The following is a 72,089-nucleotide window of genomic DNA, read 5'->3' as shown; positions in this document are numbered from 1 at the left end:
AATTAACAACATTAAAATATTTAGATTAAATTATAAAAATATAAAAAAAATTAAATTTTTACTACTATTAGCCCAAAAATATGTACTGGACAATGTGACTTTGAGTTACCTTCTTGTCGTTTTTATTTCAAAGAAAAACAAAACCAAAATAACCAGCAAAACAGTAAAGAGTCTAAAGCCTTTCCCCTGATAATTATAAGGTATTTTACTTTTCATATAATTCACATTTATTATACAATGCTATTATTGCATAATATTATATAAAACATTTTTATATTATAAATATTAATTTTTAAAGGAGGAATAGTACTATTGGCTAAGGCCATCTAACTCACATTCATATCTCACTCCCTATTATATTATAAATAATTCACTTCTTATTTTGATTTTGTCTAAAAAATTATGCACATTACAACCAAACTTCCTATTATCCTTTCTATTTCATTCTATATTTTATTTATTTATTAATAATTTTTAATTCTATGTATTTAACCTTACTTATAATGAAATATTCCAACAAAACAATAGCCAATAATACTAAACATAACAGCAATACATTACTAAAAGAAAAATATACATTACTAAATTAATGTTCACGAAGTTCACTTAATTTCAACTCCATACATTATTAGAACGAAAAGATACATACATTAATCATAACTACATTTTTACAAATTTGATAACTTGCATTTCGCCTTTTCAAAATAATTTCAAGTTTGAGCGCGTTGTAATATTCAATTTGAAGTTCATCCATATTACTAGTATCAACGCTCATAATTCTTTTTACATAAAGTAATTGTTCTCGCTCTTTCCTTAATCTTTTTAGTTTCACATTTTCTCTTTCTAGCTTTAACATCTCATTTGATTATTCAAGTAATAATATTTTGGACTGCATTCTCATTTCAATAAATTCCGTCAACATGTTTTTTATTAACTCAATAGAAACTTCTGTTATCTTAGATTTTTTTTTTTCTATCCACATTCTTTTGAAACATTTTTTTCCATTGGACGTTCCAATGAAGGCTCGTTGATTTGAACATCAAAATGAGACAGGTTCACCAAATCAGGAGTAGATGGTGATGATGTTGTAGGACTTGCATGTTTAGAAATTTTAGCTTTCTTCTTAGAATAACTTGAGGAGAATTTGGGTGCATGTCACAACTCATGCCAACAATGTAGAAATGTGAAAGAAAACTTTTGTAGACTATTGTACATCTCTACTGCTTGAGAAATCTAGACAGTTAAATAATAACGTCTATAAAACAATGACTAACAATACGATATTAATAATTAGCAATCATTAATTAACAATAGAGGTTACCTTATTTTGTTTTATTGTTCCACGTACTTTGATTTTTGTCATCTATTTGGTTATAGTATTCAAAGAATTTGTTTACAGCAAGTTGAATTGTAGACCAACAATGCATCAATGAATTGAGATTTCGATCAGATTCAAACTCTTTATATTGATTGAAATATGCATGAATCTTTTCCCAATACTTTTGTTTTGTTTGATCGTTACCATGTATAACATCCGTTCTAATATTTAGCTATGCTGACACGAACATTAAATCCTCTTGCGTTGAGAAATTTTTTGTTCGTTGCTTTCTTTGAGTGTTGAGTTTGGATGTATCAAGTTGGGATGGAGTGACTGTCATATTAGCATACTCGTCATAAATATTCAAGTTGTTGTTGAACAAATTTGTATAGTAATGTTCATTATCCCCCTCCATGGTAAACAAAAGATAATTGATCAACTTGCATAAAAAAATTACAAAAATCAGTACTCTCCTTATAAGACAATAACTATTATATTAAATACAACATTAGATAATCTAATTGAGTAACTTTGACATTCATAAATTAGATCAGTTTCAAGACATTACATTGAAATAATGCGATACACACATACACAATACATTAAAAAAATGCAATACACATACACATAATCAATAATTAAATATACAAAATAATAAAAGACATGCATACACAAAATATATAATCAAATAGACACAAAACAATTAAATATTCGCATATAAAGAAATGTATAATTAAATACACAAAATCATCAAAATAGAATTCACCTAATACTTCAATATATACAAAATACACAATATAAATCAAAAACCCCATAGGTATTTGAATGAGGGAGTCGTTGTCGCTGCTGCTAAAGAAGAGAGTTCTTCTTTGCCACTGTTGGAGCCGCTAACACTACTCCTCGTCGTTGCCGCTACTTCTTCTTCTCCGCCATTGGATCTGGTCGCCATTACTCATTCTTCCCCACTATTGGTAGCTGGATCTGGTTACCACAGCTGCTGCTCCTTCTCTGCCACTGCCGTTGCTGTTCTTCTCTGTTGTCGCTTGTAGCCGCCGCTGCTACTGTTGCTGCTTAGGTCGGCCCAACCCTTTAAGCCATGTATGCCATGACATTAGGCCCCCAAATTATAAGGTTCCAAATTTTAAATATTTGTAATATTTATGTATATATATTTTTATTTTTTAATAATTAATATTTTATTAAAAAAATACAAAATATTATAAATTTTTTTAACTTCCCTTCACCATTTTTTAATTTTTAATCGTTGCTGTGGTATTTTCAAATTCCAATATCCCATAAAATTCACATATTTATAAAATGAAAAGTTGCTCATTATTGGTGAATTTTATCTTTTTAATGCTATCATTTTAATGTTTTATTTTATTTTTTTCTATAAGAGAATAATGAATATTTAGTTTTTTACTCGCACTGACCTTATTAGAGTTTCAAGAAAAATTAGTTTTGTTTTTCTTTATTTATTATTATAAGTTATTTGACTTTTTTTTCTTATCTCTGAAACATTATATTTTAGTTGAAAATTTATTAGCATTAAGAGATTAGTATATTTTATAGTTAATTGAATTTTAATTTTTTTATTTAATAAAATAATAAAATATTTGTATAAAAATATATTATTTATTTTTTTATAAAAAAAATTAATACTTGAGAGGTCTCAACAAATCCTTTCGCTTAAAGCCCCAACTTTATTACGTCAACTTTGACTGCTCTTTAAATTACTCACTAGAGTTGAGGAATGAAAATTTGCTCTTATTACGTTTCTCTAACGACTCTTTGCAGATCTGAAATTTGAGGAGGAAGAAGGCAGACAGGGAAATCTAAAATCTATCGAAGATAATTTTCAACAATTTTCACCTCAAATTTTGGTTTGGCGAGGATTTACCCCATACGTTGGAGATGCCTAACGGATTGGTTGCTGCTCCATGCTTTGGTTAAAATATGATAGCCGTCCGATCAAGTTGTCAGCCTTTGCTTTTCATTTACTGTTATGATTTGCACTTTTATTTATTTATTACTTCCTACTTTTATAATTATTATATTTTAATTTTTATCATCAAATAAACTATATTTTTTATTATTATCAAAATTTAAGCTCTCTTTTAACTTTTCGTTAAATTATATTAACAAAAACTAACATAACGAAACCCAAAATCATTTGATTTAAAATTAACTTAAATTTCACAATTAATTAAGTTTAAATTTTAAATTAATGTATGTCATGCCAATTATCATTAATAAAATTTGGTAAAAAATTAAAAGAGTGACCAAACTCTAATAAAAATTAATATTTAATTATTATAATACTAAAATTAATATAATTTAATCAGTTTGGTATAAAATATAAAATATAAAAAATTAACAATATAATTTATCTTTTTTTTTATTATATTATTCATATGACCCGTTTCTTCTTTCGACTCTCTTCCCATTTTATCCTGTAGATATTACTTTTGCAATATTATTCCTTTCAGCTTTGCCGGCACGTGCCTTCCAGAAGGCACATTCTCAAATCACGTGCCCGCAAGAAGGTCCGTCGAGTCGCCGGTGAGTCACGATCCGCTGCTGCTCACTTCACTTGGACCTGCAATTTTCGGTGCTTGTCAAAATGGTTCTGTTTTGCTTTTAAGTGGAAGGAAAATTGTTTGTTGTCCGATTTTGTTGGCAGAAATAAGAGGTTTTCTCGGTGAAATCCCCAATTTGTCTCTCGTTTGTTTTTAGGGTAAATATCACCCAAACCAATCCTTGTAAATGGGGTCATTTTCTTATATATCTCATGAGTTGAGAGATGCTTTTAAAAGTTTTTAATGGTTTATATATTTTGCTCAAACATTACTTTTGTTATTGTTATTATTGAAATATAACAATAAATTTATGTATAAAAATTATTTCAGAATGACACAAAAGTGACTTATCTAATTGATGAGTGACTCTCTAGAGTTATGGATGAATGTTGAAGAGTGAAGTGACAATGATGACTTATTTGCTTGTGGCACTCTCAAGTGACCCTCACTCGGGAGTGTTGGTGCATTGATGCAGATGGATAGATATGCAGGTGTGGGCATATGGGTGCGCACATGACACCCCCAAGTGACACTTACTTGGGGGCGGCCGCACCCCCTTAGCCACATATGTAGAGCTCCCCGCTTGGCCATGTCACCCCGAAATGACCCTACTCAGGGGCTCGAGGTAACAGTTTGAGAGGTCGCACGATAAAGTCTATTTCCTTTGATTCTTTTACTTATATTTCATTGATCTATATATTTTGTATCTTTATTTTGCCATACATAACAATTATAAATAGTGTTAAATTAATTTTAATTAACTAAACTAAATTAATCTATCATAATTAAGTTATATTATATTAAAACTAACAAAAGCAAACCATAAAAACAAACCCATTATTTTGAACCCATTCACCAACTAATGGATTCGAATTCTTTTTCTTTTTTTTTTCAAAAAACCCATTTATTAAATTAAAAAAAACAAGTTTCATCGAATTTTGATAAAATATCATGCAAGAAAATCATCGTTTCAATCAACAATGGATCAAAACAATGGAATCTATCATTTTTGACAATGATAGACCCCAACTTTTTCATATTGATTGACTCAATGATTCTAAACCCATCCCAAAAGCAATTTCCTTGATCTTTTCTTCACATATATTCTAGTTCTAGATCTATAAGCATAGGAAATAAAAAAGGAAGAATAAGAAAGAGATTGAGATTTGGGGAAAAGGGTCAATTGGTCATGATAGGGTTCAATTCTTTGTAAATCAAACCTAAACCTATCATTGCACGATTTCACACAGAATACAATGAAAAAAGAACAAATTTAGAATCACAGGTGGAATAAGAATAGGGTTCAATATTTTACCATAAATAGGGTCCAATTCTCTTTCGTTTTCTTTCTATCATTCTCCTATTCCATCTATCAGTTCAATTATCCTTCTCCTTCTATTTTTAATTCCTCTTCTCCTCGCCCATCAATTTTGATTCTGGAAACAATAGTGGCTGAAAGTAATTCTTTGAAACATTTTCGACTAAACCCTATTGCATATCACCGAAAATGAAGGATATGGACCCATCAATTTTTTATGATAGTTCATCGGTAACTTTTTTTATTTTTTATTTTTTATTTTTATTAATTTTAATTTGATTATAATTAATTAATTAATTTAATCAGGGTTAATTTAACTTTGTTTGAAACCAAAAAAAAAAAAAAAATGTCCAAAAGAAATATATAAGCTACAAAAAATCTTAGTAGAACTTACGGCTACTTTTATAGCCCAATAAAATTGAAAAATCCATTAATTTCTAAAGAAAAATAACTTAATTGTGTTAGTAATGTGGCACAATATTAAATTTAGATAACGTCCGGTATGCATATTAATATAATACATTTGATGTATTTTTGTATATCTTTTATAAAAGACAAAATTTTCATTATTCATTATTCTCTACCTTTTGTTATATGAATGAATATCTGGACTTCTTGTTTAAAAATCTTATTCTTAAACTTGTTAAGAATATGTGACAGACTTTCTGGTAACGGATTTTCTTAAATATTCATGATCCTTAGATTAATTGGACGAGAACTATAATTAGTTGAGTATGGACTGACACGAGATTTACTATCTTGATTAGTATAAGATATTAATGGTTATGGATAATGAGTCATATACCATATGACATAGGGATATCTATAGTAAACTCATGTGTGGTTGTTGGAGAACAACACACTGAATGTAACACCATTGATTTATCTCATGGCATTGTGAATAATGATCTTGTTATCGAGTTGCGATTGTATAATTGATCTTTAGACTTGAACTGACATTGTTATCTTGTATATTGTGTGCGAGATTTGCTAATGTGATGAACCATCCAATTGTGAGATGGGGACGTTCATCTATATAGTTTTGTATTACTAGTGTATGGATACAAGTGCTTAAGGATATGATCTGTTACCCTCATTTTTGTTGGGATCTAGCTTAATGATGCCCAAATTGTCAAAAAGGTTGGGTAGCCACTAAAATTGCAGCAACATGTTTTTGACATTGAAGCAACAAGTTTTTTTTTTTTTAAATCTTTGAGCTAGTGAATTTTTTGAAGAGAATGAGAAGAATAGGAGGGCTAAGCTTCAAGTATAAATACTCCCCCTCCCCACAAGGTTTAGGCATCCAAATTTGAGGATCTAAGAAGTAAGAATAAGTTTCAAGGTAGAGAGGCAAGAAAGCCAAAAGCTTCAAAGTGAGGGTCTTTGAGAGTGTACCACTATATTTTTGTATCGAGTAAAATGTGTGAGGATATTTGTAATTATCCTTATTATAGTGAAATATTTCTCTGAGCTTGCTCAGTAGTTTTTCTCTCAATATTAGAGGGTTTTTCACGTTAAAATTATATCTCTTGTATTTCTACTTGCATTATATTATGTGTTGGGAAAAATGTGAATTTAATTTTTTTTTGCAATTTATCAAATTTCTGTCTAATTTTTCCAACAAGTGGTATAAGAGCTCTTGGTTGCGAAAGTGTTAGTCTTTTCAAGAAATTCTTAGTATGCTTTGTGGTTGCAATATTATTTGATCTTCCACATCAGAAAAAAATTGTCTTGGCTAAAAGCATCTTTCTTGTACGTCCAATTACTGGATTTAAGTGTGGTGTGTGGAAGTGCATGTCTAGGAAAAGTTCTAGTTAAGGAAAGATTTGGTATTTAAGTGTGTCCATTTGTGACCCACATTTTTTTCCTAGGAACTTACCTGGTGAACTATTCAAATCATACGAGCACTATTCCAGTATATGATTACTATTCACAATGAATAATGGAAGCCTAGTTCAAATTCGATGGAGGTCGGTACAAGCAAAATAATTAGTTTGAACATAACCAACTATTATGTATAGAGGGAAAAAATGAAAGATCTTCTTCATGTGAAAAGTTGGCATCTACTAGTATTTGCTATACAAAAGCCCGAATTGAAAATCGATGAAGAATGGGAATTCAAACATGCCCAGGTATGTGGTTTTATTTAGCAATGGGTAAATGAGAATGTGCTTAATCATATTTGTGATGAGATGCATGCTCAATCGTTGTGGGAGAAACTTGAATCTCTGTACGCTCAAAAGATCGGAAACAACAAGCACTTTTTGGTGAAGAAGATGATGAATTTACACTACAAGGAGGATAACACTATCTCCAATCACTTGAGTGAATTTTAAGGAGTTTTCAACATTTGTCTTCTATGAGTGTAAAGTTTGACAATGAGATTCAAGCTTTATGGATGCTTAGTACTTTACTAGACTTTTGGAAAACATTCAGAATGTCTCTTTATAACTCTACTTCTAATGGTGTAGTGACGATGGAACTTGTTCAGGGTGTTGTTTTGAACGAAGATATGAGGAAAAGATCTCAAGCTTCGTCTTTGCAATTCAAGGTTCTCATTACCGAAGATAGGGGAGAAGTAAAAGTAGAGGTCCAAAAGGTAAAGATAAAGGCTAAAGCAAGTCAATGCCTAATTACAAAAATGTAGAGCGTCACCATTGTGGCAAATTGAGACACATTAAAAAGAAGTGTTGGCAGTTTAAGAAAGATATAAAAAAGGACAACGTTAAAGAAGAAAAGAAAAATCGTGACCACAACGATACGGTTGCCACTGTTGACCTTGTCATCATTTGTGATGAAGAGGTAATTAATTTTTCCTGTCAAGAGATAAATTGGGTCATTGATAATGGATGTGCCTTACATGTTACATCAAATAATGAACTCTTTTCATCTTATACGCCCGATAATTTTGAGGTGGTAAAGATGGGTAATAAGGGTTATTCAAAGGTTGTCGGCATAGGAGATATCCACTTGGAGACCAATAAAAGAGCACGACTGATTCTCAAGGATGTTAGGCATGTGTTTGATATTCGCTTTAATTTGATCTTAATGAAAAGGCTTGACGACGAGGGCTATTACAACACATTTGGTAATGAACAATGAAAACTTACTAAAGGTTCATTGGTTGTGGCCCGAAGAGAGAAGAGTCATAGCTTGTATGTGACACAAACTAACATTGCCAGTGACTCCGTCAATGCTGTGGAAGATGAGAAGACAGTCGAGATGTGGCACAAGAGACTTAGCCACACAAGTGAGAATGGACTAAACTGCTTGGCTAAGAAAAGTTTGATCTCAAGTGTGAAGAGAGCAAGTTTGAAGAAATATGTGCATTGCATGGCCAGGAAGCAAAACATAGTTGCTTTCAAGAGTCACTCTCTTTCAAGGAAATCAAATTTGTTAGAGTTGGTGCATTCTGATGTTTGTGGTCCCATAAAGGTAAAAATCCTTTAGTGGCGACATTTATTTTGTGACATGTATTGATGATCATTGAAGAAAACTTTGGGCTTATGTTTGAAGACCAAAGATCATGTGTTTGATGTTTTCAAGCAATTTCATGTATCTGTTGAACGAAAAATTGGTAAGAAGTTAAAGTGTATTCGTACTAATAATAAAGGTTAATACAGTGGTCTTTTTGACGAGTTTTGCATAAAGATGGGCATTAGACATCAAAAGATGTCTCCAAAGACTCCACAATTAAACGGTTTGGCTGAAATGATGAACCAAACCCTAATAGAGAGAGTCATATGTTTTCTTTCAAAAGCAAGATTGTTAAAATCTTTATGGGATGAGGCTTTGCTCATAGTAGTACATGTTATCAACCTATCTCTAGCAGTAACTCTGAATGGTGATGTCCCAAACAGAGTTTGGTATGGTAGATAAGTTTCTTACAATTATCTACAAGTTTTCGGATGTAAGGCATTTGTTCACATTTTGTAGGATGAGAGGTTAAATCTTGATGTTAAGACACGATAATGCATCTTTATTAGTTATGGGATTGATGAATTTGGCTATAGATTGTATGACCCAATTGAGAAGAAATTCATTCGAAGTCGTGATGTAGTATTTATTGAAGATCAAACCATTAATGATATTAAAAGAACTGAGAAGAAAGTGTCTAGTGGTAGTGAAGCCTTGATTGATCTAAATCCAATTCCTATGGTGAACTTACCTAATCCAGTTGACAATGGTATTCAAGGTGATAATCAAATTGATGGCCAGCTAAGGGCAAATGATAATCTTACAAATGATGCAAGAAATGATGATGAGGTTGTTTAGCAGGAGGAACAACCCCATTCACCACTACTCAAAAGATCGGAGAAAGAGAACAACGACTTTCTTCTAGGTACCCTAGTTCAGAGTATATCATTCTTACTAATGAGGAGGAGCCATAGAGCTTTAATGAAGTTCAAACTCATAAGGATAGAACCTAGTGGATGAGAGCCATGTACGACGAGATGGATTCCCTACAGAAAAATAATATTTATGAGCTTATGGAACATCCGGAAGGAAGGAAAGCCTTAAAGAACAAATGTGTGTTCAAGCTTAAGAGAGATTGTAACAAGGTAGTGAAGTTTAAAGCTCGTATAGTTGTGAAAGGTTTTAGAAAAAAGTAAGAGATTAATTTTGATGAGATTTTCTCTCTGGTTGTCAAAATCAGCTCTATTAAAACAGTTTTGGATTTGATAGCTAGCTTGGATCTAGAGCTTGAGCAATTTGATGTGAAGACAACATTTCTCCATGGTGATTTGGAGAAAGAAATCTACATGGTTCAACCAAAAGGATTTGAAAAGAAAAAGAAAGAACACATGATTTACAGATTGAAAAAGAGCTTGTATGGACTGAAGCAAGCTTTGAGGTTGTAATATAAAAACTTTGACTCTTTTATGATAAGTCACAGATATACTAATAACTAACACAGATCACTGTGTGTATTTTAAAAGTTTCTTAAGTGGCAATTTCTTATTCTTCTATTATATGTAGATGATATGTTAGTAGTGGAACAGGACATGGAGATGATTGGCAATTTGAAAAAAAAAAAAAGATGTCAAAAATATTTAACCTAAAATATCTAAGACCTGCAAGGCACATTCTAGGAATGCAAATCTTACAAGACTAAAAAGCTAAAAAACTATGGTTGTCACGGAAAAAATATGTGGTGCGGGTTCTAGAAAAATTCAACATGTAGAATGCTAAACCAGTTGGCACACTGTTGGCCAGTCAATTTAAACTCAGTAGAAAAAGTTGTCCCACTAGTCAAGAAGATAATGAAGACATGACTAGAATTCATTATTCCTTTACAATCGGAAGTTTGATGTACGTCATGGTTAGTACCCGTTCGAATATCACTCACGTGGTAGGAGTAGTCAATAGGTTTCTTTCCAACCTAAGTAAAAACCATTGAGAAGTTGTGAAGTGGATCTTGAGATATCTCAAAGGTAGTACAAAAATGTGCTTGTGTTTTGAAGGGTTTGAACCAATTTTGAAAGGATATACAGATGCAGATATGGCAGATGATCTTAATAGTAAAAAATCTACTTCAAGATTCTTATTCACTTTTGCAAGAGAAGCTGTATCATGGCAGTTTAAATTGCAAAAGTGTGTTGCCTTATCTACAACAAAGGCAAAATACGTTGCCATGATCGAAGCAGGAAAAAAAATGCTTTGGTTGACAAGATTCCTTCCAATAATTAAGAATGAAGCCGAAAAAAATTGTAATTTACTGTGACAGTTGGAGTGCTCTATATTTGAGCAAGAACGCAATGTATCACTCGCGCACAAGGCACGTTGATGTAAGATACCATTGGCTACGGTTAACAGTGGAAGAACATCAATTCATATTAGAAAAAATCCATATTGATAAAAATCCTACTGACATGATGACTAAGGTTGTAACTCTGAAGAACCTTTAACTAAGTGTCAAGTTGGTCGGCATGGACTCCATTTAATTGTTTCCATCATTATTCTCCTTACTCATAGGCTAAAGGGGGAGAATTGTTGGGATCCAGCTTAATGATGCCTAAATTGTCAAAAAGGTTGGGCAACTACCAAAATTGCAGCAACAGGTTTTTGACATTGAAGTAACAATTGTTTTTTTTTTTTTTTTGTTGAAATCTTTGAGCTACCAAAATTTCTACTTGTATTCTATTATGTAGTGGTAAAAGGTGATTCTAAGAAACTTTTGTAGTTTTTCAAATCTTTGTTCAATTTTTCCAACAATTTTAATGTGACGAACATCCTATGTGGTCTATTATTAGTATGACGAAAAAGTCTTTGGTCAATCCAATATGTTTAATCAAGAAAGTGTTTCCAGATGTGTTATCTAGTCATGTTGATAAGATCTAACACATAGTTACTGAGTTTGTGAGTTTATCGTACCATGATTTTCACTCGATTGGGACATTAAGTGACGTAAGGATTGTATTATAGGGTAATCAGCAAGTATAATAGGCTCACTTGAAGTTTGACTTTATTGCCTACTATATTGTTCTTGACCGCTACTAGGCATTTTCTAGGATTTTTCAAAACGTCACTAGAATATGGAGAGATTCTTATAATGGGTCGAGGTGATTCGACCAACGTCAAAAGTGTTTTGGCATTATCTGATTGCTATTAAACAGTGAATCTAGAAAGTCATACAGCATATAGCGTGGTATTTGATATCAGCACTATACACCTGTTATGTCTCGAATATCATTAATAGTTAATGATGATTTTAGATATGTCATTAAATATTAATAACTCGATTTTTAAAAGTTGATGAGCCAATTGCAATTTCTTCAAAAATAACAATTAGAGTTGACTGTTTTATTTAGTGAGTGGTAGTTGACTCCTTGAGGCTACCAGTCGACTATCACTACCGTTTCTTCCCAAGTTAGCGACTTCCACATATCATGAAATTGGAGGATGCAAATGATGAAATTGGGGAGGCTGGTTTTGACTTCCCATAGGTTGTTTTTGGGAGGAGTTAACGAATGGCATTTTGGCTTCTTCTTCTGTCTTTTTTTGCTTCGGCTTCTAAGAAAAATTTCAACAGCGTAATTGTTACATGCAAGAAATTTTGAATAATCCAAAAGAGATAGACGAGTGCTAGGTGTGGACGGACTGCGACGTGGTATTAGATAACTTGCTAGGTGTGGACGAATTAGGCTGACCATGACTTGAGATGGAATCGGTCTTAGTGTAAAAACAATTTCTACACTCACCTAATATAAGGCTACAAATATGTGATTTATTATATTTTATATGATAAAATATCGTGTTATTTAAATATTCAATTTGTGTATAATGTGTGCACTTATTACTTTTATTGTGTGTATGTCTAATATGTACAAATTTTTAAATTTACCTACACTACGATACGAGTATTTCAACAAATTTGACCATAGTCCATTTCCTAAATGAAAGTTTTGATTTGTTCTAACCATCTTCCATTCATAGCAACAATTTTTGAAACAATGCCCCGATCCCATGTGAGCCTGCAAAACTAAAAAGGCTAAATTCCAACCTAATCTCATGTGATTTGAGTTATCTTTGCATATATATTTTGCGATTATTTTTAGTATTTTCGTTTCTTTTAAATCCCTTTCATTAGGTTAAAAAATGTGTTTTAAAAATCACATTAAAAATCCAAGATATTAAAAGTAAACTCCATGAGCCCAGGCGTATGCCAAAATGGCCTAAATGACAAAGTGTTAAAAAGGTAAAATTTATCGAAATAAAAGTCGAAAGAGGAAAAATAAAAGGAGGAGTTCCTCCAACGACACACACTCCTTACAAAATAGTAAACTCTGATTCCACTCGTTGGCTATGCTTCAAACTTTTTAGACAAATTTAATTTAATTAGAATCTTAAGATTATCGCATTTGCCCATCACTGGTGTCCTCGATTTCGACAATTAGAACCTAAACATTGAAATGTCCAACACAATCTTTGGGACAAATATTCAGGCAATTAATGAAAAGCAAACAGTAAGACAACAAATCTTAGTCCCACGAAGTGAGAAAAATAAATGTCGATATGCGAGCATAAAACCTAGTTTGAAAACACAGCCCAAGTGAACATCAGGAAACTTACCAATTTATTATTCTCTTCTGGATTCACAGAGCACCAAGGAAAGAGTGAAGCACGGTCAGGCTTCCACTTGGCGCTGGCTATAACCCCATTCCTGAAACCAGACAAAACTAGCAAACAAAAGGTTGGGTAGAATAATAAGCTGTCCAAACACAATACATATCCATTTCCAAGTTTTATCCAGCCCTGGTGTCAGATGATACCTGTTAAACAAGGAAAATAACAAGTGATCCAAATCAAGGCACAAATGCTTCCCCAGCTACGTCCAATTCAAGCTTATCCTACTTTCAAATTCCACCAGTAATGTTTGGTTACTTTTGATAGTAGTTTTCTGGTGAGTGGAGAATAAGGAGAGAGAAAAGATCTAGCAAAATGAACTGAAAGAGGAAAAGAAAGAAAAATCTACACAATGATTGGAACGAGTGCACTACTACTTTCAGATTGGCAGACAGTGGTCCTTACCCATGTCTCTCTGTCCATCACTGAGCAATTCCCTCACCAAAATGCTAAATGCTAAATTACAGAAAGAGGTGAGGTAAGAAACAAACCTTTATTCCTTTGCCACCCACCAAAGGGATAGAAAGAGACGGCTAAGATGATAGGTGGGAGAGTTTTACAGTGCCAGTGACCTCTCTTAGGCTATTTACATTTTAAATTATCGTTTAGGTTAATAATGTGCTTAATAAATATATTTTTAAAGTATTAGTTATTTTTAATTTGAAAGAGCTATTAAGATATGAGAATTTGATAAAAAGATAAAAATAGACATGTTAAATAATATAAATAAAATTTATAAAAATATTAATTTTAAATAAAAATATTAAATAATTAATTTAATATATATTAAAAAATATATTTGCATATACATTAAATATACATATATTATATATATACAGTAAACGGAGGAGATGGTAGGGGCGGCAATGACGACGAGAGGAGGCGATGATGGAGGGAACAAAGAAGAAGATGGAGGTGACAACAATAGAAGCAGATGGAGGCCGACATTGAATGACGAACTATGGTGATAACGATAACAAAGATAGATCTGATTAGAAGCAATAACTGAAAATGGGTCTAGCGGTGGCAACGACAAAGAAGATAGACAAATGAAGAAGGGATATGGTTGAAAATATGTCTTTTCTTTGAGGGTAAGTTAATAATTTACTTGGTCACCGCAAAAATCTCTTAGAAATTTATTTGGAAAAGTTGGAGGGAGGGGGGAGCTTATCTCTAATGCTTGTAAAATAAGTTATAAATTTGATAGCGTTTAAGCTTCCACAAATTGTCAAATGCGTCAAAAAATAAGATACATAACCTATAAATTAAATAAATAACTCATAAGTGGTCGAACCTATAAGCCAAACACCCCCTCATCGTCTCTCTGCCATGGTTTGCCCTAATTCGTGGTCACGTACCTCCTTTTGAAAAGAAGCAAAGCTGCAGGTAGAAAGGGATCAGAACACATATGATTGCATCTGTTTTTTTCTATCATTGGACCTGAATATTCTTTCCTTTATCTCGCTATGTCCTATATGATAAAGAGACCAACGTGAATATGATAAACCCTACTGCTACTACAAGTGTGAGGTTTTTTCAGTTTCATAAACAACTTTACTTACAAGAAGTGACCTAAATCCAATTTCAAAGAATTCCTCGATACACAGTTAAAACATATTTAGATTCTTTATCTTTTGAATCTATGTTTGTCCAAGTTATATTATTAATAGAAAAATATTACCTGTACAAATAATTAGATTCTCAAGAGGTTGACTGAAAGCGTCAAATAACAAAAATATCCTTAACTAATTTTTTGTTACTACCTCTAGATGAAGCCCTGGGCTTCATAATGATCGATGATGAAATCTGATTCGATCATCAGACCTATCATTTCGTCAGTACATATAGTACAGTCCTTATTAATAACATGTTCAATTTACAAGAAGATAAACTAGATAGAAAGATCAAACATAATTTTAGATTTCTCCAACTAAGAAGCCTGAACCATGTTATAGACGTATCTACATCTATTAGCTAAACATATGTATCCCTTCATCAAGTCCTCATGTGAAACTTGAACCATGTTATAATCAAAACCAGTTGATGATGAAACCAAGCATTTCATATAGAAATGTTGTTGGGGCTCTGTTAAATTTGAATGGCAAAAAAAATCCTTGTCACTTAGCCAAAAAGAAAGAAAATAAAAGAAATCTTTGTCAAAATCTGGAAAATACTTGGGAAGAGATTGACGAGGCACCAGACTCCATCTATTAACTGCAAGAACTTCAGTGCGGTGATAAAATCACTTGAGAAGACTATTTGATCGTGGTATTGTTAAACTTCAAGGACAATAGGCAATAAAAATATCTGTGCTAAATTATGTGTTTCATAAATTAAGAGTACAATTGTAGGAGCAAAAAAGAATTATCAACTAATGTTCATTTGAAGTGTAAGAAGAATGCAGTCTAACCAAACATTAAAGAAAAGTCTGTCTATATATCTTGTGACCAATTTAGATATAAAAATAAGGAAATGCCAATCAATCAATTCCCATAAGACAAAGGAATATAAAAATGGACCTAACTGGAAAGAGAGAGGTTAGTGAGTATGCATCACAGGACAATGGCCCCCCTTCTATAATTTGCCTTTTTCACTCATCATGAATGTGCTCATGGGTATAATTGACAACCTTTGAGGAGTGACAGAGCTTCAGAAAATAATTTCAGGTTCCTTTTCTCAGTGACTTTTCGTAAGTTCTTCCTGCAGCATCGATTCTACTCATCTTCTCAAGAATCCTGTTGCCAGGTAGACAGACATCTTGAGAGTAACGTCTGCTATATCTACAGCTTTTCTGGCACCAACTGAAGACTCTATCCGAATAACCTTTATAGCACATAATTTCCAATAACAAAGCTGCAACAGAGTCAGTAGCCAGAATTGATGACAGGAACATGGTATTCAAGAAAATATCAGCGCCAACTAGCAAGAAAGGATGATACAAATGAGCTTGAACTCATGTAAGTTTGGGTTAAGGCAAAAGTGAATGTTGGAAATTTAGAGTCAACCAGTGAAATATCTGCACACAGTACACCTGAACGCCTATATTCAGGGAAAGCATTGTGTTATTAGTTGAGATAAGGCCATCATATACGTACAGTAGCGATGATCATACACTGGCAACAGTGTTTGCTATGCATGAAAGTTCCTAGCAAAAACAAAAATACAAATATGAAAGCAAAAACATATATGCCGATCAAACTGACAACTGAAGTTTCAATAAATACAGTGATTAAAGCTAGTTTATGTCCCACATACAACTAATAACATGAACTAGTTAAGAGTCAACATAAAAGTAAGCCAATGGAGAAGGTGCGCAAAGTCCTTGTGTGCTATGACTATTGTTGAATCGGAGAACTTGATTGAGATCTAACCTCTTCATTTAGATTTTATAGGAGGAATGTACAATAATTTACTCCAAAAAGTAAGGCCTAATTGACAACTCATTGACATCTATGATAGCTAATTACATTTATTCCAACACCTCCCTTCAAAACTGGAGTATATAGGTTATATGCACCAAACTTGTTCCAAATAAAACCAATAGAGGACCTCGAAGGGACTTAGTGAAGACGTTTGTCAGTTGATCGATTGAATTGACAAAGCTAGCAACAATACATCCAGATAAAACCTTTTCTCTAATGAAATGACAATCAATTTCTATGTTTGATCCTCTCATGAAAAACATGATTAAAGGCTATATGCAAGGTAGCTTGATTATTGCAGATTAATTTCATTTGCTTCACCTTGCCATAATTTAATTCTTGAAGCAATTGTTTCAACCATATAAGTTCACATGTTGTCAAGGCCATAACACGGTATTCTGTTTTGGCACTAGACCTACCAACCACATCCTACTTCTTACTCTTTCAAGATACCAAGTTGCCACCAATTAGAACACAATACCCAGAAGTAGAGCGTCTATCTGAACAAGATCCTGCCCAATCAGCATCAGAATGCCCAATCACTGGGTATGCCTCTTACCTTCATATAACAATCCCTGACTTAGTGCGCCTTTGATATATCTAAGAATGCGAATGGCAGCATCCCAATGACTATCATATGAAGACTACAGAAACTAATTAACTACACTCACAACAAAAGAGATGTTTGGTCGAGTGATAGTGAGATAATTTAGCTTTCCAACAAGTCGGCGATATCTACCAAGGTTAGATAATAACTCCCTCTGTCCTGGTAAGAGGTTGACAATTGGGTCCATGGGAGTATCAATCGGTCTACAGTCAAGCGGACCAGCCTCCTTAAGAATGTCTAAGGCATATTTCCTTTGCGAAATAACTATGTCGATTTTGGACCGGGTTACTTCAATGCTAGGAAAATATTTTAACTTACCCAAATATTTAGTCTGAAAAAGGTTGAAGAGATGTGTCTTTAGTTGAAGAATACCATCTTGATCACTTCCAGTGATGACAATATCATCCACATAAACCACTAGATAAATGCATTAACCATTTGATGAGTGGCGATAAAAAATAGAGTGATCGGCCTCACTACAATTCATACCAAATTCCTGAAGAACTATACTAAACTATCCAAACCAAACTCGCGAAGATTGTTTCAACCCATAAAGAGAGCGACGAAGTTTGCAAACTAATCCAAACGCCCTTTGAGCAACAAAACCAGGCGGTTGCTCCATATAAACTTACTCGTGAAGATCCCCATAAAGAAAAGCATTCTTAATATCCAACTGATAGAGAGGCCAATGATTCATCGCAGCAATGGATAAAAACAAGCGCACGAAGGCAATCTTAGCCACCAAAGAAAAAGTGTCACAGTAATCCAGTCCAAAAATCTGAGTATAGCCTTTGGCAACTAGACATGCCTTAAGGCGATCAACCTTCCCATCTGGACCAATCTTCACGGTATAGACCTAGCAACAACCAACAATAAATTTACCAGGAGGAAAAGAAACCAATTCCCAATTGCCACTAGAATGTAGAGCATCCATCTCATCAACCATGGCCTAGCGCCACCCTGGATCTGAAAGTGCCTCACTGGTAGTTTTAGGGACATTAATAGAAGATAAAGTGGACACAAAAGCATAATAGGATGAAGCCAAGCGATGATAGCTAAGGAAGGTGTAGATGGGGTGAGGGTTATGAGTAGAGCGTATACCTTTTTGAGTGGCAATGGGCTTAGGAGAAGGTTCAACAACTGGCTCAGAAGGAACGAGCTGGTCTGAGGTTGGTGAGAATGTCGGAGCACGATGTGAGTTAATAAGTTCTTTGTTAGCAGCTGCAGGAGGATGAGGATGAGGACGACAATGATAAACCTGAAAAAGACATTCATGGACAATAGGAGTAGTGTCGAAAGAGGGAGAACAAAGGTAAAAAGTAGGAAAAACCTCAAAAACTGGACAACTCTCAACTGGGGATGAGAGAAAGAAATGAGATGTCTCAAAAAAAGTAACATCAACAGAGATGAAATAACGTTGTTGATTAGGAGAGTAACACTGATAGCCTTTCTGAAGTCATGAGTAACCAAGCAATACGCACTTGATAACCTTGGTTGAAAGTTTGGGACGACCAGGGGTCATGTCGTGGACAAAGTAAGTGCACCCAAAAACACGAAGTGGAAGGAGATAAAGACTCTAAGCAAGGAAAATGATGAAGTGAGGGACCTCATGCCATAAGACAAAGAAAGGCATTCGGTTAATGAGATAGCATATAGTGAGAACAGCATCAACCTAAAAAGGGAAGGAGCATAACTATGCAGTAAAAGAGTGCGAGCAGTTTCAATCAAATGGGATTTTTGTGCTCAACAACTCCATTCTGTTCGGGTGTATAAGCACAGGAAAATTGATGTAAAATACCCTTAGAAGCCATGAAAGTAGTGAAAAGAGTTGAGAAATATTCTTTAGCATTGTCACTACGGAAGGCATGGATAGAAACATTAAATTGAGTGTGAATTCCAGCATAGAAGTCCTTAAAGATAGTAAATAACTTTGAACGATTTTTCAGTAAGAACACCCAAGTATAGCAAGAGTAATCATCAATGAAAGTGACGAAGTACTGAAAACGTAAAACATAAGAAACATGACAAGGACCCCAAATATCACTACGGACAAGTTCAAAATGGGACGTAGGCCAATTATTGACATGTTTTGGAAATGAAGTATGAGACTATTTTTCAAACTAACACGACTTATAATTTAAAATGGAAACATTAGAAAGATGCAGAACCATCTTTTGTAACTTAGATAGACTCGGATGTCCTAAACGATTATAAAGAAGAGTTGAGAGATTTAGTAGAAATGTAAGCTACTGGGGAAGATGGTTTGTCTAGATAATAAAGTCCCTGCGACTCACGCCCAACGCTAATCATCTGCCTTGTACCCTAATCCTGCACAACAACAGAATCGGCAAATAAGGTTATGGAACAGTGAAAAGAACGTATCAATTTACTAACAGAAGCAAGATTAAAGGGGTTGCTAGGAACATATAAAACAGAATCTAAGGGTAACGAATGGAGTGGTCGTGCTTGACCAGTGCCCGTAGCATATGCTTTGGAACCATTGGCAAAAGTAACAGATGGAAAACAAGAAGAAGTAGAGAGAGAGGAAAAAGACTTTGGTCATTAGAAAGATGATCAGTTGCACTAGAATCGAGAACCCATGGTCCAGGAGTGGTAGACAAAGTAACACAAGCAATAGAATTACTAATGTGCACCACAAAAGTAGTGGATGACGGCGCAATCTATTTAGAAGTCTGATGCCGAATGTAGTCTTTATAATCACTTCTAGTCAAAACAAGGGACAGAGAGGAATGATTCTCAAATGTTTTTGTTGAGGAATTGGTTGCGACAGACTGAGTTACATTAGCAGCACGAGGTGGTCGACCATGTAGTTTGTGGCACCATTCTTGAAGATGGCCCACCTATGGTAGTAGTTGCATTTAGGACGATTACCTCGTTGTGAGTTATCGCCTCGGTTATTCCCTCGTTCTCCTATGCCAAAGGTTTGTGACACCAAGACGAAGGAATCAACCTAAGAACCATCGATGACTGAAGATGAGGAAGAGACCCAAAGAAGTTTAGCAAATGCATCTTCTAGCATCGCAAAAATGGGACTGGATAATATTTGATCCTGGAGCAAAGCAAGGTTAGATCGAATGGCAATCAATCCCAAAACCATAAAGAATTTATCTCACTACTACAAATGTTCTTCTGTAGTATTACCAATTGATAACAGAGAGTTGAGCTCTCCTTCAGGGATTCTAGGCGGCCAAGGAATTCAGATATATCCATATCTTGTTGCTTCAAGTGAACAATAGTGGAAACAACAGAGTAGAGATGTTGGATATCATTTGTATAAAGAGATTTGGCCTTTGTCCATACCTAAACACAAGTCTTGTATGCTTTGTAAATAATATATAGTTTGGGATCAATGGTCTGCCATAACATGTTGCAAAGAAGAGCGTCAATTTTCTTCCAGCTTGCTCTCTCAACAACAAGAATTGCATCAGCTTTTGTACTTAGGTGATCTTCCATTCCTTGACCTATGAACCATAACAGAGGCAGCCCAAGACATGTAACTGGTATTTCCAACCAGTTTTTCAGAGGTAATGATAGGTGAAGAAGAAAAAAGCGAAGAGAAACCTACAAATTTAGATCCGGAGGCAACTGAAGATGTTGGACTCTCCATAATTTGGATGGAAGACAGTTTTGAAGTGTCTTCAATGGAAGATTTGTCGGACGGACTCTCCATATTTTGGATAGAAGTCACTTTTGAAGTGTCTTTAATGGCAAATAAGTTGGACGTGAAGTAGATCTGGTTTAGGTCGGTATGGACAAATCTGATGGGTCAGATCTGGCCTGATAGGTCAGATTTGGGCTATACAGATATGAAACGGATTGTGTTTTGGCGGGTTGGGTCAGACTAGATATGGTTTGAGATCTAGGTTTTAATCTTAGAAACCAATTGAAAAGCAGACTAGATTGAAAAATCGCAAGTGTATGGCAGACCTAAAGAAGGAGAACAACAAGGAAGTGGTCAGATCTAGATGAGTTGGCGAAAGCAACAGCAACGACGAGTGCAGATCTGAGCAATGGTAATAGAGGTCGTGATCTAGAGGAAGTTGTAGAGGTGGAGGTGAGGCCGTGATCTGGAAGGCGACCATTGGAAGCGACAGCGACAACCGTTGAACGTGAGGAAGGTAGTGGCGGTGACCGGATCTGGACAACGCGCAGAGGAAGTCGCAGGCAACGGTGGTGACAAAGTAGGCCGCGAACAACGGCGACGCAAGGGCTGGCGAAGGCCGACAGCCGTGAGATCTGGTGATGGTCATGACCGTTGAGTGACGGTAGAGGTCACGAGCAACGGGACGGGTGAGATCTAAGCAGCGGTAACTGAATTTTGGTGATGGCAGTTGGCAACGATGGCTATGGAGGCCAGATCTCCTCCAATTGATTCATAGTGGCATATGGGGACCAATAAGAGTTCCAAGTTTGTCTAGTGCCTGATGGTTTGTTACTTACATTCATAACCATACTAGGGTTTGTTGGATATACCTTATGAAAGAAAAATCTGAGGTATGTGTTGTCTTTCAAAGCTAATTCTTAATGTATTTCATTCATCTATTTGTATTCTTAAGATTGACAATGGTTGTGAGTACTTTTCCTATCCATTTACCCAATACCTTACCACATATAGGATTTTTCATCAAAACACCTGTCCTTATATTACTCAAAAAAAATGGGGTGGTTGAGAGGAAAAATTGTCATTTACTTGAAGTTGTTCGTACCTTAATATTCACTAGTTCTATTCCTAAAAAGTATTGGGAAAAGCTATTCTAACAGCTTCTTATTTGATAAACCAACTGCCTTCTAAAGTACTTAACTTTCAGACCCCTAAACACAATTTGCTGAGCATTTTTCCTCACGCTTGAATCCTAGTGGATACTAGCAACAACGATGGCATGATGGCAATGCTCCAGTGATAGCTACTGCAAACGCCAACAAATCTGTGGTCGCCGACAAAGGAGCATTGTGACACCAACGAGCAATAGCAGTGGCAACAACGGAAAAGACGGAGATGAACTACAGAAAAAGGGACGTCGAAGTTGCATGCAGTCGCTGAGATGAGATCTGAAGGAGGTGGTGATTGCAACTAGGGTTTGGTAATGGTAGGCTCTGATACCATGTTGAATAAGAGAACTTAATTGAGGTCTAGCCTCTTCATTTAGATTTTATAGGAGGAATGTACAATAATTTACTCTTAAAGATAAGGCCTAATTGACAACTCATTGACATCCTAATTACATTTATTCCAACAACTATAATTATTATCAAGTTTCCCCAAATATATTATTAAAAACTCATGCTAGTATTTTGTGACAAAATCAAATTAAGCATGGCCACTATTAATTCATTTTTAGAAGTTTTGAAGTAGGAATTCAAGAATAATTCATTGACAAGTGTATAAATATAGTTTTTCTTGGTCCATTTTACGTAATAGTTATTCTTTTGGGCCCAAGTTATGACTAGTCATAAGCAACACCCACCAAACTACTTAAGGAAAGCAGATAGAGATGCATGAGTTAAACCAGTAAAGAAGAAAACCACAACATATATTGGGGGGGGGGGGGGGGAGGAATCCAATAAACTTCATGTTTTAAGGCTGACAACAAAACCAGTGTTTACATTACAGCCATTAGCAGGGCCAGGAATTCAGCTGGTTGTGGGGGCACGTGGCAACCAATAGTTGAATATAGTTCTTAAATCTTTGCTTGAAAACGTGCTTATGTTTTTCTTCAACCTGAAATGCTGCATAAAGCCTCTTTCTGTGATCAGTCAATGAAGGCATTCTGGTTTCCAGCACATCTCTCTCTATTAAAGCCAGAAAGGAAAATGGTACCTTGGCAAGAGGAATCCATTTCATTAGCAACTCTAAATTGTTGCAACCAGCACAAAATACTAAATACGAACACCTAATGCAGGGAGAACAGAGAATAACACCAACATGCAAAATATATTGAGGAAAATGGTTTGGCGTACTAGAAATATAAGTACCTGTGAGTTTCCTTTGGATCTCAATGTACTTTTCCTTTTCTCCATCCCTCTTTTCCTCCCTTGCTCTATGACAACTAGAAAGGTATGAACACTTGCTGCTTCTTTGGGATATGAAGCTGCCCTAGATCACATTAAGTACTTTAAAACCACGAGTTTATATCCTTTAAAGTTCAAGAATGAACTGGCTTGTAAGGAACTACAGAATATTTTCAGATATGTGAAGAATCGTATGGTGTCTATTCCATTATACAAAGTAATCAAAACTGTAATTGGATACTATTTCTTAAGGCACCATGATAGTTCCAGAATTGCATACTTCCATTTGCGTCAACTCCAGAGAATGTCTCCCTGAAAATAAAACCTTTCTTTAGAAATTGCAAGTTAAAAGACATCCAGAGGAAAAAGATTTCAAACTCTCATAAATTACAGGGTAGTATCCATTTTATTCTTTTTGCAGAAAATGTGTACTAATACATAATATATATATCACTAATCATTACCACAGTCTTCTCTTCGTTCTTTTTGTTTGTTTGGACTAAGTAAACTCTAGCACCAAGAACTAAGACGACAAATTGACTAATATGATGAGATAATTATAATAAATAGTTTCTTATGTTAGTAAACAGTCTCAAGATATGTGGAAATTTAGTACTGGCTTTGACATGTTTAGATCAGCATTGGATAATGTCACCTTTCTTTTTAGACTGCAACAGAGGAGACCTAAAAAATGTGAAAACCAATGCTTTCATTTATAAGAAATAAATTTGAGGGTGAGCCTTGGTAGCAATTGTAATGTTACTCTTTTATGACTGAAGGCACTCTTTTTGCAAAAAGCAAATGACCCTCCCCGACCCTTGAAAAGTGGAGAGCCTCATGCATGGATGCCCATTTATAAGCAATTAATATATGGGAAATTATTTATATGAACAAGAAACAAAACAATTAACCACAGAAACAGTACAATAAGATTGATTACTCTTTTTATTTTTGTAAAATGAGACATTTCTCTTATGCAAGCAAAGCAAAATCCTATAGCTTGCAGCAAAGAATAAATGTGGATTGATCACCATTTTCAAACGTCAGTATGTAATTGGTTCCAAAACTTCATTTTTTCATAGTTGCTTCACAAGAAAATGCATCAAAGAGGAATCAGGAAACCACCTATATGCTTGAGAGAAAGGAAAAGGAAATAAAAGGCCGCCTACGCATCTACACACTATTTGCATCATAGTTTTCAAACATCAGCATGTAATTGGTAGTTGATAAGTCATTTTTATATGCGACCACAGTGTTCGTTTGGTTTCCTAAAGTTAGTGTTGGCTATGATGAGCTCATATGTCATGAAAAAAAATTCAAAATAGCTTTGCCCCTATTATTTTTTTTTTCTCCAAATCCATAACTTCCATGCAACTCAAGACCATTCCAATCACCTCTTATAATAATTTTCTGTTCTTTAGGTATTTTTTGTGCAAAATAATTTAAGTCTTTCCAAAAATTTTCTCTTTATCTCGTCTCCTAACCTAACTTTTGTTGCATATGCATTAACAATATTAATAGTCTCTTATTATAAAACAACTTTAGCGACAATAACCATGTCTCCTATTCTCTTCACATTCATGACTCCATTTAAAGTTTTGTCCATAATAATCATTACTCCATTCTTTGCACAATCATTCTCTAAGTACCAAAGTTTATATCAAGATTATGTTAACATTTTAACATTTTCTCCAATCCACCTTGTCCCTTAGAGGTATATATATTAATTTTTTTTCCTAATTATCACATCTACTACTTTAGGTTTTTCTATCAAAATTTAGATATTCTATTATTTGATCCGTAATCTACAATCTTGGACTAACTTCTTTATTCGCATCCATCCATGGAAATGCAAAAACTCTTGTAGATTAACATTACATTTGGGCATTGAGTTGACGACCCTTACTCATTGTCCACTACACTCAAACACGTTGCTAAATAGGTTACACCTCATCAATTTTCTCATTCATCTATAATTCAAGATGTTTCATCATGCATCATGATCAGTTGCACTTTATCCTAACAAAGTTAGGGTTAGTGACATAACAATTGACTTCTAAAAGTCACATTGACAATACAAATTCATGAAAAAAAATAGTGACAAAATTTTATTAGATACCCTTCCTAATACAACCCTCTAGTAAAGGAATGACAAGATAAAGTTCCAAAATCATCTTCATATGAAAAATTTTCATGAAATAGGGTAAATGAAGATAACTGATATGATTGTATTCAATCACATAGTTGATATTGTAAAACCAACTAGTACAATATGAAACATGGCAATAAGTCAAGATGTTTGATCCAACAAATTTTACACTAGTCATTAGCTATCTAACACAACATTTCTTCTTTAGGGGTTTGCATAGTTTGGTCACACCCCAGAATATTTTAAAATGTTTGAAGCTTTAAGAAAATAAATGTGAATTTAATTTGGAGAATAATTTATTTAGCCAAGTGAATGGGTCAAACAGCTTAAATATGCCTATTTATCTATGCATAATATATATTTATACATATAAAATAATAAAGTATAAATTATATAGAATTAAACAAAAAAAATAAAATATATAAGGAAAGGGGAAGCCCAGCAAGCTGGCTCATGTGCTAGCCCCCCCCCACACCAGGGACCACGGCTGCGGCTTGCTGCACCAAGGGGCTGCCTTGGGGCTTCCTTCCCTTTTCTCTTTTTTCTCATGTGTATATTGACACATTTTATAAGGAAAGAAGATTTTAAAAGATAAAAAGAAATAAAAAACTCCTAAGTTAATTGACTTTTTATGATAAAAATTAGGGGTCCTATAAAATGGGAGATTAGGGCATGGTCTTCCACTTGAGGAAGTCGAAGCAAGTGTAAGAAAAGAGAAAAATAGAGAAGGGATGCAAGAAGAGAGAAAATTAGTGAAGGGAAGAGAAGCTTCATCAACGCTACCAAGGAGAGGCTGGGAAGCTAGGAAGAACAAGCAAGATAAATGAGTTTTTCTCACAACTCTTACTTCGTGGTTTTTTTCATGTTGCATAAAAAATTGATTTTGGAAATGTACCATGTTTGGCTTTTCATTTGCATCTATAGTCATGTATGGCCATGCTATTTTTGCTCTACACTGCGCTTAGGGCACTAGTTAAGAAAATTCTTGGAAGCATGCCAACATTGTCACAAGTTGTATTGCGGAGTAGAAATTTGCATTCTCTTTCACGCACATTTTATATAAAGGCTTATTTTTGGGAGTTTCTCACTTAAAGGTTCATCTTCTAACTTGAATTTATCCCATATAATATTCAAATGTTCTAGGGGGTGCTGGTAGGGTTCAAAGGAAAAAGAAGTTCTTGAACTGCAGGTTATGGAAGCTTCATTATTTTTGTGGCATGTTATGTTTTGTAGATGCTATACATGTTTTTATGTGACACACTAGAAAAATGTATATATTTTATTTTGGTGACATCAAGTGTATCAAACATGCCAAAATCGTGACTAGATTTTCATTTAAGGCATATCATTCTATTTTGATGGAAATGAATGACATTTACATTCATATCTTAAGTTGTAGTGATTTAAAAATTTATTCTAAGGATATCTAAAGATTTGGAACTTTCAAAAAGTCTCTTCTTTTTTTTTACTGTTCTTTTAAATTCGGTATTTCAAAACGAATAAAAAATTTAAACTCTATAATACAAGTTATAAATTAAACTGGGTTCAATCAATGAAGATGAACGCACAAACAAAGACCTTACCTTGATAAACTAAACTATTAGGTTCAAGGGTAGATAAATAAGATTTTGATGATAACAAAAATAATCTTATAATATAAATTTATTTTAATTAACTTATTTCAAAGAAAAAATTATATTTATAGTATATATGCATCTTAGGTCAACTGGTATTTTATCTAAGTCGACTGAAGTGAGACAGTATGCTTGATTTTCGTATAATGTTATTTAGGTTGACTAAAGTTGGCCAGAATGTTGGCCTCATGTCTTAGGTCGACCTAATCTTCAACTGAAGTTGTGATTTTGGTCATTGGACAACTTTGGTCGACCCAAATTGTGCCTTCAATCGACCGAAATTCAACATTCGTTTTTTAATGTCATTATTTCTACACATTTTTCTATTGCACGCGAAGTGTATAAGTTTTTAAATGTGATTTTGTCTTGTTCCTCAATGTCATAGATTGATTCTCTCTTGTTAATTATATAATCTATTGCTAGAGAATAATATTTCTTCAGCTCTCACAAATTGACTTTTGTGTAGAAATCTCTCGGCTGTGTTCTAAGTTATCAATAGATGCTAGCTGGAGCTGAAGAATTTAAAGATTTCTTTTGAAATTCAAATGTTGATTCGTCCTTTCTATGTAACAGCTATTTTATCTGATATTATGTATATATAGAATATGAGTATGAAGGAGAAAGTAAGACAAAAAAATACAACACAGTGAACAAACTTGACAGAAGCATTTAAACAAAGGTGAGAAGGTTCAAGTGTTGCAGGCTTGCTGGCTGGTAGAATTCTCAATTGTTGGTAACTTGTTTGAGATTGTTTTTGCTATAAGTTTGTTATTATTACTCATCTATTGTGAGGAGATTGTATTTGATAACTGTGTACTAGTGGTTCTTGCTTAGGGTAATGGATTATATGTTGGCTTTAACTCCAATTAAAAACTAGTGTTGATTTTTTCTAGTGGAATCTCAAGTTAAATCTTGAGAGTCTCAAGATCAGTCTTGAGAGAGAGAAGTAGGCTCGTAAGAGTTCGAATCTCTATAAAAATTCTCGTGGTCTCTATATTACAATCACTAGTTAATAAGATAACAGGTTAAAGAGTTTTCAAAAAGAGTAAAAAAATAATAATTTTAGAAAAAACCAATTCACCCATCTCCCCTCTTGGATATTTATCTGGGTAACATAAACCAAACATAAGAGTTTAGGTGAAAATGCAAGGCCATAAAAGGTAACCTTCCTAAGCGTCGCTTAGGAGAATAATCTCTAGTGAGTTTAGGAAAAATAAATAATAAATAATGAAAATAAAAATTCAAGCGAATAAAGATTTTGAAAGCAAGATGTAAATTGTAAAGATCACCAAAGGGCCCTCACGGGAAATGTTTTCAAAAAAAAAAGAAAACCCAACTTATGATGTGGAAACACACTCTGAAAAGAGAAGTGTTTCAGGTCTAATCTATTAAACCAAGCCATATCAATTTAGTTTGGTTCCACATTAAGTTTTTTTTCAAAAAATAAAAATAAGAAAAATTATATGTTTCAATTTGTGTCATAAAAATTTTGAAACCAAAACATAATTATATAATATAATATATAATATTTACCTAAAAAGCTATCTTGCACCAACAAAATATTTTAACGATAAATTTCTTAGCCATTTCTTTTTTTTTAATGTGCATAGAAATTTTATACAAATAATTTTTTGCTTTAACTTTTCACAAAAAATGTGAATTGTTGTTTACTTTTTCTAATTATTAACATAATTCTGACATTGTCCAAACCATAGTTTGAACCAAACCAAACCGTAATTTTAGGTCTGGGCCTTGGTTTCACTACTAAAAATGGTTCTGCTTGGAATATATTCAAAACCATAATTTATAGTTTGGATTCTATATTCTTTCAAACCAGATCGTGCACACCCCCAACCTGTTTCATCCATGCTTGAGATGTAAATTGGAGGAACACCTTCAATAACTACACAAATAGTAAATAAACACTCATATTACAACAACACACCAGGCCTTCCCACTAGGTGGAATAGATACAAGAGATTTACGAAGTTCAATACAACATGACTACCAAATGAGAAAGATAATTACACAAAAAATTAAATATTATAACAGATTGAAAATTCTCTTAGAAATACCCTTAATATGATAAATTCTGGTTACATAAACAAGAATTGAAACTTTAGGAGGTTTTGGTTTTGTTACCATTTTTAGTTCTTTGTCATTTTTCTTAAATAAAAAATAAAAAAGGCATTGATTGAGAAAGGGCATGGATTTTATTTTTTGGAAAACACTAAAATTTCTTTTCTTTTTTTCCTTTTATTTTTGTTTCTTTTTTCAAACGGTCAAGTTTCATTTGACTTTTTACTACAACTTCGAAGAAGAAGGAGAAGAAGAAGAAAAAGAATAAAAACAGACGAATCATGTTGAATGACTATGTTTCAAACAACATTATGCAAAACGTTATGCAACAAAAAATAAACACATACAAATTTACATACACCTACAAACTGACAATAATATGAAACAAGCCCGCCCTTATTAAGTTCTAGATATGATGGTTATGCAAAACTTTATTTTGCAAAAGTTATCTGTATTATGAGATAGCTTTAGGCTGCCAACTCAAGCCCACAAAGGCTCAGGCTTGTTTGTTCAAAATTTTGTCAAGCTTAGGATCAAGCTGAAATTGAGCTCATGGCTCAAGTTTTAATTAAAAGTTTATAGTATACTCATTTATTTATATTAAATGAGCTTCAAATAGGCTTTTGCATGAGCTCTAAATCTAATGCTTATTTTCAGCTCCATTTCAGGCTTGTTTATGTAGAATATAAAAAATTAATGTATTTCAATATATATTTATATTTTTAATAATATAGATAAGATGATGGGAAAAAAAAGATAATATGACAAAAGAACTCAATTGTAAAAATACATTATTTCAAAATGGGCCACAAATGAGCTTACAAACAAGCTACAGATGAGCCATTATATAAGCTATAAACGAGCTTACAATCAAGCACCTAAATGATGTCGTGTATGAGTCCAAACAAGCTGGGCACCCTCAAGCTCAGGCTTGACTCGTTTACATTTAAGTTTATTTATTAACTAATTAAATAAGCTTGATCAAGCCAAGTTTCAAGCTGTTCGTGAGCAACTCTATTTATTTGCAGCCCTAGATAGCTAACGACAACTTTAAACAAGCAAAAGCACTTTTGCTTATCTCAAATGATGCTTGTGCTGTCAAATTTACGTACACAGGCATGAATTTTAGAATGCTAATATTCAAATTAATCATGTACCTGAGTTAATCACAATAATCTTCAAGTTGTTGATGATTTCTACGAAATCTGCAACACTTGTGAAGTTAGTGCTTCCCCTCCTCTCACGCATAAGATAATGGTTTCAATGGGGTGAGTCAATTAAGATTTCACCCCTGCAATAGGGTGAAAACCTATCCAATATTTATAATGATCTGTTTTTAACCACTGCCTTAAGTGTAAATGAAATTCGAATAGGAAGATATAGAATTGTTGATTAGTGATTAAATAATGACAGTAGCATACGTTAGGGAGTTAAGAGCCTCGTCGGCGGCCGGGGGCACCTGTGTGTCCAATAGCAAGACGATTTTTGACGAATTGCCATGGACCTTTCAGAATCTGCTCGAATCTACAAAAGTGCACTTAGTGTTTTAAAACGGGCTAGGTGCCAGTGGGGCGCCAGATGAGGCCTAGCGCCTAGGCGGCGCTTAGGAAAAATATGTATATATTTTTAATTTTAATTATTTGATGTTATTTAAGATGAACAGGCAACAACAACGGCAAGATGATGCTTGCTGCTTGCTGCAATCAGTAAGGAGGAAGATGGCTTGCTACAAGCAAGGAGCAAGGACGAAGATGGCGCAGCAAGCAGCAAGGAGCAAGGCGACAAGTCCAGGCCGCCCACGACCCAGGCGGCCTGGGCCTCCTAGGCGCCGATCGGGCCCCATTAATCGGGCTGGCGCCTAGGGGGGCCGATTTGGCCTTAATCGCGGCGGCCAAGGGCCGCCTCGGCCTAGCGCCTAGGCGGCCGAACACTTAAACGACTGGAAAGTGTCGAGATTATGCGTAAGTTAAGACCACGATACAACATTGAAGAATCATGCATACACGCAGGACAGATATACGTGCATATATATAGAGAGAGAGAGACAGAGAGAGAGAGTACACTTGAGAAACGAAGAGAAGACTTGGAAATCGAGGAAGCAGGGGAAAACAGACCGCCTTCTTTCTTTCAATCTCTTCTACAGTTAAGCTCCGTTGTAGTTTCAGGTTTAATTCCTCCGCTATTTGTTCCGTGTTTATAAATTTTGAACTAAATCACGAGAAAGGATAAACTACATTTACACCCCTCAAGTTAGACAAAATTGCAGTGACCGCACCATACTATTTTGTCTTCGTAATTTTTTATTTTTTTTTTTAAAATACTACTTGTACAAATAAGTAGATTATCAAGAAAACGATCGAAGGTGCTAAATCACAAAAATGCCCTTACCCAATTTACAAATTCACCACCCTTGTCTTTGGTTCTCATCTCTTCTCGATCATGGCCATTTCCAGCAAGTTCCGTCTTACCTCATCGTTGTCCCGCGTCACCTCACGATGTGTCTCGCCACATTCACATCGCTTTTTGATGCGCCTCGTCGCCTTCATCTCACCTTACGTCACCTCGCAATGTGTCTCACCTCGCCGACCTTCGATACATCCTATTATCGCCCCGTTGCAGCGCCTCACACGATCACCGTTGCATCCTGTCGTCGCTTCACTGTAGCGCCTCGCACTAACCGCCGCTACATCATCTGGTCACTTTGTCGCTGCCACTTCTAGATGAAGCCAAGCTTCATCCTAGATGAAACCTGGTTATACTTTATGAATTAAGCTTGATCAGGCTTAATTCGCTTATTAAACCCGATTAGGCTTTATGAATTAAGCCTGATCGAGCTTAATTGGCAGATTAAACCCTGGTCGAGGTTCATCCAGGATGAAGTCCAGACTTCATCATCGAATAAAGTCCGATTCGATCATCAAATTTATACATATTTTCGGTACATGTAGCATAGTCATTTTTTTTTCACCACCCTAATTTTGTCTCATCTCTTTCCTTTCTTTATGTGTGTACCTGGTGTTAATTAATAATTTATTGTTTATTGTTTTAGAAATATAAATCCATTTTATTCAATTTTGCCTTTTTTGTCATGATAATTATTTATCTATATTTTAAATTATTAATAATATTGGTAACGCTGACTGTTGCCCCAAATGTACTATATTTCCAGATAATGTGTATTTTTCATAACTTGTTTTTTAGATTCAAAATAATTTTATTAGTTGATAGAGTATCATAAAACATAATAAATGATATTGTAAACATAATCCATTTATCATCAACCAATAATTCTTTTTTGATTTGACAATAAAATGTAATAATATACATTATCTAAAGTTAAGATGCATTTAGGAGTATTAGTTTTCCATTTAAATTGTTTTTTCCTGTCTTGTAAATTATAAATTATTTATTATTTATTTTTATAATACGAGGTATTTAGATATTCCAACCAACTAATTTTTATGAGTCAATACAATATGTGTCGTCTAAATGATCTAGTCAAAACTTCATTATATGGTAGGTGAAGTCTTGTAACAGTCACAATAAACACGTAATGTTTGCATAGATTTTACTACTTAGCGTAATAAATGAAGTACCACACCAATCAAACCTAATATCCTAGATACCCTATCGTGGATTGTGGATGGTGTGTTCCTAATGAGATTCGATTTTGGCCCCGACAATAAATTATAAATTATTGTAATATTATATTTTTTTATATTGTTAAAAAATATCAAATTTCAAGCATACCTAATTGATTGGGATATTCAAATTGAAGAACCATCCATGTTAAATTCATTGATTATATTTCATGAATAATTTTCCGATAAGTAAAATAAATGATAAACAAATAAAAAATAAAAATAAAAATAAAAATAAAAATAAAAGACATTCAGAGTATACTATCATTGTTGTCAGCATTTGTGGTCAATGAATGAGATAATGGAGAATAAGTGAAAAAATATCTTGTTATGTCACATTTGGTTGCACCACACGAGGGTGATTTGGGTATTTAAAAAAATTATTTTGAAGGTTAATTTTTTAAAACTAGGGAGTAAGAATAATTATGAAAATGTGACAATTAAAGTGCAATATAATATAAATATTTAAATATATATATAAATAAATATAATAGATAACAAAATTTTATAGTGATTTGACTGTCCTAAACCTCATGCACTACTAACTTTTTAAGCCATTTTCAACCCATCTTCTGACGAGTGATCAATATTTTTTAAATCTTAATGAATTATATTCTCATTTTAGTTTTATATTTATACTTAAAATAAATAATTATTTGCATTACATATTATTACAGGATGAAGTAAGGAAGTTGACTTCTACAATTAATTAGGGGCATAAATCAAAGATGTTGGATTATTCATTATTGTTGCTCAAATTCATGGGCAAACTATGGAGTCTAGAGAATATTTAAAGTGCACTTGGCCCAACTATCAAATAGAATCCAACATAAGAAAGGCCCAAAACCAACCAAAGGCCCAACAAAGCCCAATTTGTAGAAGACTTTTATTTGTTTTGTATTTTTTTTAAGTGATTTACCACCTAAAGTCTTTTGTATTCTTATGAATAGTCCACCACCTAAAGTCTTTAGTATTTTTTGTCTTTTATCTAATTTTCTTCCATTAGTTAGGTGAATATTTTATAAGTGCCCATTAAATATAATTATGTTTAGTTGAATAATTGTGTGGTTTGTATTGCATCTTGTGGGCTATAAATAGCTCACTTTGGTGCATTTGTGAGTAGGTTGTTATTACTTGAATCAAAGTTTAGTTTTGTTCTTAGAGTTTCTCTTAGACAAGGTTGTTAAAATTGGGATTTTAAGTGGGATCGACAAAGAGTCCATAAAATCGTATCGTAAAATTGTAAAATTTTAGAGATAATTAAAAATACTCTTTAATTTTTGTAAATATATGTTTATAATAATATAATTTTGTAGAAAATAAATTAATATCATTTAATAACCTAATTATTCCTTATTATAATTCAAAATATGATATTTTCAAAATACAACTAAAAAACTAGCAGATTGGTATAGGCAATTTAAAGGCAAAATATAGGTAATTTAGAGGTAAAATATAGCTTAAAATTCTTTAGATGATGCTTCCAACGTCTTCCATTAGATTTAGATTGCAATTTTTTCTTGATTTAACATTGATTAAATCAAGTAATATCCCGATTTGGAGTTGGGTGGTCCATTAATTAATTACTTGTTTATCTTGATTTACTTATGCAATTAATGTTAAATCAAGTAAAAATTATAATTTAAATCAAGTAAATTGGAACTTATGCAATTAATGTTAGATGCTATGTGACATTGGAACTTATGCAATCAATATTAAATCAAGTTCCAATTTAGAGGCAAAATATAACAATTCATTGCATAAGTTCTAATGTCAGATGCTATGTGACATTGAGACGTTAGAAGCATCCTCTAAATTACAACTTAAATCAATGGAGGTCTTTGAATCGTAAAATCGTTTAGGGATATCTGAAGCGTAAAATCGAGATTTTATAGGATTTTATCCCAAATTGAATTTTACATGGGATTTGAATCATTTGGGGGTCTTCGAATCGTAAAATCGTAAAATCGTACGCATAAAATCGGGATTTTAACAACAATGCTCTTAGATAATTGCTTTTATTCTCTCTCTTGTTTTCTCTTGTAATCTTACTTCATTTCTTTTTTCTTTTAAATTCTTATGTCATTTATTGTTACTTTATTATCCACCGCCTAAATAGCCGGTTAATTTCTGCCTTTAAATTTCTGCTAATTTTAATTCTTGTATTTTAATTATCCACCGCCTAAATGACCGGTTAGTTTATGCTATTTTAATTCTTGTCATTTAAATTTTGTTATTTAAATTATGCCATTTAAATTCTTGTCAATTAACTTTTAAATGAAAATGAGTAGCTAAATCTAATATTGGGTTAAGGCAAGAACAATGTTTAACGCCAATGATTCCCAAAGAAAGTTGTGCTTTAAATGAATAACATTAATTTAAATTACAGTATGAGTGTGTTTTAATTATTAGGAAATCACTAGGTTTGGATTGAAGCGTAAGCCTAATTTAGAGCTTTCATGTCACGCATGGGAGTTACTAGAACTGGAAATGCTATCATATCCAAACCCGGATGATTAATTTAGTTGTTTTGTATATTAATTGTAATTGAATTTATGATAGTTGCTTAAATTATAATCTCACGTATCATGTATGGGGATTGCTTAAAGTAGAACTATCATCATCTTTAATTGCATTTAGTAACAAACCCTCATATCTAAAATTAAATTAATGTTACTAACCTTGTCTACTAAAATTTGGGAATCAACGGGTTGGTGCTGAAATTGGCTTAACTCAAGTGCTATCTAATTTTATATCCCCACCTTAAGCATTTATTTCAACTTCTACCTTGCTTTATTTTATAGTATCTGTTATCTAAAAAATCATAAAAAAATTATTGTTATCAATCCATCTAAATGCGTGTGCGTGTGTGTGACATTTTTTTTCTTTTGCCATAAATAAATTTCTCAGTGGACGACCTGGACTCATTCAGAAAGTATAAATTTAAATTTGGACTACAACTGCACTCGTACACTAACGAGTATAAACCCTCTCACTTAAATAAAAAAAAAAATATATAAATTTTTTATTGTGTTTTGTTTTGTGTCTTAATTGCAGAATGAAAGTGCAGCCACCTTCTAATCTCACTTGTTAGGAGAAAAAACACATGTTAAATCAAACAATGAGCAGAACAAAATAATTATCCATTTTGTGTGAACTTACTAGGACTTAAATCAAGCAGATATGGAGTAATTTAAAAAAAAAAATGCAGCAATCACCTAATCAAAAGAATACCAAAATTTTGACTGGGAAAACTCTTTCAATGCGAGGAGTAAAAATCACATAACCAAAATCCACCAAAAACTTATACTATCAAATAAAAAATAGATATAATTATTTTTCTTCAAATAACACTAGAGACACACCAAATTCTCAATAACTCAATAATTCTTAGCACACTAGAATTCCCAATAACAACAAAACAATCAACTCAATCACAACTCTATCAAGAATAAAATTTATTGGAATACTATTCAAAAATAGTAAGAAAGGATATCACCTAAAAAATGCCATTGTCCATATGCCCAGATAGACTTTTAGATCTTGATCTTAACCTATGAATTTGAAGAACAATGAGTTGTGAAATTTTTTCTCAAAAATTACGACGATCAAACCATAGAACACAGAAATATTGTGAATTAACTGACGACTATGCAAACTGCCCAAATTTCTCTCACTCCCAATTGTTGCTCTCTATTTTTTTTTTTTTTTAACTCTTTTTCACTTAGTTTTTTTCTTAGCTTTCTCCCAATTGCTCTTGGTTTTATAAACAAAAAATTGGTGACTTTGGTGGCTGCAACTTTGAATTTTGCACAACTACCATGTTAAATTTATGCATGGCCCCATGTTGAGTTTTTTATTAGCTTTGGATGGCCATCATTGAATTTTTATAAGCCTTATTTAAATTTCTGGAAGTAGAGGTGTGAAGGAGGCGGCTACAACTTTTTAATTGTATTATAAATAATTAAAAAATATTTATTCATTACACATGAGGCAAATATCTAGCGTCACTCCCTATTATATTATAAACAATTCTCTTTATTTTGATTTATTTCAAAAATTATGCATGCTCCAACCACACTCTTTATTATCTTTTATATTTCACTATCTATTTCATTTATTTATTTTAATAAATTTCAATTCTATTTATTTTATATTTTCTATAATTTTCACACATACACAAAATTAATAATCAAATACACAAATTAATAACCAAATACACAAACTAATAAGATACACACATAAATAAAATTAATAATTAAATATACAAAATAATCAAATACACATATATGCAAAATTAATAATTAAATATACAAAATAATAACTAAATACACAATATGAATTATCCAACACAAAAATAAATAAAAAACCCCCCAAAATCTCACAAACCCATGCTGCTTGATCTATTCCTCTCCCTATCGTTGTTCTGCTTATCGCATGTGTCTTCGTCTCCATTGGTCGCCATTTTGCTATTTCGTTGGTAATCGTTTTTCCCGTTTTATTTGTTCTGCGTCTACAACTTGTTTTCTCCATTCTTTTGGTCTTCTCTGCTCATCTACATTCGTTGGTCACTAGTCGCTAATTTCGCCTTCACCTTAACAACTAATTCTCTTCATGCGTCGATGGTTGTCGGGATAAGAGATATGAGGAGCATTTTATCGCTCAACAACTATAACAAGCAATTTGAATCTCAACAAATTTTTGGCAAGGAACAAGACAGATAAGGAGCACCATTAGAGTGAATTTTCAACAATTGGCTTTCCATATTTTGGCTTGGAGAGCAATTTCTGCTCGCATCGAAGATGGCCTTACTAGAGATTTTTTAATTTATTATAAACTTTTATTTTGCAAACTACAACCTTTTATAATAACTACCTCCAAGCTATTTGTTATAGCATAACCTACTCTGAAGTAATAAAAATGTTTTAAGGAATAAGATATACAACTCTCAAAAATAAAATTATATCTTAAATTATAACAACAATAACACTAAAAATAAAAATTATAAAGAAAGAAACAAGGCTTGTGTGAGAGAGAAATATAGCGTAGAACAAAGAATTTATAAGGTTGAAAACTTTAGCACAATTTTTTTTTTGATATTTTCATATCTCTTAACTATTAAGCTTCTGGATATTTTCATATCACGGTTAACAATTCTTACAAAGCAGTTAACACTTGATTTCAAAATATAAAAAATCAATTGATAGTTTGGTGAAACTTTGGATTGAATTAGTTGATAGCAATTATCTAAGAGTATGCATATTAGTCTGTTGATAATTTTAAAGAATAATAAAAAGTCCAGCCGACTGTTTGAATGCATTAAAATCAATCGACTTGTTTTAAGAATTACTCAGTAGTTCTAAAAAATCAGTTGATAGTTTAAAGAAATATGTTGACAAAATTTCATTGGGTTTAATATTTAATTAATTTTTTATATTTTTAAGTTATTTTATTTCTCTTTTAAAAATTTTAACAATATTTAAATTTCACAAGATTTTATGGTTTTAAGGCACAAGTTCAAATTAATTTTCAATAATTGTTTAAAATTAAAACTTTGAATTTCAAAACTTCAACGTGTCCAAAACTTCATACAAGTACCTAGAATGACTCGATAATTACTTAGGCTGCGTTCTCTTTACTTTTCAATTTTCAGTTTTGAGTTTTGAATTTATTTTTAGTTTTCTGTTTTGGTAGTCTAATTTTATAAAATTGAAAACTCGTTTTCTTTGTCATTTTGAAAAATTATTCTTCAAAACAGAAAATTAGAAAACATGTTCTCTTTAAAAATTTGAAAATAAGTTTTAATTATATTTTATTCAATAAATTTAATTATTTAATAAATTAAAAATATTTAATATTAATATATTATTATAAAAATATATACATTTTAAAGTTAATAAATTTTATAATATTTTTTTCATCATAATAATAAAACATGAATAAATAAATAAATATGTTTTGAGTTTTAAGTTTATTTTGGTTGAAAACACTCAAAACAAATTTTTGTTGTTTTAAGTTTTATTTATAATTTTTTTTTTCAAAAATATATTTTTAAAAACAGTAAAGAGAACGTGTTTTTATTATTTTAAAAAATAAAAAACTAAAAATAACTTGAAAATAGTAAAGATAACGCAGCCTTAATAATTTTAAATTTATAAAATGTATTTTTTGAATACATATCAAAATTTTTGAATTCTCCACAAATATAAATTTAGAATATTTTTTAAATTTATTCAAAATAGTATTTATTATTAAAATATTAAACAACAAAACACTTAAATAATATTTATTAAAATACGAGTATCGTTAAAAGTATTTCAAAACCAAACCAACAGATACAAAAAAGAAATAGCAATCATAAATGTATTTTTTATATTAAAAAGTTAAAATTTAATTTTCATAAAATAATTAGATTTTTCTTTGCACCATTTTGAAATAATAGTTCAACATATATTTTTTATATGACGAGTTTGAATATATTGTATTCAATTATTCATAAAAAAATGAACTATTATTTATTGACAGGAAGGGCTAAATGCAATAACTTTTAAACATAAGAGATATTAACTATAATTTATTGGGTGGTTTATTAAATTAGACCTTAAATCAGGGGCAATTTGCGCAATTTACCCAAAAAGTTACGTGAAGCCTTGGGCCTCCCGGCGATTTTATCTTCTGGCGGGAGAGGCTTGAATTAAGCGGCAGCTAGAGAGATCGAGAACCAGAGGAAGAAGAAAATGGCAGAGGAGAGTGCTTTAGAGAGAGAGAGGCTGCAGATCGAGCAAATTAGAGAGCTTGATTCGGAGGAACTGCAGATTGAAGAAGTCGACGACCTTGATGAGTCATCTGATGGCGACGCCGCTGAGTAAATTGACTATTCTCGCTGTGATGACATTTGCTTCCGATGATTAATTGCTCATTTCATGCTCATGCTATGTTTTTTACAGCCCCTAATTTTATGAATGAACACTTGGATGGCGTGTCTGTATTGCGTAGTCATATATTGGGAATTAGGGATCCAGAAGAATCATTCTAGGCTGAGAATTCAGTCCAGAGTTAGTGTTTTTGAATCTTCCGAAATTTAAACCTTCAGGTCCTAGTTATTAATTTTAGGTATAATTACATATGGTTTTGACATTATATTCACTTTTCATTATACTCACAGTTGTAAATATCGCACAGGATGAAATAGTGGATTTGGTATGTAAGGTACCAGTATCGTTTTGAATATATCGCTATAATAAATTAATAACATGTATTATAAAAATATGAGCAACTATAATAAAAATGACATCATAAAAACATATAAAACCACAACTATTGTCAAGAAGAACATGTTTCAAAAAAATAATTAATTTTTTACAATAATTATGATTAAGTAGGAACACATGCATCATCAAGCAGAAATGTGTGTAAGGACTTGTGGGGTAGATATTGAGGCTTTCCTAATTACAATTGGATTACATCAAGGAGATACATTGAGTCCCTACCTCTTTATTTTTATGATAGATGAACTCATAAACTACATCTAAGAAAAGTGCCTCGGTGTCTGTTATTAGTAAATGATATTGTCTTGATGGATTAGATAGAAGAAGGCATGAATAATAAACTTTGAATTGAATTTGAATTATGGAGAAACACCTTAGAATCCAAAAGTTTTAAATTGAGAGAGTCAAAATTTGACTATGTAGAATGTAAGTTCAGTAAAAATAGAAGTGTGGATGATGTAATGGTGAGACTTGGAGATCAAATTATCCCCCCAAAAGAAGGAGAAATTATGGAAAATGTTATAGAATTAAGGCATGATGATTAAAGTTGAAAAGTGCGTTCAACATTCTATGCGCTTGTAAAATCCTATCAAAGCTAAAAGAGAAGTTTTATTTGATAGTTATAAAACCATATTTGTTATATGACTCAAAATGTTGAGTATGACGAGACAAGAATGTTATGTGGATGTGTGCCCATTCAAGAAATGACAAAATACACAACAAAATCATACATAATAAGGTTGGTGTGGCACATATTATGGTTAAGATGTGGAAATCATGATTAAGATGGTTGAACACGAGAGAAGAAGACTGATAGTAGCACTTGTGACGTGAGTGAATGAAATGAAGGAAGTTTGTGGTAAAAGAAGGAGTGGAAAACAAAGAAAATTTGGTGGAAAACCCTTAGATATGGCATTGAATATAATGGCCTACAGAGTATATGACCATGGATAGAGATGGTTGAAGGTCCTGAATTCATGTAGCTGACCTTATATTGGAATTAAGGCTTGTGATTGTTGTTGCTTGCTCATTAAATTATTGTGTCATTTTGCAGGGTTTTGGTCAATTCAAGTTAGGATATTCACTGTTATATACCTTATTCAACTGTTGTCTTTAGTTTGGCTGAAAGAAGACTGTAAATTGGAATAGAATTAATGAACATGGACGTTACCCTTGTTAAAGTTTTGCTACCTAAGTATGATTATTGATGGAGTACACATTGAGAAACTAGAGCCTAGAATGCTTACGACAGTTGATTTGGTGGTGCTTCAGGTAGAAGAAAATTATATGGATATGGTTGTACATGGTCGTAATAAGATTTAAAGTTCACAGACAGATTAGTTCTTGATTTTATTTTTTATTCTTTTTTAAGTATTGCAGAATTATTTAAGAATACTGTAATTAGAGGGCATAGACACCATCTATTCATTAGGTTATGGTATTTGTATTTCAAGGTGATGGCAATAATGAGGGCAGGGACGTGATTGATCAAAGCCTGATTAGTTAGGGTTTATTGGATGAAAAGTGCCTTTTGGGATTGCAAACAGATACCTGAGAAAAGTGCTATTGAAAGGGAAGAAGCAGAAGAAAGAGAAGAATGGGATAAGAGGGAATTCCACTTGGACTGTTGTGATATCTATGCCTCCGTGAACTCGAAAACTTTCAAACAAGTTCTGGAAAACTAACTTCACAGAATTGAAAAATTACACAAATATTTAAAGACTGTTGGTTCTCCTAATTCCTTTGGGACATCAACTTAAAGTTTAGGGAACTTGAATATGTGGCTACTTGATTATTCCAGATGTAAGTCAAGTCACCTATAAATGATCCCATTACATAACTCTACCTGAGGGAACTTTAATACGTGGCTTCTTATTATTCTAGATGCAGGTAAAGTCACCATGGTCCAATTACATAACTCCACCCAAAAGGTGATCTGTGGGCACTCTCATAATATTTATAGCAATTTAAATACTTTCAAGTTAACCTTCCATTCTCAAACTAAAGGCTAATTATATCCTGTTTACAAATACTTATAGACTAACTTGTATTAACTCTAAACATTAGGTTAAAACCTGAAAGCATAACCAGGTTAAGGTCTAGATTTACCCCTCCTATTTAGTTTCATGCTCTCTCATCATTTATGAATACTCTCAAGTTAACATTTAATATGAAAACCTACTTAAAATACTACTATCCCAGCAGGCTTCAAAAGTTCCAAAAACCCAAAATTTTACCCGTGTGAACTTCTAGATTTACTGCTCTGTCATCACCCTATTACTTATTTCATTGCTCTATCTGGAAGTGGAGAAAATAAATGAAAAAACAAGGTTCCTCGCTGATTGCTGAATTGACTAAGGGAAAATCTCACTTTGGCATTTCCAAATAATAGTGTAGTAGAAATTAACTTGCTATGCTAATATAGTCATAGTAGGGCTCAACTGCTTGGTTATAGTATTTAATAGTATTTATTTTTTCTGGTTTCAAATAGGAAAGAATCATAAAATTTGAATGTTTTTCATTTTCCCCTTATCTTAGCAGCCAAATAAACATGAAGTGTATATTTCCAATTATTATTACAAAAACAATTTGATGGATGTGGATGTGTGTTTCAAAATTATGTTTTCAATGTTTCTACAATAGTCTTTTCACTGGTTTTGGTTGTGACTGGCCATGGCTCAAACTATAAACTATCAAAGTGATCGTGGCTATGATGGGGCTTTGGCATCTGCTGACTTTACCTTTGACACCGGTTTGGCTTCTTTACACACATATCTTGGTGGTAAGAATATCATGTGCATGTGTTTTTTTTCCATATCTCTCCGCCTTGGAGCTATTGGCAGTCTAATAAGTCAGTTTTCGTACATCAGAGGTTGAAGAGACCAATCATAGGATGGCTTTCCTGGAGGGCGGTGCTGTGTTGAATCTACCACTATACTACCTTCAAGGTATATAAACATTCTATGGAATTTGAAGGGTTTAATCATGTTTTACGTAGAGAAATTTAGGGGTCATTAGAGCAGCTAACGTATAGGACAAATTTTAGGTTCCTTTATTGGACCCTTCAAACAGCAGTACCAAGTAGCCCAGCCAGGAAGTGTTAAAAAAGACATATTAAATATATATTTTTACTTTTATTTTTTTGTTTTGAATGACTGCCATTTTCTTCAGAAGTTCATGAACAGTGGCAGATTTATACGGTTACATTGCTTATGTATAATGATTCCACCTTCAATCTTGCAGCATGTCCAAAATTTTCGTTAGATTTTTTCACTCTTTACAATATAAAATATATAAAACCTTAGCCAACTAGGTAAGATTGACTACATGAATTTTGGCTCACCAATCATCTTTGTCTATGGTCATATCTTTTGTAAGACCCATATAGTTGATACTGTACCTTGAGTTTCCCACTAAGTTTTTCTTAGTCTTCCTCCACCTCTTTTGTTAAAGACTTCTTCCATGCCATCCACTCTACTCACAAGAGCTTCTATTGGTCTTTTTATCACATGACCAAACTATCTTAATCACATTTCACATATCTTATCTTCAGTAAGGGCCAACCTCATTACAAAAACCCTTATGTTGATTCTATCCTTTTTGTATGGGTGCATATTCCCCATAATATCTTGATTTTGGTTACTCATATTCAGCACATGTTGGTGCTTTACTACCCAACATTTCATGCCATACAAGCTGGTCTTCTAGCCATTATATAAAATTTCCTTTAACGCTTTAATGGATTTTTGCTATTATGTAAAATGCTGGACGCACTTTTCCTTTTTAACAAAATTTTCACTGTTGTAAATTTTCTGTATCACCTTTAGTTCCAAGCTTTGAGGTAAAGCAAGAAATTATCTTGGGTCTTCCCAAGTGTTTGAGCAAGCAGCATGTGTGGTTGCCATGGGATACCCATTCCACATGACAAGATTTTAAGTGATTGACCAACTCCTAATCAAACATTTTATTTTAGTTTTCCAGAGCCAGAATTTATGCTTTTGCATGGGCCTGAGTTAGCTTTCTGAAATCATGACTTCAAGATTTGGCTTAATCAAATAAATCAAATTTCATAAATTTTGGTTAACAAAAAAAAAAAAAAATCATAAATTTTTGACCTGATTTAACAGCCTACTCTTAAAGGAGGCTCTATGATGGAGCTGAGAAATGGTAATATGCAAATTTAGATGCAAGCAAATTAATTTGGGTGGGGGAAACTGTTGGTTTTTTTTTATAGAGAAAGAAGAAAAAGGAATATATTCTATGGAAAGATATGTAGAGAATAGAGAGAACACCAAAGACTATTTTATTCAGCAGTAAAAGCATATATTTATACATAAAAAATGTAAACAGAATTGCTAAAAATTAGCTAAAGATCAGCTAACAACCAATCTGAAGTATATCAGATAGTTGCTAATTTATTGGTTATGAATAATCTTTAACAGTTATTTTGACTCCTTCAAACCACATCAACAGCTTCTTAGTCACTTTTTCAACACTCCTCCTTGACTTTGAGGTTGCAAATGCAAATTTTTAATTTTGGCATGTCTTAAATATAGGCATATGGGCATTTTATGGTTTATGGTTATGAGACATAGGTATGGTTTCTGGGGCATAGACATTTTTTGGGCATAGGCATGAATATGATTTTGAGTAGAGTTAAAATAACTCCTCCTCCTCCGGTGTGCATGCATAGTCAACATTGTCAACATATATTGACCGGGCGTCCACTTCTTCCTTCTCAGCCTGTATAGCAGACCCACTAGAAGAATCTTGAACAACGCTCGTTTCCTTTTCAACTTTGGCCTGCATTTCGTGAAGGGCACCGGCTTCCTCTTCTATCTCCTTGAGTCTCTTCTTCATCTCCTACAAGTCCTTAGCATTAGGGTCTTCTTCTTCCTTAACCCTAGACATGTCGTCATCGGCATCCATCTCTGCTTCGTTTGGAATCTCTCCTCCATACACTTCATGCTCTTGCTCCTGGTCTTGCTCTCGGTGACTCTCCATATTCACAGGTCCCTCAAGAAAATATGCTTTGATACCATTTGTTGGTTTTTTTTTTATAGAGAAAGAAGAAAAGGGAATATATTCTATGGAAAGATATGTAGAGAATAGAGAGAACACCAAACACTATTTTATTCAACACTAAAAGCATATATTTATACATAAAAAATGTAAACAGAATTGCTAAAAATTAGCTAAAGATCAGCTAACAACCAATTTGAAGTATATCAAATAGTTGCTAATTTATTAGTTATGGATAATCTTTAACAGTTATTTTGACTCCTTCAAACCACATCAGCAGCTTCTTAGTCACTTTTTCAACATAAACTATTTGTCTTGTTGAGGGTTTTTTCCCCCTTATATTTTGAGTACTTAGATTCCTCATTTTTCTTTTAATTATTTTTCTTTCCAGGAGTTCTGTTCCCGGAGGCCACTCTTCCTCTAAGAGTTATTCAACCTAATCTTATAGCTGCTGTTGAAAAAGCGTTGACACAAGTTGATCCTACTTATACTATTGGTGTGGTATGTACCTTGCAGTAGTAATCACTTGCTTTTGCTGAGCCTTGGATTCTTTCATTGGTCTTCTATCTCTATGTGGCTTGATACTTGATATGCTTGTTCAGGTACGGGTTTACAGGGATCCTGGAAATAATGGGAATATCAGATTTGCATCAATTGGGACAACTGCAGAGGTATGGGATGGAACCAGCTCTGGTCTTTACTGTTTATTTATTCAGTTTTGCTATTTGAGCTTACAACTATTCTTCCTGCTCGTGCGTATGCTTATTTTGTTTGAGAAATTTAAGCACCATTCTAATAATAAATGGCATCAAATTTAATGTTGTTAGAGGCTTTCAAATGTCAGACTCAGTTCAAGATACAAGATGGATTTAACTTTAACTATTTCTTTCAATAGTTATGCATCACTTGAAGGAAGAATGATTTTGCAAGTGGTCAAACTAAAATCCTTGTGTTAAATCATATTGTCTCTTGCAGAAACTCATTTATCACTCAAAAACTCTGATGTGACTTGAGAGGTTTGTTCTTGGAGTGGGAGTGAGAGGTTGTTGGAATATCAAGAAAAAGAGATAAGAGTTGGAAAATGAAAATTCTGAATTTGGATGAGACTAAGAGATAAGGAAATATTACAAAAGATTAAATTGATAAAGAGATAAGGTTCTTAAGAAAAAGAAGGCAGTTGACTACAAGTGATAATTCCAATTTTAGTGATACACTTTATCCTTTAAAGATATTCAATTTTTTCTTGTTTTTTAGGAGATGTTGTAGAAGAATTCTTTTATACATATCCCCTTCGTAAGTTCAATAAAGTATTGAAGTAGATTTCTATTTAATCGAGTGAACCTTTTTTTTTTTTTTTTTCTCTCTAATTGAGTATTCATCATAAGTTGCTCGACTATTTCTTCAATTTACTCGAGTAAGTTGCTTCAATTAGCTATTATTCTGTTTTGTTCTTGGTATTAGAGCTAGCAATCCTACTAGCTCGTTCCTTCCCCTTTGGTTATCTCATCTATACTTACCGGTTCTTGGTTAGCTCGTTCCTTCCCCTTTGGTTAGCTTGTTCTTGGGCTTATGGCAGATAATACTTCCTCCTCCAACGATCTTTTTGCCACCTCTTTGATCCCTGGTGCTCCATCTCAGTCTATGCCTTCCATCCTTTCAAACCTTGATTTTCATTCCCACCAGATTGAATGGGACAAATTTTCAGGAATGGTTTCAATTAGTCTTGTTGGTAATGGGGGGTAAAGGAAAAATGGGTTATCTTGGTGGATCTCTTCCCATGTCTCCTAAAACAGTACCTAACTACTCAACCTGGGATGCTAAGAATTCTATTGTAATGGCTTGGCTCATACATTCCATGGAACCAAAAATAGGTAGGACTTGTTCTACAAAACTGCAAATGACATTTGAACAACAGTGCAAGAAATCTATTCAGACCTTGAAAACACCTCACAATGCCTCGAGATTCGATCAGCCATCAGGACTATATGTCAATGACTGAATATTGCAATGTTTTAACAGCATTATGGCAGAAAATGGATCTATTCTATGACATAAACTAGCACTGTTTTGAAGATAGTGCCAAATACGTCAAGATGCTTGAGGAGGAAGGAGTGATTGATTTTTTTGCATGGACTCATGAAGTTCGTGGCTGAGTCCTAGGTTCTAAACCTTTTCCCTCCATTCGTGAGGCCTTTGCTGAAATTAGAAGAGAGGAAAGCCACAAGAAGGTGATGCTTAACAACTCATCTCCTTTAGATATAGGTATTCAAAACTTTGCTTTGGCAATTCATCAGAATAGTCCATCCCATCAAAAAAATCAAAAGAATAAAGACAAGAACCTATGGTGTGATTACTACAACAAAGCTAGTCACACTAGGGAGACTTGTTGGAAACTGCATGGAAAACCTACAAATTTGAAACCAAAGAATCAAAGGGATCAACCTAAATTGGCCTATGTTACCGAATCAGTACTGACATATGAGAAAGCTGGCAATACTCCTCCATTTATCGCAGAACATATGGAGATATTGAAAAATCTATCATCTCAATCCAAGGTATCTAAAGAACTTGAACATACAAACTCTAATGCTACAGTTGCTCAACAACGTAATAGAGTATTGCTAGGTTATAAATTCAGGAACATTAGATCATATGACCAACTATTCCTCCCTATTTTCTACATATGAGAAATGTAATGATAATGCCCAAGGTGTAGTAGCAGATGACAGTTTGAATAGTATAGTTGGAAAAAAGAGATATTAAATTGCTAAGAATAACACTCCTGTCTGTTTTACATATCCCAAATATCAACTGCAATCTTATATTAGTTAGTAAATTGACTAAAGATATGCAGTGTGTAGTTAAAATTTATTTTTCTTGTATTTTTTAGGACCTAATTTCGGGGAAGATGAATAGCAATGCTGAACGAAAAAATGGTCTCTATTTTCTGTCTAGTCCTACTCCATACAAATCTTTTAATTTAGTTTCTTTGTCTCATTGTGATATTATGGCACAAGCGATTAGCTCATCCTAGTTTTGGTTACCTAAAATGCTAGTATCCTAGATTATTTGGTAATAAAGACATTGTTTCTTTTAATTGTGAATAGTGTGTTTTTGCCAAACAATCTTGTAATTCTCATCCTCCTCACACTTATAAACCTTCCATACCATTCCATCTTATTCACAATGATATTTGGGGACCAACCCGACTTCCAACCTTAACTGGTACTCACTTGGTTATTACTTTTATTGATGATCACTCAAGAGTGTGCTGGGTTTGTCTAATGAAAGACAAGTCTGAAGCTAGTGTAGTTTTTATTCGGTTTCATTATCTTGTAAAAGATCTGTTTAGTCCTCTATTCATATACTCAGATTGAATAATGGGGGGGGGGGGGGGGGGGAATACTTTGGCATAGATTTCACAAAATACCTTTTTGATCATGGTATTTTTCATCAAAACTTTTGCCCTTACACCCACAGCAAAATGGAGTAGGTGAAAGAAAAACAAACATCTCCTTGGAGTTACTAGATCCATTATGTTCTCTAGCAATGTTCCTAACTCTTTTTGGGGGTAAGCTATGTTAACTACTGCATACCTAATTGACAAGCTTCCTTCTAAAATCCTTAATTTCAAAACTCCTTTGAGCTGTTTGCTGAAATTTTTTCCTAACATCTATAATCTTAACCCTCTTACCCCAAGGATCTTTGACTGCACTACTTTTTGTCATGACTCTTCTGTGAATTTGAAACGCTCATAGTCTGGAATGGATTAGGAGATGATTTCGATCAACACAAAACAGAATAGAACGAGGGAGAAAGAGAGGGAGAAGGAAGAAAGTGAGAGAAGAAAGAGAGAAAGAGAAAAACAAGAGAAGGAAGAAATAGATTCTGGTATTCAATTCAACGATGGTTCTCCCAGCATAGCTTAGGAGAATATATATACAACTGGTAGGTGTAGGTGTTGTCACAGCAGATCCCGTCCCCATTCGGTTATAACCACCCTTTGTCTTCTTCGACCCCCCTCCACGTGGTGAATCTTACAGCCTTACTAGCTAATACTAATAAAGGAGTTACAATAGTAAAAAGCACAAAATTACAGCAATAAAGGAATTACATCAGTAAACGAAAAAATTAAAAATCTTGCTACTCGAATTAGCTGCCCACATGAGCCTTCCGTGACAATTCCCCCTCCCTTACACCTTTCTTATCCTTAAGAATTGCTGAAAAGGCTAGCAACCCTTGGGAATTGTTTGAGTAAATTAAGCAGGTATTCCCAAGTGTTGCTTCCTATTGTTCCACCCTACCACTTCGCCAGCACCTAGATGAGTGGAATTCCTTGGTTGTAAACCACCCTTCTATCCAAAATAGCTTCCAGTTCTTCCACTCTACCCTCCTCCTTAGGAATTGTGGGCATTGTTGAGTTCACTTGTTCAGACCCTATTGTTTTCTTTAGTAAGGAGACATGGAAAACTAGATGGATTTCCTTCCGGAAGCTGTAGACGGTAAGCCACTTTTCCCACCCTTTCTAGTATGGGAAACGAATCAAAATACCTAGGAGCAAGCTTTGAGACCGACCTTTGAGTAATAGCCTTCAAATAGGGTTTCCTCAATCTCAAGTATACCTTCTCTCCCACGTCAAATTCTCTGTCACTTCTCCTCCTATCTGCAACTTGCTTCATCTTATTTTGAGCTGAGGCCAACTCTTGTTTTAGTTGTTGTTAGACCATCCTCCTCTGCTGTAAGTATTCTTCTATTGAGGCTGCAGTGGGATGCTCTCCTATAGTAGGCAATAGAGGAGGCTTGTATCCAAAGAGAGCCTCGAAAGGAGACATTTTTAGGGAGGAGTGGTGATTAGAGTTGTACCACCACTGGGCCAAGGAGAGCCATCTATGCCAGCTCTTGGGCTGCAAGATACAGATACACCTTAAATAATTTTTCAAGCCTTGATTTACCTGCTCAGTATTCCCATCTGTTTGAGGATGATAAGTAGAAGACATATTCAACTTAGTGCCCAATGCCCTCATAAGCTCCTTCCATAGGATGCTTGTAAAAACCTTGTCATGATCGAAGATAATTGTCTTAGGAACCCCATGCAAAGCTACCACCTGATCCATAATTCTAACCACTTCTTGGGTTGTATAAGGATGTGCCAATCCTATAAAATGAGCAAACTTGGTGAATCGGTCCACAACCACCAATATGTTGTCTTTCCCTTCTGACTTAGGCAGCCCTTTGATGAAATACATAGAGACACTAGACCAAGTTTGCTTGGGCACTAGCAGGGGTTGTAAGAGTCTAGGGTAGGCCATATTCTCGTTTTTGCACCTCCTGCAAATTTCATAGCCTAACACAAACTTCCTTACCTCTGCCCTCAGCCCTTTCCAATGAAAGAGTTGCTTAACCCGTAGGTAAGTGTTATGGATTTCCAAGTGTCCCCCTCATTGGAGATTCGTGCAGTGATTGCAGAATTCTCCTCTTGAGATCTTCATTATCCCCAATTACAATCCGGCCATGATATCTCAACATCTCGTCCACCAATGTATACCCTTCAACCCCTTCAGATCCCATTGCTACCTTCTCCAGTAATTCCCTCACTTTTTCTTCTCCTTTATAACTCTCTATCACCTGTTGGCACCATTCGGGAGTAACAGTGGTTATGGCTGCTGCACTTCCCTCCTCATGACACCTTGAAAGTGCATCTGCAACCACATTTTCTTTTCCCTTTTTGTATTGTATGGAAGTAGTCCAAGCCCATTAATTTGGCCATGCCTTTTCTTTGCAACTGTGTTTGTAGTTTTTGCTGTAATAGAAACTTCAAACTTTCGTGGTCTGTCTTTATTATAAACCTTCCCGCTTCCAAGTAATGTCTCCATTTATCTATAGCCATCAACATTGCTAGAAACTCCTTCTCATATATTCTAAGTCCCAAATGTTTTGGGCTCAAAGCTTGGCTTAAGAATGCCAAGGGCCTCCCTTCTTGAGCCAGGACCGCTCCTATACCACTATCACAAGCATTTTTCTCGAGGACAAAGGGCTTACTAAAGTTGGGCAGCCCTAGTACCGGTACCCCACTCATAGCTTCATTTAACTTCTCAAAGGCCCCTTCAGCCTCAGGCTAGAGTTGGAAAATGGGCAGGCCGGGCCGGCCTGCGCTAGCCTCTTGCTTAGCCCACCCATTTCGTGGGTCAGGTTGAATTTGGCCCGTGAGGGAGGCGGGTGGGGCAATGGGAAATGGGGGCCCGGCACGACCCTTAATAAATGGGCCAAGGCAGGCTAGGCCGGGCCGTTTTGGTGGGTCACCCCCATTTTGGTCACCACCCCTATTTTTGGTGGGCCGGGCCGAGCTAGCTTGTTGTAGTTGGGATTCTAAATTCTTCATGCGTGTCCCCTCTACTATCGTCGTCTTCCTCTCTAATCGGCCGAGGAAAGGTGGCTTTGATACCAAAATGTCACGGCTCTTCTGTGAATTTGGAACGTTCCTAGTCCGAAATGGATTAGCAGATGATTTCTATCAACACAAAATAGAACAGAGCGAGGGAGAAAGAGAGGGAGAAGAAAGAAAGTCAGAGAAGAAAGAGAGAATGAGAAAAGCAAGAGAAGGAAGAAATAGATTTTGGTATTCAATTCAGCGATGATTCTCCCAGCATAGCTTAGGAGAATATATATACAACCGGTAGGTGTAGGTGCTGCCACAACAAATACCTTCCCCATTTGGTTATAACCACCCTTTGTCCTATTCAACCCCCCTCCACATGGGGAATCTTACAGCCCTACTAGCTAATACTAATAGAGGAGTTACAACAGTAAAAAGAACAAAATTACAGCAATAAAGGAATTACATTAGTAAACGAAAAAATTAAAAATCTTGCTACTCGAATTAGCTGCCCACACGAGCCTTCCGTGACACTTTTATTCATATTTGATCCATACATCGGGGTAAACTAGATAAAAAAAGTCTGAAATGTGCTTTTGTTGGCTATTCCCCGACATAGTAAGGGTACAAGTGTTATTCATTTACAGCCAAACGATTCTATATGTCCTGTGATGTTTTCTTCCTTGTTTTCGTCCTTGAGCATCAACCCTACTGCTCCCCTACTTCTCTTCAGGGGGAGATATCTACAAAAGAAAAGCATTGGGACTTGTTTATATGACTTCCTATTATTCCGCCTCCCATTGTTTCTACAAATCCTTCTCCATCTAATGAGCTGAATGTTCCTGCTAAATCTACCATTGAACATATTCAAGAATTATGTGCAAGGGAGCAGAGAATTCTATTAATTTGACTCAACCCTTTGATCAGCCTCTTAAAGTCTATTCAAGGAGACCTAAAATTTCTTCTCAAATCCAATCATCTGAACTGAATGCAGGTTCTAACGTGGAAGAAACTAGCATTGAGGATGATCTTGATGTGCCTATTGCTAAAAGGAAGCGAGTGAGGTCTTGCACCAAACATCCTATCTCGAACTATCTTACTTATGCTAAGATATCTCCAAAGCATAGGGCATTCACTGCTTCAGTTAGTAAGGTAAAAATTCCTACAAATATACAGCAGGCTTTGGAAAATCATAAGTGGAAAGAGGCTGTATTAGAGGAAATGAAGGCCTTGGTTGACAACCAAATTTGGGACATTGTAGAGCTACCTAAAGACAAGAAAATAGTGGGCTGCAAGTGGATATTTATAGTAAAATATAATGCTGATGGAAAAATTGAAAGGTACAATGCAAGGTAAATTATGTTGATGCACAGGGCTTTACTCAAACATATGGAATATATTATGAAGAGACTTTTTCCCCTGTAGCTAAATTGAATTCCATTAGAGTATTATTGTCTATGGCTGCAAATTTAGATTGGGAACTTCACCAATTAGACATAAAGAATGCCTTCTTAAATGGATGTTTGGAAGAAGAAGTTTTCATGCGAATACCTCTTGGTTTTGAATCATCTGAAAATCAAAGTAAGGTATGCAAACTAAAAAAGGTCCTTTATAGTCTAAAGCAGTCACCTAGGGCATGGTTCACAAAATTTAGTGCAACTATGAAGAAGCTTGGCTATCAACAAGGGCAGGCTGATCACACTTTGTTTATCAAGCAAACTAAAAATGGAAAATCTATTCTAATCATATACAGGGATGACATGATTCTTACAGGTGATGATGCTGTAGGAATTCAACAACTAAAAGAGTGTCTACAAGCTGAGTTTAAAGTAAAAGACCTTGGAACACTTAAATACTTCCTTGGCATGGAAGTAGCAAGGAGTAAAAAAGGTATTTTTATCACTCAGAGGAAATATCTCTTGATCTTTTCTTTGAAACAGTGAAAATAGGTTGCAAATCTGCAAGTACTCCTTTGGAACATTATTGGAAATCAAGGAGCACAGAGGTTGATTATCCTGTGGACAAGGCAAGATACCAAAGACCACAAGGAAAATTGATCTATCTATCTCTAACAAGACCAAATATTGCATTTAGTGTGTGAGTGTTGTAAATTAGTTTATGCATGCTCCTACACAAAGACACCTAGATCTAGTAAATCATATTCTCAGATATCTCAAGGGTACACCAGGAAGGGGTCTTTTGTTCTGAAAATTTGACAACCATGAAATTGAATGCTATGCTGATGTAGATTGGGCAGGAGTTGTTGAAGACAGTAAATCTACTTCAAGATACTGCATTAAATTATGAGAAAACCTAGTTACTTAGAGGAGTAAAAAGCAATCAGTGGTAACTAGAAGCAGTGCAGAAGCAAAGAATAGAGCAATTGCCCAAGGAATATGTGAATTAATTTGGTTGAAAAGACTATTGCACGACTTAAAGATATCATGGGATGCACCTATAAAGCTATATAGTGACAGCAAATAAGCCATTAGTATAGTTCACAATCCAATTCAGCATGATAGGATGAAGCATGTAAGGATTGATCGACACTTCATCAAGACTGAAATTGAAAAAGGAATAGTTATCTATTAGATTATAAATCTAACAATAGAGTTCTCGAGGAATTGAGAACATAATTGGGAGAGAAAGTGGGAGATATTTGGGAGGGAGAGAGATTAGAAAAGAGAGAAAGAGAGATTTAGAGAGAAATTGGAGGGAAAACTAATTTCCAAATTCATTCAACATCACTCATTTAGGCGCTCTGATAAGGTATATATATTGATCCAGCCAGTTTGGGCGCCAAAAACAGTTGGTACCGAGTCCATGTTCACTTCCAAGTGGCTACAGCCTACGCTCATGTGCGCTTAAAGTGGCTACAACATGTAGGGACATTCTACCAGCTATGCTTAACGGAAATTCAAATCCTAGTAACCTAACAATCCTGGCCCCTTAAAGTATTTCTTGTCCGCAAGAAATATGTAGTAAGCTTGCCACATTGGGAAATTGCTGGAGAAGCTTCGGCAAGTACTCCCAAGTATTGTTGTCGGAGTGAAGGGAGGACCATTGAATTAACACCTAGATTAGAGGAAACTCCATTGTGTTGCATGACTCTTCTATCCACGATGGCAGTCGGTACTGCGTCTAGAGGTACTTCTCCCACCAGATGAGGTAATTTTGGGATAGATCTTTGTTTTCACACAGCTTTCTTGAGAAGAGAGGCGTGGAAGACAGGGTGTATCCTTGCCTCTTTAGGTAGCTGTAACCGGTAAGCTACTACTCCTATTTTCTCCAAAATTTTGAATGGACCATAATACTTGGGATTCAACTTCGATATGGTTTGTTTGGTCAGTGCCTTGAGATGCTGCTGGCTGAGTTTCAAGTAAACTTCATCCCTCACCGAAAATTCTCATTCACTCCTCTTTCGATATACTTGTTGTTTCATCATATTTCTCGCCTTGGCTAACTCTTTTTTTTACCATTCTTAACACCTCTCGTCTCTGTTGGAGATAGGCTTCAACTGCTGCGACTGTTGTGTGGCCTCCTAGGGTAGGAAGTAAGTCTGGTTTGTAACCGTAAAGGGCCTTGAAAGGTGTCATCTTGATCAAACTATGGAAGCTCGAATTGTACCACCACTGAGCCACTGCCAACCACTTGTGCCATCCCCTTGGCTGCACAAAACTTAAGCACCGGAGGTACCCCTCCAAACACTGGTTAACGCGTTCTATTTGGCCATCCGTTTCTGGATGGTATGCTGTAGACATTAGCAGTTTGGTTCCTAAGCTTTTCATGAGTTCCTTCCAAAAGAGGCTGGTAAATATTTTGTCTCGGTCAGATACAATTGATCTTGGAATTCCGTGTAACTTCACTACATTTTCTAAGTAGGCTCTAGCCACTTCCTGTGCTGTAAACGGATGGGTCAGTCCTATGAAGTGGCTAAATTTTGTGAACCTATCCACTATTACCAAAATACAATCATTTCCCTCCAATTTTGGTGGGCCGTCGATGAAGTCCATAGTGACATTAGTCCTTGCGCGATTAGGGACTTCTAGAGGCTGAAGTAGCCCTGGGTGGGCTACTGTTTCAAGCTTGCATCTTCTACATACCTCACACCTAAAAATATATTCCCATATGTACTTCCTTAGTTGTGGCCAAAAGAATATCTGTCTAACCTTGTATGTGTTTTGGATACCCGAGTGCCCTCTGATGGGTGATCCATGCAACGCACGAACTATTTTGTCTTTCAACTCTTTACAATTGTTGATCACCATCCTGCCTTTATACCTTATTACCCTGTTGGCCAATGAGTACCTCGGTTTGCTGGTGGCATTAACTGTTAACTGCTTCAGTAGATCCTTGGTTCATCCATCCTTCTTGTAGTTGTCAATAACTTCTTGAAGCCAATCAGGTACCATCGTAGAGATGGCTGTAGCCATCCCTTCCTCATGGCAGCGAGATAAGGTGTCCGCTGCAACATTCTCCTTCCCTTTCCTAAATTGAATCACATAGTCTAAGCCCATTAGTTTAGACATACCTTTCTTCTATAGTTGGGTGTGCAGCCTCTATTGTAGGATGAATTTGAAGCCCTCATGGTCTGTTTTGATTACAAACATTCCCCCTTCCAAGAAGTGGCGCCACCTCTCCACAGCCATTAGTACTGCCATCAATTCTTTCTCGTAAATGCTAAGGCCTTGATGTTTAGGAGCTAGAGCTTGGCTGAGAAATGCCAAAGGTCTGCCCTCTTGAGTCAGTACTGCTCCCATGCCCGTATTACTCGCATATGTTTCCAGTGTGAAGGGCTTATTGATGTCTTGAAGGGCCAATGTAGGCACATTACCCAGCGCTGCTTTTTCACAAACTTTCGATAGTACGTAGTAAGCCCTAAGAAACCCCTTAAGGCCCGAACGTTAGAAGGTTTGAGCCATGCCATAATAGCTTCTATCTTCTGGGGGTCAGTCCCCACACCAGCCCTTGAAATAACATGCCCAAGGTATTCTACCTGTGGTTTTGCAAAGGCACATTTTGACCGCTTGATACATAGCTGATTGAATCATAGGATCTCAAATGTAGCTCTAAGGTGGATAAGGTGTTGATCAAAAGAAGGGCTATAGACTAGTATGTCATTAAAAAAAACAACACAAATTTTCTAAGGTGGGGTTCAAAAATTTGATTCATGAGGGCTTAGAATGTAGCTGGGGCATTTGTGAGGCCAAATGGCATGACAGTAAACTCAAAATGCCCATGATGTGTTCTAAACGCTATCTTGAAAATGTCATTAGGATCTACTCTAATTTGATGGTATCCTGCCCTTAAGTCTAATTTTGTGAATATGGTTGCATGTTTAAGTTCATCAAGTAGATCCTCAATGATTGGGATGGGAAATTTGTCCTTAATGGTAATGGCATTAAGCTGTCTGTAATCAACACAGAAGCGCCAAGTTCCATCTATATTTTATATCGATAGGATAGGGGAAGCAAAAGGGTTGTGGCTCAGACGAACAATGGATTGGTCTAGCATTTCTTTGACCATCCTCTCAATTTCATATTTGAGTTTAGGTGGGTACTGGGGGGAACAAATGTTTACTAGTTCAACTTGAGGTATGAGAGGTATAGTGTGGTCCAGTGAACGTTTAGGAGGTAATGCCTTAGGTTCTATGAAGAGATCTTGATATTCATTCAGCAATGAATCTAAAAGGGTTAGTTCATGTACCTGTCGGTGTGATTCTGAATTTCTTGTCCTAGAATTCTCCTCTAGCTGATCATTGGCCTCAATGGAAAATAGATGAGCCTTCTGCGCCCATTTCTTTTTGAACATCCGTTGCAACTTCTTGCCCCCCATCATTTTGCATGCCCCCACCTCCATATGGCCTTGTAGAACCATTATCTTTCCCTTCTTTTCCAGTGTTACTTCCCTATTATTGAAGTCAAAACTAATAGGACTCACCTCTCGCATCCAGTTCACTCCAAGCACAATATGGCAGCCTCCCAACCTAAGTAGTCTGAGATCAGCCTGGAATTCTTTCCCTTGCATCTCCCAACAAAATCCCACGCAGGCTCATTTGTTGATCACTTTGTCCCCATTGGCTACCGTTACTGACAATGGTTGGGTTCTAGCCGTTGGGTATCCCATCTTCTTAACCGTGGTTTCATCGATGAAGCTGTGGGTGCTCCCACTATCGATTAATACCATGAGAGAACTATCTTGCACCCTTCCTTCCACCTTAATAATTTTGCTATTGGCCACCCCTTTGATGGCGTGTAGTGATATGGCTCCACTGCCTTATTCCTCCTCTTCTTCCATCACTGCCAATTCTTCCGTTTCTTCCTCTTCTTCTCCATCCAGCAACAGAAGTTGTTTTCTACACTGATGCCTCGGTGTGTACTTTTCTCCACACCTGAAGCACAGTCCAACTAGCCTTCTTTGTTCTATCATCTTGTCTCTGCTTAGCATATTTTGAGGGGGTGCAGGTAGTGCGGGGTACTTGACGTTAGGCCCTATTCTCATTGGTTCCTTTCCCATTGGCCTACCTCCTTGGTTTGTCATCCCTCCTTGCACTCCTCTAATCTGCCCCTTCTGTTTCTTCAACAAGGCGTCAAACGTCATTTCTTGTAGATAGGCCCCTTTTGTTGCTTCTGAGACCGTTCTTGGTCGGAGCACTTGCACCCCTGTTAAGCATCAAGAATTTGAGTTCTTCGAACTTCGCTTGATAATCCATTACTGATCCTTCCTATCTCAAGCGGTTGAACTCCTGCACTACATCCAACTAGCCTCATTCCCCAAACCTTTCATTAAGTAAGGCCTTTTGTGAAATCATCCCAATTATAGCTCTCTCTTACTCTGGACTAGCCTTGAAACCACACATCTCCTTCATCGTGAAGATATGCTACTGCCAGGGCCTCCCTTTGGTTCTCCGATACTTGGTGAATTTCGAACAAGTTCTCACATCTTCTCAACCACCATCGTGGTTTAATACCTTCGAATACTGGTAGTTCCAATTTGGGTACCAGAAATCCCCGTCTCCTCTCTGTCACCAGTTCATCACCTATTGTTGGTTCTCCTTTCGATTCAACTATCCCCGCATTACGGTGGTGAATGCCAATTCCTGGTAGAATTGGCTCTGATCGTTCTCTAGGCGAAAAATCAGGAGAGATCCTCACCTGTGGTTGATTTGTGAACATCATCATAAATTGTTGCAGTTGATTCCGCAACAAATTTCCCTGATCTTGAACTTCTTGCATCTCCTCCTGAATTTGCAAGTGCATATCCCCCCTGAGGCCATCGACCAGAGCCTCCAACTTTCTATCCACTGTTGATCCTATTCTTTCCTCCACCGTTTCTACCCTTCCGTGCATCTCGGATACTGTCACTTTCACTTGTTGAAATTACATCTCCATCTGTCACATCCTAGTTCCATCCGCCATAGATGCAATCGTCTAGCAAAGTCTAGCCAGGAGTTTGCTCTGATACCAATTTGTTAGATTATAAATCAAACAATAGAGTTCTCAAGGAATTGAGAATAGAATTGGGAGAGAAAGTGGGAGATATTTGGGAGGGAGAGAGATCAGAATAGAGAGAGAGAGAGAGAGAGAGAGAGAGAGAGAGAAATTGGAGGTGTTGGAATTTGTTGAAGCTTCAACATCGTCGTTTTGGTAGGGGGCAGGAAGGTCTTTTGGCAACCCTCATTGGTTGCCCAGAACGCTGTTGTTTTGGGCCCATGAGTTGGACGACCAAAGCGGCAACCACCCTTGTCGTTTCATCGAGGCGTGCCTTCTCTTGTCGTTTTGCCTGCTCCTTCCCCGATCGTTGATGCTACCTTTATACGACTCCATCCTCACCACTGCTTTCCTCTTTATATCTTCTACAATGGCCTTGAGATCATCAATGCACAGCCTCCGATTTGTATTGCCTCAGTTAGGGTTTGATTTCATTCTCTGTGTTTTTATTCTCTCTGTATAGATTTGTTATGAAAGTTTTCTCTCTAGGGTTTTGCCTTTAATATGTAGATTTGTGGTTATGGGGCTCATTTGATTAGAGAGTTGTTTTGTACGGTGAGTATTAGAGAGTGAGATTTGTATATTGAGGTTGTAGTCGTTTTTCCCAATAGTGCAGTGAGCTCTCTTTGTCGGAACTCAACGTGGACGTAGCCCTCATTAACGGGTGAACCACGGTAAAACTTGTTTTTGTTCGTTTATGCTTTTTCTTTGCTATTCTATTCATATGCATGTTTTAAGTTTATCGAAGACTCTGTGAATGTTTTGGCTCTTTTGTTATTTTTTGTTTTGAAAAGTGGTCGAGAGTTGTCTCGACCCAACAGGAGGGAAACTAATTTCCAAATTCATTCAACATCACTCGTTTAGGCGCTCTAATCAGTTATATATACTGATCCAGCCAGTTTGGGCGCCAAAAACAGTTGGTACCGTGCCCATGTGCACAAGTGGCTATAGCCTACGCTCATGTGCGCTTCAAGTGGCTACAACATGCTGGAACATTCTACCAGCTATGCTTAACGGAAATTCAAATCCCCGTAGCCTAATTACACCCTTATTTATATTAATTAGCTAGCTACCATAACATTATCCTCTCATACATTCCAACTCAAGATCAAGAGGTTGATATTCTAACTAAAGCTATGTCCAAGCCAAGTTTTGAAGTGTTAATTAGCAAGTTGGAATGATTGATATCTATTTTCTAGCTTAAGGGGGAGTGTTGGAATAAAAAAAAAAAAAAAAAGAGATAAGAGTTGGAAAATCAAAATTTTGAATTTGGATGAGACTAAGAGATAAGGTTGGTTGGAGATAAGGAAAGATTACAAAAGATTAAATTGATAAAGAGATAAGGTTCTTAAGAAAAATGATGCAGTTTATTACAAGTGATAATTCTAGCTTTAGTGATAAACTTTATCTTTTAAAGATATTCAATTTTTTCCAGTGTTTTAGGAGATGTTGTAGAAGAATTCTTGTATATATATCTCGTTCATAAGTTCAATAAAGTATTGAAGCAGATTTCCATTTAATCGAGTAAACCTTTTTTCTCTCTAATTGAATATTCATCCTAAGTTGCTCGACTATTTCTTCAATTTACTCGAGTAAGTTGCTTCAATCAGCTGTTTTTCTGTTTTGTTCTGAGGTAGTTGCTGATTTGAACCCATCAAAGATTGTGGGGGTGGAGAGAGACTGGAGCAGTCTGGAGAAGGTTAGAAAGAGAATTTCAGCTGAGTGAGAGCCAGCTTAATGGTGAATTACTTTTCTTTTAGTTCTCTTACCTATTTATAGATGATAAAGGGGTTGTAACAATCTCCTCAAGAAATTTGTGCTAGGTTTGATGGAATAGTGACATTCCGTGTAACTCAAGATGCAATTGATGGAAGGTTCTGGAATGCCACATGGCAGATTTGATTCCCACATGGGTAGCCATTCCACACAATTGAAGGAGTTCTAGAATGCCACACGGCAGATTTGGTTCCCACGTGGGTAACTATTAGAATATTGAGAATAAAGAATAAAGAATAAATTGATAGTGTTGGAAAAATTAAGATCAAATCCTAATTATTTCTCTCATGGCTGAGGATGAAGTGATACGGTTGTTTGGAGATAAGAGAGGATTACAAAGATTAGTGATAAGGTGATAAGGTTCCAAGATTAAAGGATGAGGCAGTTTACTAAAGACAATTCCAGCAAATTTAAAGTTCAGTTGAAAAACTTTAGCTTCTAAGACTAATGCAAATTTATTCCTGTATTTTAGTAGATGTTGTAGAAGATTTCTTGTATATATATATATATATATATATATTCCATATGTGAATACAATAAGAGATCGAATAAGCTTTCATGAGGTGATGGTAAATGAAGGTAATTGATATGGTTGTGTTTCATCACATAGTTGATATTGTGAAACCAACACGTATAGTATGAAAACATGACATTCCTATGCTTCTGTAGTTATCGTGTAGATTTTCTTGTTTGCAGTTTATGTTCTATTTAATTTCCATATCTCTTTTTTGTTCTTGTAATTCTGTTGTATACAGGGACAGTGACCCCCTTAAACCATGTGCATCTCATCTTACCTATGATAAAAATTGCCACCTACCTACTCATTGGCTTTTCTTTATCTTATTATTAGTTTCCTTGTTTCTTGGGGGGTGGGGAATGTGTCTTCTCTGGCTCTCTGGAGCCTTCTAGAACTCAAGTTTGTCTATTGAATTCTTGATTAACTGTGTTTTTGCACTTCCACTTTTTAGATTCGACAATTCAAACGTCTAGAGGATGGTTCATTGAATGTGGTTACCCGTGGCCAACAACGTTTTTGTCTAAAACGTCGGTGGATTGACGTGGAAGGCGCAGTAAGTTCAAGTTTACAGATTTTTATCACATCATTTGTATTTTCACGTGTGGGTGAACTTATTTTGTTTATGGTCTTCTTCCTAGCCATGTGGAGAGGTCCAAATAATCCAAGAAGATTTGCCATTAAGAACTCCACGTGATGCCGTGGGACAATTGGCACCTTTAAGGAATTTACGCCCGCCACCTACCGACTGTTCTAGGACTAAACGACATAGATATGGAAATGAAGATGATGATTCAGGTGCAACATCAGATGAAAGTTTTGAGAGTGAGCTTTCACTTACAGAAAGAGGATTGCACCGGTATGCAACCATTTCCTGTTATGCTAGTGATAGCGACGATGAGAAAATTGTGGGCGAGTCAAAACTCCAATTGGATAAATTTCCATCAAAGGGCTCCATGAGGAAAATTTTGATTTCAAAAACTCAATCTCAGAAGGTTAGGCGGAAAAGAGATAGGTTTTATGAAGTTCCAAGAGCATTTTGGCCCTACTGGGTTTATCGTATGCATGATTCATACTGTCTTGCACAGAAAGCAGCAGGTACCTTAATATCAATTCCTTTCTTTGCCAAAAAATGATATTCTGCCAGTTCCTAAGTCAATTTGGCTCAAAGTTGTGGTGATACTGCCTTTGAATATTTTGATTATCTACAACTGAGTGTATTCTCTACTTCTTGACATAACGTATTTTGAACATCCCTAACACATGTTGACATGTCCTGTTGTTTCTTTCTTTCTCCCTTTTTCTTTTTAATAATTTCCTTAGAGCCAAACAATTTGATGCTTGGACATACACATGCTATCCACATAGGACACGAAAAGCATTCAAGTTTGCAAAAACTAACTTTGGACTTGATAATAAACAAAAATAATTAGTAAAAAATTCATGTAACATATCATTATATGTGTATGTATTACAATTTTTTGCCATGTCCTTACCATGTTGAAGTCATATCTTTGCTATTGTGTCTATTTGTCTTAATCAGTGCTTAATCACCACCTGAAATGTCAAAAATTAGTTTACTAAGATAGTGTTTGTTAATCAAGATATAGGCCGGAAAAAATGTGATATAGAAAGTATTCCAGACAAAAGTGTTTTCCATTGTATTTGTTAAATTTATTTGACGCCTATTGAAAAAGAAGTCACGTGACTTCTTATCTGGGTTTTTCTAAATAAATTTATCTCTCTCCCTCCTTCAGATAAATTTATCTTGGTCTTTACAAATAAAAAAAAATAACGCATGTGTCCTCCAGTGCATTTCAAAAAATTTTAACAAATAGTTTGATAAAAAATTTTGAAATACTTTCTAGCCTTACCATTCCATATTTTTGTCTGGAAAGCATTCAAACTTTACCTTAATATGACCTTATCTTACCCATTTTAACAAACGCTACTCAAAAGAGGGATGCAGAAAAGGGCATGCCCAGGAAGTGCACGAGGCTTCCTAGTTTGGGAGAGTAGGGGAGCTTGTCTTTGTATGCAACCTTAACTTTGCAAAGAGGCCATTTTCATTAAAAAAAAAAAAAAGGCATGCATAGATGGATAAAAATTATGTTATAATTGTGACTTGGAATTCAAATTTGATTGTGATTCAGATTTTTAATTTGATCATGATTAGGACTTCGAATTTGACTATGATTTGAATGTTGTCAAATTCAATTTTGAGTGAGATTTATCTCGTATGAAGAAATATCCTCTTGATTCTTCTGATTAGGATATAATTTCCTGTGTATATCTACAGATGAGTTTTAGGTCTATAAATAGGCGTCCAATGCCCAATAATTAGTTGTAGTTCTATCACTATTATTGTACCAATATCATCATAAGAATATTTTGTTCTTTCTGCCCGTGGTTTTTTTCGATTTGGGTTTTTCACATTAAATTATGTGTTCATTTGTGTGGTTGATGGTTTGATTATAGTTTGTTTTCAATCCAAATTCGTAACAAATTATATGCTTGCAATGCAGTTATGTACTTGAATTGGTAGTGTGGAGTTTGTACAGAATGTAAATTGGGCAGTTTATTGTTGCATTCTATGATGACACATTTCATTTGTACTTGGTGCCATATGAATTTGTACTCAGGATTCCTGGTAATTAGCATGCATGGATAAAGGTCTCGTATGTTCCTCAATTTGCTATTGGGCACCGATTCAGTATTATGTAATTATATCATTCCAGGTTATGATTGGCTCTTTCTATGATTTCATCTGATGTGATTTCTTGGAACAAGTGGACAATGAGCAGGGGTTTCCTGACTATATGGGAAGTGATATTTTGTAGAATGGAGATAATTTTTTCTCCCCATACTGCACAGAGATTGTTGTTTCTTCTTCTTTGCAGTTGTACTAGCTAATTGATTCAGATGTTCAGAATGCTTAATTGTACCTGTCAATATCAGTAATTTTATGGGCTAAATGCTGCAGATAAATGGAAACAGATTGTAGGGTTACCAAGCATGGATGGACTTGTGAACAAACCAGATGCGCTCTCTTTTTATATTGCCAGTAAAATTCCATTATCCGAATCTACAAGACAGGAGCTTTTGGAAATTGATGGAATTTCTTATCGACTACAACGGGAAATTGAGTTACTTGAAAATTTTAATCATATTCAATGTAGAAGTTGCAAGGTACCGAAGGTTTTTGCAAGAAGCTTCCCTCCATGCATGTGTTTTTCCTATCTGTTCATTCAATTATATAGTTCGTCCATTCTTCCGTGCAGACTCTGATTGGGAAGAGGAGTGATATGCTGGTGATGTCCAGTGAAGGTCCTCTAGGTGCTTATGTGAATCCAGGTGGCTATGTGCATGAAATAATGACTCTGTACCGAACAAATGGTTTAGCGCTTCTTGGAATTCCTGTTAAAGAATACAGCTGGTTTCCTGGGTATGGATTTTAGCATCTATTCCCTCCCAAGCTCTTATGTGCATAAAATAATGGCTCATGCTATTTGTTGAAAATGACTCATCCTGCTGAAAATAACATCTATAGCACTCCTAACCTGTTATTCCGGGTATGGTTTTTTGTTTGGTTAAATTTTATTACGTTCATTTTAAAATTCTCAGTAGTTTTTCCATGGGGTGCATGCCCTGAATGCGGATTGTTTTTCAAATGTTTCAATTGATGATGGACTGATTCATTGGTCATGAACTCTCAAGACCACGTTTCAATTGGCTGGGTGTGCCTCAATTCTGTACTGATCGTATAATACTTGTCTAAATGTACGTGTTATGTTTGTGTGATACTATTAAGTTATCGTGTAGGTTGCTGTCATATTTTCCATGCTTCCTAAGCTCAAATTACTGGAAAAATTTGTAGCATTTGATCATATATAAGAGGTAAAGCCTACAAGCTATTTCTGGTCTGGGGAAGATGCAGTTCATGGCAAGATCATAATTTTTCTGCCTACTTGAACGTTGGTTATTGCTTCTGGTATACCTGAATGAAGTGTAACTTATCAAATTATACCTAACATAGTAGGGATCACATTAGCTGTTGATAAATGCACGGTCAAGGATTTTTACAGTAGTTGTGAGTTGGTCGGAGTATGTGACTGATCCTAAAATTATTCTTCTCATGATTTCTGCTGCTATCGTTTCATTCTTTGCTGAAGCTGATTTAGTGTTGCTTGAAACTACAACTAAGAAACCTTGCTTTCCAGGTATGCATGGACAGCTGCAAACTGTGCCGGTTGTGAGAGTCAAATGGGATGGCGTTTTACAGCCATAAATAGGAAGCTGAAACCAAGAGCATTTTGGGGCATTCGATGTTCTCAAGTTGCCGATACGACTCGATGAACCTTTTTGTTTGCAACTGCCTATTCACATTTCAGTTGCCTTCAGGTAAGGTTAATCTGTGTATGTTTTTAGATAATGAATTTCCCAGTAAAAGCCATTCTAATTGCTTTAGGATCCTTCGAGAAGTGTGAATCATGTGCTGGTGAAGAATAATGGGTGAAGGTTTTGGGATTTGTTCACATTAATAGCTGCTTTATTCCGTTTCTAGGTAGAAGTGCTTCAAATCTTGATTTCCTATTCTCTTCCTGTTTTTGAATGTGACTGCACAATTATCCTAGTTTGCCTGGACGTGGAGCAACATGTTTGAGTTCCAGTTGGACTCGTGGCCTCTGTATGCATTCTATTTTTTTTTTTTTTTTTTCTTTTTGGTCATATGCCAATCTATTACTTGTTAAAGTTCTTTTCTGGATTTTACAAAATCAAAAGTATTTGATCTAGCCAAAAAAAAAAAAAGAAGGATTTGTATGTGCTTGTAACATATATTATTATGTTGTTGGATTGCAGTGTGTTTTTTTTTTATTATAAAAATATTATTTAGACAGAAGCTTGATATTTTATGTGACACTTAGCATGAATGGTTAGTTAATAACTAGTAATTATGTCGATAAATAATCATCGGTGAGTAAATGACCATTCATATTGAATGTTGCTAGGAATGTTAAAATTCTATTTCTAAAATGTACTTTTGTTTCTATTAAGAGCCTCCATTATAGCAAAGTAAAGTGAGACTGCTCAAAAATTTGGACAGTAACATGCTTATAAATTGTAATTATAATTTTGCCATTGTGTTGATAACGCTACACATTTTTGGACACCCAATCGTAAATTGTTAGGTTATTTTTGGCTATTCTCCCCCTGGTGAGATTTACCAAGTAATAGGAGTGATTGTCTTAAAATAAGAGGAAAAATATAATGCTAGTTTGATATCATGTTACTGTGATTTTTTTTTAAATTAATCACGAATTAAATGACATTGGGTAGATTTTTAATAATTTAAAAATAAAAATAAAGTCTTTGGCCCACTACCATTATTCACATTCTCTATACCTGACATGACAATGTGATTGATTTGTGATTCTACATCAGCAATATTACAATTACAATTGCATTTGAATATGTATATATATTTTTCGAAATAGGATGACTTGGGATAATGTAGGGCCCCCTCGGCTTCAACTTCAAGGTGACAGGCCGGTAAATAGAAAGGATATGCTACAAATATTCTAATAGGCCCTTTTAGGTTTCATATTTCTTCAATTAATCAAGAAGTAGAATTAAACCCTAATTAACTGCCACACGTGTATGGTGGCGTATCATTTAAAACCGACCAAATAATTCTCTTAGTTTGCTCTTTTGGTTTTGTTTCGAGAATTACTATACCCATAAATAAATTTGATAAGCAAGTCTCATAAATTGATGGGATGTATACAAATTCATAATAATCTTTTATAAAATTAATAATAAATTTATTTATTATTATAAATTATTATGAATTTTAAATAAAATTATTATGAATTTACGTGCATCAAGTCAGTTTTTTTGTAGATATAATATTTTATTTTCAAAAATTAAAAAAGAGGAAAAATAGTCTCATTATTTCAAAATGCAGTTCTTCAAGTGAATGAGACTTTTTATTTTCAAAAATTAAGAAAAAAAGATTTGAAAGATGGAAATTTGAAAATTGCTATTTTCCAAAAATTAAACTAAACTTGAAAAACTATTAAAAGAGTTTCTAAATTATTTTTCTTGTTAATTTAAAGGTTTGGAAAACACGATTCTTTCAAAAATTTTATACAAGGTATCTTCTTCTCCTCTTACACAAAAGAAATTAAAATATATTTATTTTTTAAACATATTTAATTATTTAAAAAAGAAATACTATTAAGAACACTAATTAATTCACCTAGTAACACTACTTTTAACGACCCCTAAACCCAAAGTTATAGCTATGAAATATAGCGCAATAAGTGGCAAATGGAACCCTATTGGCTCCACACCCCCCCCCAAAAAAAGCCTTATTTTAGCCCAATTAATCAAAGCTAGGGGGCTCGTGCAAAGTGTTACATTACACGGCCCTTGCACACGTGCAATCAGAGCTCCATTTTAGGGCTAGCTAGCTTTAAAGCTTCGATGATTGCACCAATTTTAATTCCATACATATACATATATATAAAAGTAATTAGAAATGCATGTGAGCTGGGGTCTCACAGTGGTCCTCAACATGCAAAAAAGGCTTGCTTCAACACTACTTTAGACCATTAAATGTTCTAATAAAGTGTGGTTTATATTTTTAAAATTATTATTATTATTATTATTCATATCAAGATATAATTCATAATTATATATATTAATCAAAGTGGCATGGCCGCTGTCAATTTCACACATCCAAAACACCAAAAACTAAACAAAGAAACAACAAAGAAAGCAATTGCAGCATATGAGTGGACCCTAGCTAAAGCCCGACACCCATAAACAGTGGATTGAGTTTTTGCTTTCTTTTCTAACACATAACATAATGAAGCCCATAACCCATAATCTTTTCCAGTTAATGTTCCTTGTTTAATCAAAAGGGTTACTAAAGTTTATGGCTAAGTCATGACATTGGGACCACTGCCCACGAACATTAATCCCAAGTATTAATTCTTTTTAAGATAGAGACCCTTAATCAGTGGAAACGGGTCTGCTCTTTCACATCATGAATGAATTAATGCCTCACACTACTACTACTACTACTACTACTACTACTACTGATTAATAAGGGAAAATGTTTTTAAGGGTTGACTTGTATGTAATTAATGTGTTATAATTATTTCTTTTATAACTAGAGTGTACATTTTTGTAAGAATTTAATAAATATACATCTTTGTACGTTTATTTAATGCACAATGACATATTTTCTCATCGAGAAAAGAACATTTTATTTGTTTTAAAATGATTATTTTATTATTATGCTGAGTATTTACAAGCTCTTGCAGTTTATCAAATTTCAAAGGAACAAGGGTGGCCCAGATAGATTTTTAAAGGTTTGGAATAAGTTAAAAGGGGTGGGTACGTAGCTACTGGCCTGGCTAGTTTTATTATTAATTAGAATAAGTAGGGATCGATGAAGCACACTGAACAAATTAACTAGGTAGGCAGCATAATGGCACGAATGAGCTTTTCAATATTATCTGCAATTAATGCAAAGGGAGTGGAATGAACGGATCAGCATTTCATCATCAATTGCATATGCATCAAATTAATTAAACTCAAAGCCCAATTAGATACAGTGAAAAGAAAAAGGAAAATCAACAATGCTGGATTATATATATATATATATATATATTATATCCCCACTTTTGACAAAATGTGGTGTTACTGTACAAAGCACATAAACAGTGCATGATATATATATATATATATAGGAGACTGATTCAACAAACAATAGTTTAAAACTGGAATATACCATGTTATAGAAATAAATCTTTTATATGCGACGTATGATTAAATTATAAGGTAATATTTTCATAACAAGCTAGTCTACAAAATTACAGAGATTAATTTTTTTTTTTTTTATCATAACATAACTTATAATTACAGAATGTGTTATGAAATTGGATCGAAAACAAACTAACAATCAAACTAATCAACTACACACGGACACAGAATTTATGTTAAAAACTCAAATCGAGAAAAATTACGGACAAAAAATAAATAAAATATCACTAACAAAATATTGGTAATATAAAAGTGATATAATTATAACTAATTTCAAAACATTGGGTTACCTATTTATAGACCTAAAATCATTTATGGATGAACACAGAAAATTATATATTGATAAGAAGATGATGCATGATGGTATTTCTCCAGATGAGATAAATCTCACATAAAATCGAAATTGACAATATCATAATCACAGTCAAATTCGAAATTATAATCACAGTCAAATTAGAAATCTCAATCTCAATCAAATTTGAATTCCAAGTCACAATTATAACAAACTCCACCTTAACATGAAATTCAAATATGTAATTATCCAAAATTCTTTCTTCCAACAAAATCATAGAGAGTTAATCTCCTGATAGATAACAATCAAAATAGTACCATGAAAAATACCACAAAAATCCATGCAACGGTTACGGTAATAGATATCTTCAACCGCACTTAAAGTATAGGCAGAGATCAGCCTCAACATATCTTTGTTGATCTTAATAACTCGTATTTATCAATATAAATCCCTCTTGATAACTCCATCTTTATATAAATACATCAGTCCAAAACATGTATCTTAACTTGCTATTGCGAGAATCAAACATTCTGATCCAATAATGGAATATCATACTTCAAGGTAATCAATATAAAGATCAAATAATGCCAAGCGGTCCATAAACAAAATCTCAATTGAAAATGAACTAAAATACTGGATTTAGGCCAAATTTGGACATAAGAACAGAACTGATCTGTTAATTTGGCTGATCGGATCTAAAGAGATGGCCAACGGTGGCGGTGATGATCAAATAGTGGACAAAGGCAAGAATGGTCGCGACAAAGAAGTTGGAATGATGGTCGACGATAGTGGTTGAAACAGAAGTCATGATGGTGAAGGCTGAGGAGAGGTCGTCAATCAACGACGTCGGTTGCTGAACGACAACGATGGAAGGTGGCGGTAGCTGTGTGTTCTGAAAGATGACAAAAATGATGCAGATCCAACAGTTGTGATATGCCAAATGTTGATAGTTTGATCCAATGGCTCTAATACCAGTTTGTTACAAAATAGATTGACAACAAACCACAATTAAACCAATCAACCACACACGAACACATAATTTAATGTGAAAAACTCAAATCGAAAAAAATTACGAGCAAAAAGAATAAAATATTACTAACCAAATTTTGGTAGTACAAAAATGATATTGATACACACACTCTGTGTTTGATTTCATGTAACTTGGACACCCATTTATAGACCTCAAAATCATCTATGAATGAATACAGAAAATTATATCCTGATCAGAAGATGATGCGTGGGGATATTCATCTAGATGAGACAAATCTCATATAAAATCGAATTTGACAATATCATAATCACAATTAAATTCGAAGTTATAGTCACGATCAAATTAGAAAACCCAATCACAGATAAATATAAATTTTGAGTTATAATTATTACAAATCTTTTATTCTTTTTGCTTGTATTTTTTCTCGATTTAGGATTTTCACGTAAATTCTATGTTTGTGTGTGGTTGATTGGTTTGATTGTTAGTTTATTTTTTTTAATCTAATTTCATAACAAAATGAATGTTATAATCACATCATGAACATTGTTTTGTTACCTATATCGAGTTTGCTAAATGTAGACATACAAAGGAGTGTGCGGAGAGAAGGGCCCATACTCTGTCTGATTTTATCTATGTCGGGCAAATCGTATATTGTTTCAAAGTTAAGAATATAATAATTTCAATCACATCATTTAAGAGAATATAACAATTTCAATCACATCGTTTAAACATTTCAATCACATCGTTTAACATTTTCTGCACAAGTCCATGGGATTGCTAATTATCATTTTGTAGGGATTAAGAATGTTTAAGTGTGGCTTTGATTGTAAATCCAGTTGGCCTCTATATATATTCTTCTTGTTGGCATGCATGTGTGTGAATGTACTCTCACCGACACCACGTTTAGATTGGGAAGCTAGAACTAGCAAGACTTGTCAAACTTGTAGTCATTATTAATTATTGAGGGAATAAGAAAGTACAATGTGGAAAGGACATTAAAGGGGGGCCAAAATAATGAATATTCATTACCAAAACTAAGTTATAAATATATTATATTATATTATATTATATATTCTAGTACATTTAAATTTTAAATCAAACAATTCTAATCATCCACAAGCCAAATTGAATTAATTTCTTTATTAAAAATTGAGACATCAAGTTAATCACAAAATTATATCTTCCCTCAATAATATTAATTTATATAAACATACACACATATATGTATATGTGTGACAGTGACATTAATATTCTTCAAATGATAGGGTTGATGGAATTTAAGGCAAGGCAGTCAATTAAGCATGAGTAGTTATTTATTTTTTTACCACAAAATATGACATTAATTAATGCAATATAGTACAGTATTTAAGAATGTGGGTTTTGTCACACAAGTCTAAGTGATCATTCAACTCTAATAATTGATTTGACTGTCAGTCTCAAAGCCAAACCAGAGATTGGCCCTCACTAGCTTATGATCAAAATTCTTCAATAGAAAAATGTGTCGTTTGCCAACCCCATCCAAGCCCCATTTGTCCTTCATCCCCAGCTAAAGTAGAAATGAAAAATTATATATATATATATAATAGGGTCCCAGATTCCAAGTGCCTTTTGTCCCTATTTTTGGGA

General features: G+C 34.5%; 1 protein-coding gene and 1 long non-coding RNA gene across 4 annotated transcripts; one reads left to right on the top strand and one right to left on the bottom strand.

The window, feature by feature from the left end:
* Positions 1 to 22,951: 22,951 nt before the first annotated feature.
* Positions 22,952 to 31,434, bottom strand: LOC127813848 (uncharacterized). The gene is made up of 4 exons (XR_008026234.1): positions 31,325 to 31,434; positions 23,682 to 23,713; positions 23,366 to 23,481; positions 22,952 to 23,210 (listed from the first exon to the last, which is right to left on the bottom strand). It is a non-coding gene; the product is annotated as an uncharacterized LOC127813848 (long non-coding RNA).
* Positions 31,435 to 39,574: 8,140 nt separating this feature from the next.
* LOC127786946 (uncharacterized) lies at positions 39,575 to 66,053 on the top strand. Of its 3 annotated transcripts, none has more exons than XM_052314741.1 (11): positions 39,575 to 39,769; positions 42,872 to 42,954; positions 43,043 to 43,120; positions 45,586 to 45,695; positions 45,797 to 45,865; positions 61,802 to 61,903; positions 61,989 to 62,445; positions 64,331 to 64,536; positions 64,629 to 64,792; positions 65,568 to 65,748; positions 65,816 to 66,053. In XM_052314741.1, exons 1-10 carry the CDS (start codon positions 39,642 to 39,644, stop codon positions 65,701 to 65,703), a joined length of 1,533 nt encoding a protein of 510 aa, XP_052170701.1. In that variant the 5' UTR covers positions 39,575 to 39,641; the 3' UTR covers positions 65,704 to 65,748; positions 65,816 to 66,053. The 3 variants fall into 3 exon arrangements, with proteins under 3 accessions (XP_052170701.1, XP_052170702.1, XP_052170700.1); XM_052314742.1 differs by having other exon boundaries at positions 65,798 to 66,053; XM_052314740.1 differs by having other exon boundaries at positions 65,568 to 66,053.
* The last annotated feature ends 6,036 nt before the right edge of the window (positions 66,054 to 72,089 follow it).

The sequence above is a fragment of the Diospyros lotus genome, chromosome 12 (genome assembly GCF_014633365.1).
Source record: "Diospyros lotus cultivar Yz01 chromosome 12, ASM1463336v1, whole genome shotgun sequence".
NCBI lineage: Eukaryota > Viridiplantae > Streptophyta > Magnoliopsida > Ericales > Ebenaceae > Diospyros > Diospyros lotus.
This window is presented reverse-complemented; position numbering and strand designations above follow the sequence as displayed.

Coding starts and splice junctions, on each gene's coding strand:
- LOC127786946 (XM_052314741.1), top strand. CDS start 39,642: ATGGCAGAGGAGAGTGCTTTAGAGAGAGAGAGGCTGCAGATCGAGCAA. Junction 45,696..45,796: donor CTACTTATACTATTGGTGTG/GTATGTACCTTG, acceptor ATGCTTGTTCAG/GTACGGGTTTACAGGGATCC. Junction 45,866..61,801: donor CAATTGGGACAACTGCAGAG/GTATGGGATGGA, acceptor TCCACTTTTTAG/ATTCGACAATTCAAACGTCT.